This window comes from Ctenopharyngodon idella, chromosome 19 (genome assembly GCF_019924925.1).
Source record: "Ctenopharyngodon idella isolate HZGC_01 chromosome 19, HZGC01, whole genome shotgun sequence".
NCBI lineage: Eukaryota > Metazoa > Chordata > Actinopteri > Cypriniformes > Xenocyprididae > Ctenopharyngodon > Ctenopharyngodon idella.
The window spans coordinates 5,162,643-5,234,731 of NC_067238.1; the positions used below are offsets into that span (position 1 = coordinate 5,162,643).

At 41.0% G+C, this 72,089-nt stretch overlaps 1 protein-coding gene and 1 long non-coding RNA gene across 8 annotated transcripts; both read left to right on the forward strand.

Annotated features, from left to right (window-relative positions):
- The first annotated feature begins 3,268 nt into the window (after positions 1 to 3,268).
- LOC127501121 (uncharacterized) lies at positions 3,269 to 5,160 on the forward strand. The gene is made up of 3 exons (XR_007926523.1): positions 3,269 to 3,379; positions 4,582 to 4,689; positions 4,836 to 5,160. It is a non-coding gene; the product is annotated as an uncharacterized LOC127501121 (long non-coding RNA).
- Positions 5,161 to 20,181: 15,021 nt separating this feature from the next.
- Positions 20,182 to 44,302, forward strand: LOC127501079 (uncharacterized). Of its 7 annotated transcripts, none has more exons than XM_051872852.1 (8): positions 20,182 to 23,791; positions 25,375 to 25,539; positions 25,682 to 26,209; positions 26,357 to 26,427; positions 33,329 to 33,510; positions 33,642 to 33,854; positions 33,973 to 34,038; positions 41,365 to 44,302. In XM_051872852.1, exon 1 carries the CDS (start codon positions 20,464 to 20,466, stop codon positions 22,006 to 22,008), a length of 1,545 nt encoding a protein of 514 aa, XP_051728812.1. In that variant the 5' UTR covers positions 20,182 to 20,463; the 3' UTR covers positions 22,009 to 23,791; positions 25,375 to 25,539; positions 25,682 to 26,209; positions 26,357 to 26,427; positions 33,329 to 33,510; positions 33,642 to 33,854; positions 33,973 to 34,038; positions 41,365 to 44,302. The 7 variants fall into 7 exon arrangements, with proteins under 7 accessions (XP_051728812.1, XP_051728813.1, XP_051728809.1 ...); XM_051872853.1 differs by having other exon boundaries at positions 25,707 to 26,209; XM_051872849.1 differs by having other exon boundaries at positions 25,472 to 25,539.
- The last annotated feature ends 27,787 nt before the right edge of the window (positions 44,303 to 72,089 follow it).

The following is a 72,089-nucleotide window of genomic DNA, read 5'->3' on the forward strand; positions in this document are numbered from 1 at the left end:
TCTCTCTTTGTCATCCTTTGTTAGTGGTGTGTCGTTTTCCTTCAACACCATTACTTTCCCAATAGCGGGGTCTTTTCTTTGTTCCCTCACAAGCTCATCATGACTGACTTCCGGCAGAGGCTCAACTTGAGGTTGGCGGTGGGATGTTAAGTTGAGGGCTGCCACCCAGGCCACATCTCCTTGTTGTGCTCTCCGGCTTCCTTCCCATACAGCACATACTGCCTCCTCCGATATCTCTTCCGAACACACAGCCATGAAGGTGTCAATGTCCAGGGGGCAGCGTGATAAGGTGTCGGCATCGATGTTGGTTTTGCCTGGCCAGTATTTGATGTCAAAGTTGAAATCAGCCAGTTGCCCCACCCACCGGTGACCCACTGCGTTGAGTTTGGCAGTACTCAGAATGTATGTGAGGGGATTATTGTCCGTGAAGACTGTGAAATGTGGGGCGTAGAATAAGTAGTCACAAAACTTCTCACATATCGCCCACTTCAACGCGAGAAATTCCAGCTTTCCGCTGTGTAGGTGATAATTTTGTTCTGCTGATGTTAGTGTGCGTGACCCGTACCCAATCACCCTCATCTTCCCATCCTGGTTCTGATAAAGAACTGCACCGAGACCTTTTTGGGAGGCATCTGTGTGGAGTGTGAAGGGGCGGTTGAAATCAGTATATGCCAGCACTGGGGGTTTGGTCAGCCGGTCCACAAGCTGTTCAAGGATCTGTTGGCATTGCATATTCCATTCTACCGGAGTACGGGAGGACTGCTGATTGCATTTTGTATTTCCTCGTGGCGGTTTGGCCAGAGGGGTGCTGAGCTTCGACTGGAGCAGGTCGTACAGGGGCTTGGCTATACGTGAGAAATCCTGCACGTATGTTCGATAATAGCTCAGGAACCCAAGCAACTGCCTGATGTCCCCAACTGTCTGTGGCGTCTTGTCTTTCAGTGCCCGCACTGCTTCAAGGTCTTTGGGGTCCATTTTTACTCCTTCCGCTGACACCAACCGGCCGATATATCGGACTTCCTTGCGGAAGAGCTCACATTTCTCCGGCTTCAGCTTTACCCTGTGGTGTTGCAAGGCTTGGAGGACTCTGCGTAGCGCCTGCACATGCTCATCAAAGGACCTGGAGAAGCACAACACGTCGTCAAGGTAAGGGATGCAGCATTCGTCTCAGCGTGTCAAGCATACTTTCCATGCTCCTTTGAAAGGCCGCTGGGGCGTTCGATAGCCCAAAGGGTATTCTGACCCACTAGTAGAGCCCCCATGGGGTTATGAATGCGGTCAGGTACCTTGGTCCTTCGGCAATACTAGGAAAGGAGCCTGTATGGTGAGATTCGGGTCTTCATTCCCTGCAAGATTAACAGTGAGCTCAACCCACCCACTGTAGGGGACAGCATGGCCGGTGACTGCATAGACACCAAGTTCTTCCTCTAAAAGCTCAGAAAGAGGTCTCAAGATATGATTAGGAATGTGAGTGTCAGTCCATTGTTGGTCAATTATGCTCACCTGCGAGCCTGAATCAAACAGGACTGTAGCTGGGTACCTGCCAATCAAACATTTCAGCAGACATTTCTTCCCAATTAGGGGTGCCTTGCAGGCAATGTTACTCTGGCTGGTCAGTACATGTGGATTTTGCTGTTTGTTTTGCTTGGGGTGTCTTGTTATTTGTTTGTTATTTGTTACTTTTTGGGACTGAAGCTGCTCACCGGTCTCTGGGCGTCCCTCCACAAAGACTGAGCCCCGTTTCCCTGCACCCTGACTCTTTGCAGACATCCGATTGCTCTGTGTCCCGCCTCTCCACACACGAAGCAATGGTTACACTCCTGTGCATTCTGTTCGGTACATTTTGGACAACGAGCTGTCCTTCCTCTCACCTGGACTGCAGGTTGTCCCAGCTGTGGTTGGACAGGTCTACTAGAGGTTGGCTGAGAAGGAGAGTAAGACACCCGAGTATTTTCTGTCCGCTGCTCAATCAAAGAAGCCACCATGTGTGTCAGGGTCTCTACCTGAGAAGTGAGCTGTTTTATTGTCTGGAGATTTTCATTGTCTGATGGTGTATCCCGTGACTTGTTATTGTTACGATCTCCCATCTCAACCTTGGCGCTGTGTGCTTGTGTTATCTTTTTGTCGGGGGAGTTGGCCCAGTCTGCGCTGGTGCTCGTTCTCATCACTTATTATTTTCATGACCTGGCGAAGGATTTCCTCATCTGTGACTTGACTGTTTGAGATTAGAGGCCTCAGTCTCTGTCAGAGGTCAGCATGTTTTGTCCCCAAACCCTGATAGATAGTATGGAGGAACACCTCCTTATTAACAACTTGATGTTGCAGTCGGGATCATTAATATTTACGCGCCCCAAAATTGGCATATACCACCCCATGTTCTAGGCCAGGCAGTATTAATGTGGATCTGCACAGCCGATTCATCAGAAGTTCTGCGAGTATTGTGAAGAAGCAAGCAAGGACAATAGCGAAAATGGCAGATCATGGATATAAATGTTATGTTCCAGGCTGTGCAGGGGATGTGAGCACTTTTCATACCCTTCCCACAGAACAGAACTGTCAACAGGCATGGTTGATGTTTATCTATAACAGGATACCTCACCAATTTAATTCAAAGTTGTTAGTTTGCTCTGCTCATTTCACCACTGTTTTTCTAACCTGGGACAATATCAAGCAGGCTTTGCTCAGCGTTTGATACTGAAGAAGGGGGCAGTTCCAACTATATTGCCATTACAACCCCTACTGCAAGCAGTAAGTAGTGATTTTATCCACTTCTTGACTGTTGAAGCCATTTCTGTATAAACTGAAAGTTTCTTAGTGAGCTAACAACATTAACAATAATTTACCGTGTTGTTGAGATCGAACACAAGATGCTACTAAAGTAACGTTAACCTTATCTAACTAGCAAGCTCCAAGTAACTAGCATAGATAACTAAATAGTATGATGATCTATTTACACGAAGGTTAATATTATTTCCTGCCTGTGTTGTCATATAAATCTACAAAATATAACTGTAGATACATCTATGTCAATCTCTTTTGTCAGGTAGAATTATAATTTAGCCTATATTTCATCAACAACACATAACTCAGGAACTAACTAGGTTAGTTGGTTGCTTACAAGTAGCTCACTCGCTCCTTCTAGCTAACATGACTTTCTCCACCACTTAAGTTGCAACGACTGTCATTTGACAAGGCATTCAATTTGTTAAAATGCTTTTTTGTTTGAGAACTAAAGTATGATTTTGCATGCTTGTATTTCAGAGTACATCACAGCTCCTGCGTACAAATGATGTAGGCTGCCAAACAGATGGCCCTATCATTTTATCTAAGGGAACACAACTGTCTTTGAAAACAATGAGGTCCCACCTTCGAAGCAAAGGTAATGTTACTTATCATTAAGTGCGCCTGTGCTGCGTTATAAGGACAGATTAACTGTGTATATTATTAAATGTAAGCTAGTTCAGCGTATTTGCTGTTCTATTCATAATCATCAGGATCCATCTGCGCTGATGTACAGAGAAGATGGCTTGTGCCCAGTTATTATATAAAGACTCATTACAGCAAATTGTTCAGAAGTTTTTGCCAGTATGGTAAATATCTACTTTGTGTGCATGTTCTGTTATCGTGCGTTCACACCAGACGCGAATGAAGCATTAAGCGCGAGAGATTTACATGTTAAGTCAATGCAAAGACGCGATAGACATCCTGCAGCGCGATTCGCGTCAATGAGGCGGCGCGAATCACGTGATTCGCGCGAATTGAGCATTTTGGGCAAGTTGAAAAATCTGAACTTTGGCGAATATTCGCGCTGCGTTAACCAATCAGGAGCTTGCTCTAGTAGTGACATGATTATGACGTAGAGAGCGCAGGCAGAAATCCGAAACAACAATGGACGACAAAATCATCGTCGCTGTTTGTGGATACCCGGAGCTGTACTTTTATAGGAACAGGAATAAAAAGGATCTTGTTTGGAAGAAAGTGAGTGAGGAGGTCGGACAATCTGGTAGGCTAAGTTGTAAAAAACAATCTTTACTCAATTTGCTATATATATTGAGACTACAAGCTAGCTAAAGCCGGCAAATTGAACTTATTCACCGTATTTTACAACTACTTTCCCGCTGAAGAGTTGATGTGTTGATGAGTTGATGTGAGTTTATTCAGAGGAAGTGTGCAGAAAGAAGTGGAAGAGTCTGAGGGACACATATTTAAAGGAGAGGAGAAAGGAGACGGAGAAGAGGAGTGGGTCAGCAGCAGGGTCAGGGAAAAAGTGGAAGTACTCTGCGGTCCTGTCTTTCCTCGACCCCTTCGTCTCCCCATGGGAGACAAGCGGGAATATGGAGAGGGGGGATGAGGAGAATCAGGCCGCAGGGTACGACCACCCCGAGGACCAGGTCGAGACAGAAGCAGCAGCAGCAGCAGCAGGGCACTCAGAGACAGGAGGTGTGTTGACAACTGAAGCGACACAGCAGAGCATATATGTTGTTGTTTTTTTATGATGAAAAGTCTAAATTAATTTCTCTCTGACTGGTGTAATGTGCAATGTGTGTAATGTTGTATTAATATTTAATATTGTCATGACAGATCCGACTGGTTCTTTTGATGGCAGTGAGCCTGGGTCCCCTCTGCCAGAACCTGCTGCTGCTTCTGCTTCCTCTGCCGGCCCTTCAACATCTGCTGCTGTACCCACAGGTGTGTACAGGCAATGATGACCATGTTTACATGCATATTATATTTACAGTAAGCACTCATAGCCTCACACAACACTGACAGTTTGTGAATGAGTTTAATCCTTTTCTGCCTTCTCATTGTACAAAATGTGTTATCATTTGATACAGCGCCACCAAGAAGAAGAGCTCAGAGAAGGCCTAGGGAGCAGCGCCACCTCCACACTCAGAGGATGAGCTCTTCCTCTTGAGTCTGGTCCCTTCCCTGCAGAGGTTGCTGCCTCAGACGAAAGACTTCGTCAAATTTCAAATACACAAATTAATTAATGAAAGCAGCACAGTTCTGCTTAATTTGGAACAAGTGGAGCCTACAGAGTAGTTTTAAAAAAGAGGCAGCAATCTCTGCAGGGAATGAACCAGACTTTCTCTCCTTTCTCCTCTCCTTCACTTTGGCCCTCACTCTCCTTTTTATTCCTGCATGTAAATAGTTGTAAATGTTCTTTGTATATAGTTTTTATATTTTTTTTATTTGATTTATTTTGTATAAATAAATGTTCTATACAATGACCAAAAGTTTTGGTGTGCTACTTTGTGCACAACATAGTAAATCATAATTTATATTTGTTACATAAAAATATTATTTCTATGTTAAGACTAGAATACTTATGGTAAATATTTGTACATTCATTCTTATTATATCCTATTGCAAATACACTAGTATAGTAAAAAATAGTTATTTGTGATTGAACCAGTGTTGTGGTATAGTGTAATGAGAATGCAGCAACGAGACAGGGATTCCTTTTGGAGGCTGGCTCCATTTATCATTTGAAAACAAGAAAACTATAACAATCTAAACTTGAACAAAAAATGATTGAAAAATGATGAAAATTTACAAGAGTTAAGGATGAAAAAAGATAGCAATATTTACAAGAGAGGTTGAAAAGATGTGATTATTTACAAGATATAAAGGGTGTACATCAAAAGAAAAGACAAAAGGATGGAAATATTTACACAAGCTAAACATAAAGGACATAAACAGCACAGGATATAATAAACAAAATCTATTCAGTCGGTTGCCACGGGACTGCTCCCTCGGCTGAAAAGTGAGCCATGAAGCTGTCCCTGACCCGGATGGCCTCTCTGGCAGAATTATTGGCTGCAACCCGACCGAGACTCTGCAGCGAGTCCTCTGCACCTTGCACCGCCCCCCTCACAGCAGGTGCCTCTGCAGATCTCCTCATAAAGTTGTGGATAATCTAAAAACCTTTGTAAAATACACTACACAACCACTAGTTTACACAATATCTATTCCATTTTAACATGTATACAATACTTAATTTAAACTCGTTTAACAAACATTTTAGAATCAAAATTTAAAACATTTAAAAGCAATTCAAGTGTAATCTACCGCCTCTATTATACCGTTTCCATAGGGTAGCGGTGCTGGATCTCGTGCGGGAGCTGGGTTTGTGTTCGGCGGGGAAACTGCTAACTTCAGACCGCTGCCCTGTGTTTCACTCATTGCCGAAAGAAGCTGTGACTGACCGAAGGGTTCTCGACCACCAGCCGGGCTCTGAAGAGACGGTAATTAAAGACCCGTCTCTCTCGGGGAAGGGTGTGCCCAGGGAATGGTCTCATGAGGTTTTTCCTGAGGGGAAAGGCCTCATCTGCCACAAAGACATGGGGCTGGGGTCCTCTGTGGTCAGCTCCTGGGAGAGGACGGTCAGGTGGCAGATGGAGGGTGCCACCACGGAGTGCCTGGCCAAAGGCTGAGTTGGCCAGAGTCCCACCATCGCTCGTCCGCCCATATCCCCCGACATCAATAACCCGGAAGCAATACCTTACATCCACAACAGCAAGGTGAACTAAGGAAAAAGTTCCATTGTAGTTGTGGAACTGGGATCCGGTGTTGGGGGGTGCCTTTATCAGGACGTGCTTGCCGTCCAGTGCTCCACAGCAGAGCAGGAAGTTCCACCTCTCCTCGCTCTGCAATGGACCTCCTTTCATCTGTGGAGGGCACAGCCATGAACTTCTCCACTAAGCAGTCCCAGATTGCAATCACCACATCTGGGACAACCTTGCAGACTGTGGAGACACCAACACAGAAGCTGCTGGCGATGGTCCGGAAGGAGTCTCCAGTGGCAAGATATCTGAAAGAGAGAGAGAAAATAAAAAAATAAAATAAACATTGTTATAAATGCAGATTGCAATTCCATATTAGCAAATATAAATGTATAATACTGGTGTTTGTGACATCTTCATTTTTATTTAGTTTTTTACAGTTATACAACAACAAGCTTGGTGAAATGCCCTTAATACTTTACCATTATTTAGCATTTGCTCTGATTTGCTTGTTACATTGCAAAAACAGACTATTATTCAATATTATAATATAGCAGTTACCTGCACAATTCAAAACCCTCTTTGACTGTTGTAGACGAAAGTTAATTGCCATTTCATTAAAGTGCTGTATTGATAACTGTGTGTTCAGAAGAGTGAGAAGACTATATGTCTGTGGAGGTTCTCAGTCATTAATTACTTGTAATCACACAGAATATTAAATGATTTACTGACCGGAGACAGATGAACAGGCGCTCTGCAGGTGGAATAGAACCGCCTGTAGTTGGTGTCCTGGAGGGAAATCCTCCCTGACACGGGACAACAGGTCATCAAACTGGGACCGGCTCAGTCGGAAGTACCGCTGAAAGTGGCCGTCATCCAGGCGCAGCTCCTGGAGGAGTTGGTGAAACTCACCAAGCTGGGTGCGCCTCTGAAGGATCTGATGGACCCAGACACGGCACCGAATAAGTCTATGCCATTTTTCAGCCTTCCATAGCACATAAAGCGTAGCTACCCTCTCAACAAAATCCATGTCAGCCATTTCGCAACGAGACTGGAGCCGCCTGGCAGAAGCCCCTCCCATGACGCGAATTCGCGTCTGTTGTGAAGTGAATTTCACTTGCGAATGAAGCGAGTAAACTCAAAATGTTCAAGCATCCAACTACGCGCGAATAGCGCGATTTATTCGCTGTGCTGTAAATCATTTTATTTTATGCAAAGCAACATACAGGTACGCAATGTCTGTCTGTCACGGTTCATGGATTCACTTACCCTCGTGTGTTGTTGTGTGTGTGTGTGTTGGGTGTGAGTGAATGATTGTGTGGGCGTCACCCTTTATGGTCTGATTGCGATCTGTTGCCAGCCGTGTCTTGTTAGTGGTTGTTATATATTGTGCATGTCTTTATGTGGTCTTTGTCAGTTCGTTGCAGGCTGTTCCCGGTGTCGTGTTCTCTGTGTGTTTCTTCCTGGTTTTTGGATTCTGGACTTTCGTCGTGTGCCCTGTTTTCTGGGTTGGATTATCCTTGTTCTCTGATACCCGCTGTAGCCCTGCGCCACCCAGTGCCTCGCCACTCTGCACGCCACAGCCTCTGCCTCGACTGACCCTTGGAGTGAAGTTATTGTACAGCATTTCCTGTCAATAAATATTGTTATTCTTGCACTTGGATCCTCTGTCTGTGTTCATTCCCTGACAGAACGAACTGACCACTTATGGATCCAGCAAGGTCGTCGGATCTTCAGGAGTATTTGAGCAGGAGTGCTCAACGGATGGATCATCAGGACGAGCAAGTGGTGGCCACAGCTCGGGCCGTTCAGGCGTTGGTGGCACAGGTGGCTGAGTTATCTACCCAGGTTCAACATCTTTCATCTCCCACTGCGCCAGCTCCACCGTCTGTTCCCCACCCATCCGCCAACGTCAGCAGTCAACAAGAGCCGCGTATTCCTGCACCAGAGAGGTATGCTGGAGAACCAGATGTTTGTAGAGCCTTTCTAACGAAGTGCTCTATTTATTTCTCTTTGCAACCTAACACGTTTTCTTCTGAGGAATCTAAAGTCGCGTTGGTCATGACGCTTCTGACGGGACGCGCAGCGTTGTGGGGAACAGCGGTGTGGGAGAACAAACATCAGTGCTGCTCCTCGTTCCACACCCTGTCGCAGGAGATGAGACGGGTCTTCGACCGTTCGGTGGCGGGACGGGAGGCCGCGCGCAAACTCGCGGATCTGCGGCAGGGAATCCAACCAGTGTCTGATTACGCCATCAAATTCCGCACCCTGGCAGCGGAATGCAAGTGGAACGAGGAGGCGCAGTGGGATATGTTCCTGCATGGGTTGGCCGACCGTGTTCAGCAGGAGATTTACCAGCTGGATCTACCCACCAGTCTCGACGGTCTCATTGAGCTCGCGCTGCGGGTGGACGCTCGCTTGCAAGAACGCGCGGCACGTAAGAGGCCCGTAGCGCGCTTCGAGGAAATGGAGGAGAGCGGTGCCAGCGGAGTTAACACGGTCGGTCCCCCGTTCGATCCTGAACCCATGCAGGTGGGTAGAGCTCGGCTCTCCCGGGAGGAGAGATTACACCGGAGAGAGATGGGACTGTGTTTGTACTGTGGAGGGGCGGGGCATTTTCTTAGGGAGTGTCCCGTAAAAGGCAGAGCCCGACAGTAGTACCGAGGTTATTGTCGGGTGGTCTTTCCTTGGATAAATCCTCATCTGCGACACTCCTCCCGGTGAGACTACAGTGGGTATCGGGGCATCACACCTGCCAGGCTCTGGTCGACTCGGGGGCGGAGGGCAGCATCATGGACTATGATCTGGTCACGCGTTTGCACATACCCATTCACCCTTTGGAACATGCCATAACTGTCATCGCCCTTAACGGACAGAAGCTACCCACCATCACACACGCCACGGAGCCCTTAACCGTCATCACTTCCGGTAATCACACTGAACAGTTGCCATTTTTTATTTCTAGATCTACTACTCATCCGGTCGTCTTGGGTCATCCGTGGTTGCTCAAACACAAGCCCAGGATCGAGTGGGGTCAGGGGTCCGTGGCAGAATGGAGCAACCAGTGTCATGCGTCTTGTTTGTTGTCTGCCTGTTCTTCTGTGTCTCGTTCTGTGTTACAGGAGTCGTCGGTGAATCTGTCAAACGTGCCAGAGGAGTACCTTGACCTGAAGGAAGTGTTCAGTAAGTCCCGGGCTGCTTCTCTTCCTCCGCATCGTCCCTACGACTGTGCCATAGACTTAGTACCAGGGTCTTCTCCGCCTAAAGGCAAGTTATATTCACTTTCTAATCCTGAAAGGGAGGTCATGGAGAAATACATTTCTGATTCTCTGGCAGCTGGGATCATCCGCCCTTCCTCGTCTCCCGCGGGGGCAGGTTTTTTTTTTCGTGGGTAAGAAGGACGGGTCGCTGCGGCCGTGCATTGATTACAGAGGACTGAACAACATCACGGTAAAGAATACTTATCCTTTGCCGTTGATGTCTTCTGCCTTTGAACGGCTGCAGGGCGCGTCTCTTTTCACGAAATTGGACCTGCGCAACGCTTATCATTTGGTTCGCATTAGGGAGGGGGATGAGTGGAAGACGGCATTTAACACCCCTAGAGGGCACTTTGAATACTTGGTTATGCCTTTCGGCCTTTCCAACTCGCCCGCCGTGTTTCAAGCACTCGTTAATGACGTGTTGAGAGACATGATCGATCAGTTCATTTATGTCTACCTGGACGACATATTGATATTTTCTTCTTCTCTCCAGGAACATGTGCAACACGTCAGACGAGTGCTCCAGAGGCTGCTAGAGAATGGGCTTTTTGTCAAGGCGGAGAAGTGCGTTTTTCATGCACAGTCAGTTCCATTTTTAGGGTATATCGTGTCGTCTGAGGGGGTGCGCATGGATCCTGACAAGGTTAAGGCTGTGGTGGATTGGCCAATCCCAGATTCCCGTAAGGCCCTGCAGAGGTTTTTGGGATTCGCCAATTTTTACCGGCGTTTTATTCGCAACTTCAGCCAACTAGCCGCTCCTCTGACCGCCTTAACCTCCACCGCAACGGCGTTCAGGTGGTCTAATGCAGCTGAGGCTGCATTTTCCAATCTGAAGAGCCGCTTTGTTTCGGCTCCCATTCTTGTCGCCCCTGATCCTTCACGTCAGTTTGTGGTGGAGGTTGATGCTTCAGAGGTGGGGGTAGGGGCAGTTCTATCCCAGCGCGCCGCCACGGACGATAAGATGCATCCTTGCGCGTTTTTTTCTCATCGCTTATCCGCCGCCGAACGGAATTACGACATTGGTAACAGGGAGCTGCTGGCGGTCAAATTAGCTTTGGAAGAATGGCGTCACTGGTTGGAGGGGTCGGCGGTACCTTTCATCGTCTGGACCGATCATAAGAATTTAGAATACATCAGATCCGCTAAAAGACTAAACTCTAGGCAGGCTCGGTGGGCTCTGTTTTTCGGTCGTTTCGATTTTTCTCTATCATATCGTCCCGGGTCTAAGAACATCAAGCCCGATGCTTTATCTCGTATTTTTGATCGTTCCGAGCGCCCGTCCACTCCCGAGTGTATTTTACCTGAGAGACTCATTGTCTCTTCACTCACATGGGAGGTCAAGTCGAAGGTCCACACGGCCTTAGAAGGGGTAACGCCTCCGCCCGGGTGCCCACCGAGTCGATTATTTGTACCAGAGAGGTTACGTTCAGACGTTATCCGATGGGGCCATGATTCCAATCTGGCTTGTCATCCAGGGGTTAGTCGTACCATGTTTTTGGTTAAGCAACGATTCTGGTGGCCCTGCATGGCTCGCGATGTTCGCAATTTTGTTTTGGCTTGCTCTGTCTGCGCTCGTGGTAAGATTTCTAATCGTTCCCCAGATGGGCTTCTTCAACCGCTGTCTGTCCCTTCAAGACCCTGGTCCCACATAGCGCTAGATTTCGTAACAGGCCTCCCTCCTTCACAGGGCAATACGGTGATTTTGACCGTAGTGGACCGGTTCTCGAAGGCGGCACATTTCATCCCCTTGCCCAAATTACCCTCTGCCAAGGAGACAGCGGTTACTGTCATTAATCACGTCTTTCGTATTCATGGCCTCCCGGTAGACGTGGTTTCTGACAGGGGATCCCAGTTTACCTCCAGATTCTGGAAGGAGTTTTGCAGATTACTGGGAGCGACTGTTAGTTTGTCATCTGGGTTCCATCCCCAGAGTAACGGGCAAGCTGAGAGAGCCAACCAGGATTTGGGGAGAACGTTGCGATGTCGGGTAGCTCAGAATCCTTCATCCTGGAGTCAGCAGCTTCCTTGGGTGGAGTACGCGCACAACTCGTTACCAGTGTCGGCTACGGGCCTGTCGCCTTTCCAGTGTAGTCTAGGTTACCAGCCACCTATCTTTCCTAGTCTGGAATCCGAAGTCGCGGTCCCCTCCGCTCACGCCTTCGTCCAGAGGTGTCGTCACACGTGGAGAAGAGCCCGAGAGACTCTTATTCAGGTGGGAGCGCGCACCAAGGCTCAGGCCGATCGCCACCGGCTGAAGCCTCCCGTATACGTTGTCGGACAAAAAGTGTGGCTTTCTTCCAGGAACATTCCGCTCCGCTCCGTATGTAATAAGTTGGCACCTAAATTCATTGGCCCGTTTACTGTCACCAAGATTCTTAGTCCGGTGACAGTCCGCCTCAAATTCCCCCCAGCGTACCGTAGAATTCACCCCGTATTCCACGTATCTAAAATCAAACCTGTTTTTCATGCTAACATTAATCCGCCGGTTCCGGTTCCCCCCCCGCCGCGTCTCGTAGATGGGGAACCCGTTTATTCGGTTCGTCGTATTTTGGACGCTAGGCGAAGGGGACGCGGATTCCAGTACTTGGTGGACTGGGAAGGTTACGGTCCGGAGGAGAGGAGTTGGGTTCCTGCCAGGGACATCCTGGATCACTCTCTTATTGATGATTACTATCAACAGGTAGGCTCTCCTGGGAGCGCCAGGAGGCGCTCATAGGAGAGGGGGTACTGTCACGGTTCATGGATTCACTTACTCACCCTCGTGTGTTGTTGTGTGTGTGTGTGTTGGGTGTGAGTGAATGATTGTGTGGGCGTCACCCTTTATGGTCTGATTGCGATCTGTTGCCAGCCGTGTCTTGTTAGTGGTTGTTATATATTGTGCATGTCTTTATGTGGTCTTTGTCAGTTCGTTGCAGGCTGTTCCCGGTGTCGTGTTCTCTGTGTGTTTCTTCCTGGTTTTTGGATTCTGGACTTTCGTCGTGTGCCCTGTTTTCTGGGTTGGATTATCCTTGTTCTCTGATACCCGCTGTAGCCCTGCGCCACCCAGTGCCTCGCCACTCTGCACGCCACAGCCTCTGCCTCGACTGACCCTTGGAGTGAAGTTATTGTACAGCATTTTCCTGTCAATAAATATTGTTATTCTTGCACTTGGATCCTCTGTCTGTGTTCATTCCCTGACACTGTCACCTAACACTCTTTTTGCATGATGGAAACGCCTGATCCCTTGCGTAAAACACATTATTTTATTTATAAAGATACTAATTACTTAAGATGTTAAAATATGTTCTCAGAGCTGTGTTTGTTTATGGGCAGGTTATGGAGTCAGTCACAGCTTTTTTCGGCAATGAGTGAAACACAGGGCAGCGGTCTGAAGTTAGCAGTTTCCCCGGCAAACACAAGCCCCGCTCCCGCACGAGATCCAGCACCGCTACCCTATAGAAACGGGATAACAGAGGCCGGTTGATTACACTTGAAATGCTTTTAAATGTTTTACATTTTGATTCTAAAATGTTTGTTAAACGAGTTTAAATGTAAGTATTGTATACATGTTAAAATGGAATAAAATATTCTGTATTAAGAAATGTTCTCTAATTCTGAAATAAAGAAAGATATTGTGTAAACTAGTGGTTGTGTAGTGTATTTTACAAAGGTTTTTAGATTATTACATTAATAGTGTTTGAGTATAAGTTTGATTTGAGTTCATAATTCTGATTTGAGTCAGAATTATGTGGTAATTATTTATAAATTACTAATGGGTTGCTTAAATCTTCACTTTAGAATACTGTTTCAGGTTCTAAGTAGGCTAATTCCTGCAGAATTATCTAATAATTTTTTATGAATTGCTAATGGGTTCCCTATATTTTCACTTTAGAATACTGTTTCAGGTTCTAAGTAGGCTAATCCCTGCAGAATTATCTAATATAATTACTAATGGGTTCCCTGTATTTTCACTTTAGAATACTGTTTCAGGTTCTAAGTAATTCCTGCAGAATTATTCGATAATTCTTTATTAATTACTAATGGGTTCCCTGTGTTTTCACTTTTGAATACTGTTTCAGGTACTAAGTAATTCCTGCAGAATTATTTGATAATTCTTTATTAATTACTAATGGGTTCCCTGTATTTTCACTTTCCCTCAGTCATTGCCTTATATACTTGAATTTACTCAATGGTAATGTGATATGCTGAGGAAAACAGACACACTTACAGTACTGTATATGTAATATAAAACCTAATCTGAGGTAAGTTGGCTACGGCAAGGCATTTAGAGTGGGGGTTGGGTTCCATTCCGAAGTTGTTCTTACAGAACACACTCACAAAACAATTATTTACCACACAGGCAAAAACTTTTATAAAATGTATTGTATTTTATTAATATTGCATTTTCATAATACTACTACTGATGACATTAGTAAATAAGAATGGGCCACAACTCTATGTAATTGTGTTTGTTCATTAGTAGTTACTTCATAGTTATTTTTCTTGAACCTTAATTAGTAGATAATTATAGTAGTTCTTCAGGAGGTATGACAGAATTTATTAGTTACTGATTAGCTAACTGTTACTTAACAAAATCATAAAATTCTATAACATACTGATTAGTTAACACATCTTCCTTGGTAGTTAACAGTAGTGACTTCAGTGTAAAGAAAGAATGACCTATTAGTTTGTAGCGAAATTGTACAGGTATTTAATTAATTTATGGGTGAAATATATGAATATAATAAATCATAAAGCTTTATGATTAATTATAATACATTTACCGACCCAAGAGGGAATTATACATATATTGTGAATTAATTACAACGAATTATAATCAATTACATATATGATTAGTTCTGGTTTAATAATTATTTAGAGAAACTATTAGTTTGTGCAGCAAACCGTTAGCTCCTCATAGACTATTATAAAAAGTAAGGTTTTTCTCTGGCCACAAAAAAAAAAAAAAAAAGACTTCCTATTCTAGCATCAATGCGTAAAGCAAGGATACTGGATCGAAACGTTAAAGTGACCTGGGTTTTGTTGAATGAGCAAAAAAACAATCGAGCATGAATAATGTGTTTAATATATGAAAACTACTAATACAGAGGTTATGCGTCTAAATATATATATACCGAATATACACACATATACAAGAGCGGAAGTAAAGACAGGCAAAGAGAGAAGAGAGGTAATCAAAGATTGGCAAATTACAACAGTTAACCCTTTGAGAGCCAGCACAGAAATCAGTTTAAACGAATTTCAAAGAAATTGGTACTTGCATATAGGTTCAAATCAGTGTGCAGTAGAGTTTCAGTGCGCGTGGCTTGGATCGATTGGTCCTTTCCGAGAGGGTTTCCTCCAGCGGGGTTTTCAAACGAGGTTTAACTGACGAGTAAAATAACCGAGAAGAGAGAGAGAGAGAGAGAGAGAGAGAGAGAGAGTCCAAGGAAATGGTCGTCCCGGAAGAAGCTGAGCGCGTGATGAGAGCGCTGTCGCCTGAGGCAGTTCAGGGGCAATCGTAAGACAATCGGGAGACAACGGAAAAGTTGTGTGTTGGTGCTTTTATGGAAAACCAAGCTAACACACCTCCTTCTTTGAAAACAACCAATAGTCAGTGTGCAATGTTTGGCGGGCAAAGTTTTCTTTGTCTTGTCTCCTGGCTGGATTTGCATAATTTATGAGGTATCAGATAGGAGTGTATTTTCTTCACAGTACCATTAAAAATAGAACAGTGCATTTTGCAGTTATGTGACATACCTCAGTGAATGAGACGTGGAAAGAGCTTTAAAACGAGACCAAACTTGCCATAAGAAAAGCATATAAAAGAAGTTACCGTTTACAGTCAAATGTAATCGTTAGAAATGAGACTAGTACCACTACAATCCTAGCTAAGCTTATACAGTGGGAATAACTATATGAAATTTGACAATACAACGGCGGTTACATTTATATATAATTATATCTTACACATACAGTCTTCAATGCATGTTTGTGTGTCTGTGTGTGTGTGGTGTGTGTTGGAATGTGATCTGGCACTTAGTCCACATGAGGGGCCCTTTGATGTCCCAAGAGCTAGGAAGTGGGGTTCTCTGTTTAACCTCAGAGGGTCCATTAAAGTGCCAAAGTGCTCGTCTTTCTCAGACCGGCTGGGGCCGATGTGAGATTTACAAACACAGTTCAGCAGGCTAAAAGCATTCTGAAAATTCCAAAGTTGGTTGGCTAAGACTTCTTGTACAGACGCTACAGTTCTTCAGTAATTTCTACGGAGCCCCTAAATGGACCTTTGCGAAAATAAAAAATTGACGGAGTTTCGCGTGCGCACGAGAAACTTTCGCGTGCTCACGAGAAACTTTCGTGTGCTCACGATAAATGTATCGCGTGCGCACGAGAAACTTATGTCGTGCGCACGCGTTACAATTTCCGGTTTGTGTATACTATAACCTATTTCATTTGTGCGTCACTGCCTATGAAGAAAGCGAGAGTATGGATGCACATGAACTAATAAAGATCATGAAAATTATGAAGAAAATGAGAGTATGGATGCACATGAACTAATAAAGCTGTATTTGCTCAAAATCTGGCTTTCTTAGACCAGTTCGTCTAGGATGAATCCAGCTAATTATTCGTTTTAATTTTTTTAAACATGTGCCTTCCTTTATATCTAACGTCCTTTATGTCAATGGCTCTGCTCGTGTAACGGAGTTAAAAAGAATGTTAATTATAACAATATTCATTTTGTTTAATTACATGAAATTAGAAGGAAAGTTAAATCAAATGGTGTTTTGGTGCCCCCTAGTGGCTAATACATTGCAGAGAGTAATTATTTTGTCCTTTTGCGCTTACCATAGTTCAGCAGAAAATGGCTGATACTGCTGCGGTTTATGGTTTATGTCTGCAGTGTATTTCCTTGTCCATAAAATACACTTTATTGTTTCTCAGATTCTTGTGTGTCATTTATTCGGGGATACAAAGCTACAAACGTTACACTGGTGCCGTGACTCTTTGGATCGCCCTGATCAGCTTGATGCAGATCGGCCGTGGTTGCTGCTCCTCAGCCGTGTTTGAACCCCGTTCGGATCTTCAATGTCATGGACAAAGACTGTAAACGCATACACAATACATGATCAAAGCCGAGTGACTGTCAATCACTTAACACTTTTTGGATACGGACTTTTGAGCACACTTACACTGATACACTGCTTTTTGAACTGCTTGTATATATTTTCTATATTTTCTAACTGGAGTGTTGTTTCAGTGTGTCATTTTCACAGTTTAAGTATATAATACATACTCGTTTTCTTTATTACTTGTAAGTAACAGTGACTGAGATATGACAAAAATTGATTGTGATACTGATATGGATAGAACATTCATAGAAGCCACTGGTTTTACCAGAGGGAGAGGTGGTTGGCTTGTTGGAGCTTCTGGGAATGATGTTTTCAGTGAAGGTGGCAGAAGGGGGGTGGGTCAGTCAAGGTCTCACAATGACCACAGTGGGGGTCGTGGTTTAAATTTAACAACAAATAATTCCCCTGTTGTGCATGCCACAGTTGAATTCCCTTGTACTTCGACACCAAATGCTGAGAGGGATGCTCTTAGCCATCTCACAGATATGGTGGGCCAGTTAGGTGCACAGGTTGGAGAATCAATCGTCTCCAGGCTGCTCTCAGCAGGCTTAGTAAATGCACGTAATAACCACCAGAGTGATTCGTTAGACCACCAAACTCGATCACAGATGAGACCAGAACAGTCTATGCCAATGATGGTGCCACACGTGTCAGTACATGTGGGGTCAGAACACGACATGTTCCGTGGCGACAGATCTGACAAGTACTGTATTAAAGAGTGGGTTGATAGAACCAAAGCTTGTATAAGAAAGCAGAAATGTCCCATCTCAGAACAAGCTGAGGAAATTATGAGCAGACTTGCTGGAAAAGCAAAAGATGTCGTTAAAATCAGTCTGCGTAGTGATTATACGCTTGATGTAAAGCTGAATCCTGAGCTGATTTATAATATTCCGCTACAGTATTTCAGTGAGACCTCATCATGCTTACCTCTTGCCGATTTCTATGCTACTCTTCCCAGAGCTGGAGAGAATCCAGTAGACTATTGGATTCGGATCAACAAGGCTGCTGATCTGGCAAACGATGGCCTCCATAGACAAGGAAAGCAGCTGGCTGATATGAGTGAAGAGGTGACAAGGATGTTCATCAAACATTGTCCAGACCAAGGTTTGGCTACTGTATTCAGATGTAAACCTATCCATGAATGGAGAGCTAAAGACATACAGAGCAGAATTGATGACTATCAAAGAGAATACATGGGTCGTGCTGGTGTGCATGTGAAGAGCCACACTTCAGCAGTGCTTAATAAAGAATGTACTGAACATGATCACCTCGTCAGCTTTCCGCAGTCTGCTGTTCAGGATGCATCAAGTTTTCCATTAGTGCCAAGTACATGTAAGCAGCCAGAACTCTCAGCAGAGCCCAGTACTGTTCAATGTCGGTCATGTCCTGCTCCGAACATGCCTGCAGTCCAAACCATGACACAGAATACACAGCAGCCTGAAAGTCAAGTGCTCTCACGTATGATGGAGATGTTAGAGCAGCTGATGGATAGAGTTCAGTCACGTGATGTTCCCACTCACAGAGTCAGCTCGAGGTTGCAGAGGCGCTATGCCAGAAATACATGTTGTGTGTGTCATGATAACAAGCACAGCACTGTGACGCACTGCATAACTGACAAGCTGTGTTTCGAATGCTTCTTACCTGGACATGCAAAACGTGATTGTCCAAAACTTTCCTCTGTCCGGGACAATATGGAGGGAAACTAGTGGACCCGTATTTGGAGGGAGGCAGTACGGGTCATTCTTGCAACTCCCAAGTTGTTACTGAGTTTGAGGATGGATACTATCTGAATGAGAAAAGTGTTGATGAACTAAATATTGTGTATCAGAACACACATGTTGTTGGGGGACACGATAGCCTCTTTTAAACACCTGTGAAAATCGGAGAAAAAGTGACATTGGGAGCCATGATGGATAGCGGATCAATGGCATGCACCATAAATGACACAGCTGAGATGAGACTGAGAAAAGCGGGAATAGTCGATGGAAATAGTGAGCTGAGCACTGATGTAGTCCTTGTGGGCTGTGGTGGATTGCGTGTCAAGCCTAAATCTGTTTACAATCTGACCATGGAAGTTTATGGCTTGAAAATGATTGTACCTACTCTAGTGGTTTCTGGCCAACACGACGAACTCATAATTGGAACTAATGTCATCAAACATATCCTGCGACATATCAAGCAGTGTGAGGGTTTCTGGAGAGCTGTGTCGGGCCCTACATCAAAGGATCCTGAATGTGAGAGCTTTCTGTCCATGCTCGCTGGACTAAATCGCTGGAGAGGTAAAGACATGCCTGAGAAACTTGGAACAGTGAGATGCAATTCGGCTGTTTGTCTTGAGCCTGGTTCTGAATATTTGGTGTGGGGGAGACTATCGAAGTCAGCTGTTGCATCACCAGGTAGTGCTGTCATGACAGAGCCCACCACTTCTCATTCGATTCCTAGGGGTGTCATGGTAGCTAGACTTGTCACGTCATTGTGGAGCGACGGATGGGTCCCTTTGAAGGTGATTAACACGTCAGGGAGACCTATACTGTTAAGGCGTAATGCAAAACTGGCTGATATATATCCTTGTATTGCACTTGAGGACGTTGATAGTGTGGATGCAGTCGAACCCCCCCTTGTAAGCTGTCCAATGGGTCTGTCTGACTGTGGAGCCCAGTCAATATCTGCAAGTGAAAGGTTGAAATCCATGGGACTGTCTGACCTCGATGTAGAGTCATGTGATGTTTCTGATCAGTACAAGCAGCAATTAGTCAGTTTGATCTTGACATATGAAGACATCTTTTCAAGAAATCACCTTGACTGTGGAGAAGCTAAGGGCTTTGTACATAGGATCCACCTTTCGGACCCCAGGCCATTCCGACTTCCTTTCAGGCGCGTAGCCCCCAGCCAGTACCACAAGCTGCACCAGGTCCTGACAGAAATGGAGGAAAAAGAGATAATTCGTCGTTCTACAAGTGAGTATGCATCTCCACTTGTTTTAGTGTGGAAGAAGAATGGGGATCTTCGGGTTTGTACTGACTTCCGTTGGTTAAACAGAAGAACTTTAAAAGATGCCCATCCTCTTCCACATCAGGCAGATTGCCTGGCAGTGCTTGGTGGTAATGCTCTGTTCAGTACGATGGACCTCACGTCAGGTTTTTACAACATGCCACTGCATGAGGACGATCGTAAATTCACTGCCTTTACCAGTCCAATGGGCCTGTTTGAGTACAATGGGCTACCTCAAGGCCTTTGCAATAGTCCCGGTAGCTTTATGCGGATGATGAACAGTATTTTCGGCGATCAAAACTTTCTCAGCATTCTGTGTTATATAGATGATCTGATCGTCTTTGGCCCGAATGAGCAAGTTGCACTTGATCGTTTGGAGATGGTGTTTGGAAGGCTACGGGCCCATGGTCTGAAACTTGCTCCAAAAAATGTCACCTCTTGAAAGCATCAGTAAAGTTTCTGGGGCATGTCATAAACAAGGACGGAGTGTCTACGGACCCTGATAAGGTGGAGTGTATTTCCAAGTTGAACAGTTCTGACCTCATGGAAGCGGATGGGAAGACACCATCTCAGAAGAGAATCAGATAATTTTTGGGGATGATGAACTATTATCAACATTTCATTCCGAATTATTCTGTTAAAGCAAAACCTCTCTTTGAACTTCTTCAAGGTCAGAAAGTCAGGGGACGGAAAAATAAGACTCAAAATGTGTTGTGCCAGAACAGGAAGTTAAGACCTGAGAATTGGTCTCAAGCGCAGCATGATGCAGTTGAGCAGCTGAAAATGTCTCTGGTCGGGAGTGTTGTTCTAGCTCACCCGGATTTCTCATGTCACTTCATATTGGCGACTGATGCTTTCCTGGATGGTATTGGAGCTGTGTTGTCACAAGTTCAGGAAGGGGAGACTAGAGCGAGACCAGTTGCTTTCGCCAGCAAATCCCTTTCACGTTCACAGCGGAACTATCCAGCGCACCGCTTGGAATTTTTGGCCCTGAAATGGTCCATTTGTGAAAAGTTTGGCCACTGGCTAAAGGGACACAATTTCACTGTTTTAACTGACAACAATCCGCTTGCTCACATACTCACAAAGCCTAAGCTGGGCTGCTGTGAACAGCGCTGGGTGGCCAAATTGGCCAGCTTCAACTTTGATATAAAGTATGTACCTGGCCCTCAGAATGTCATTGCTGACTCCCTCAGTAGAGTTCCTTTTGTCAAGAGTGGGGTGACACAAAGACTGCTTCAAGTGCCTTACGATTCCATGTTGACCGACATGAGAGGGATATCTACTAACTCGGTGCAGGATGCTTTCAGATGGTCCAGTGGTAAAAATCAGGAAGAAAGTGTTATCCAACAACGACTGTCATGCACAGTCAATAATGATTTTGTCATGGATCATCTTACTGTTGCAAGCTCGGATGTCACTGCTGTCTTGACTTCTCATATGGAGTGGGAATTTGGTGCTGATACACGGGCTATGGCAGTCGTGGATCACCTGCCTCAGTTGGTTCCTGCGGGCCAGGACACATTGCCAGCATTTTCTGTGGAGGACCTGCGTGACAAGCAGATGAATGACAGAGTGTTATCGAGAGTCATGTCTTACGTTAAGAGTCGCCAGAGACCCACAAGGCGGGAAAGAGCAGGAGAGGCAGCTGCAGTGCTTCGTTACCTCAAACATTGGGAGAAATTGATTGTGAGGAATGGTGTTCTCTACAGGGTGTCTCATAACCAGTCATTAAGGACGAAACGCTTCCAGTATGTTGTCCCAGACTCGATGGTGGATGTAATTCTGAGAAGTGTTCATGATGACAGTGGCCATCAAGGTCAATTCAGGACTGTTAGTTTGGCGAAGCAGCGTTTCTTCTGGCTAAGCATGGAGCACGGAGTACGTGATTATGTGCGCCACTGTCAACGTTGCATCATTAGTAAAAGTCCTGACCCTTCCGGCAGAGCTCCTCTGGAGAATATACAGTCTACAAGACCACTAGAGCTGGTCTGTATTGATTTTTGGTCAGCAGAAGACGCTAAGAATAAGTCCATCGATGTCTTGGTTGTGACCGAGACGTTTGCAGACATTGACGTTCCTGTACAATTGCACGACACACGAGTCTACAGGCTATGCACCCTTCTATTTGATGTTTGGTAGGGTACCACGCCTTCCAGTTGACATTCTCTTCCGTTCAGTCTTGAATGATCAGAATGTGATCAGCTACGACAAGTTTGTTGACACACTTGTTAAAGATCTAAAAGAGGCCATGGTGATTGCACAACAGCATGCCACCAAAGCACAGAAGAGACATGCAGCTCTGTATAACCGCCGAGTGAAGGGGCTCACCATCGACATGGGAGACCAAGTGTTGTTGGCGAATAAGGCCGAGAGGGGAAAAAGAAAAACTGCTGACCGGTGGGAGTCCACTGTCTACACAGTAGTGGACCACAAGCCTCAAACTCACACTTACAGAATTCGAAACCCTGCCACAGGTCAAGAGAAGGTGGTTCATCGCAATCTCCTGTTGCTGGTCAACTTCCTGCCTGTGCCTGAAGAAATATCTGTGGATTGTACGGTTTCCCTTGTGAGTGAACCCCATAGTAACATGCCTTCAAGTTCATCAAGCCAGAAAGACTGCTCAGTGTTAAGTGAAGCCTCACCAACACACATGGATGATGACATTGCCTGTGAGTCAGTTCCTCTGACCAGTCATGTGGATGACGATACTGACAGAACATTGAGTTGGGTTACTCACCTACCTGATGTGAGTCAAGAACCTACTTCAACTGTAGTCTCAGGTGATGTTCTAGTTAATCCAACACCACAAGCTGCTCCAGCGACGTCTTTTGAAAGTACATCTGTGAAGTCAGATGAAGTAACAACTGATGTGAATGTCACTGAAGATAAAAGCCATTCAGATTCAGGAAACATAGAGTCTGCAAGCACTGTTACGCCTGCTCGAGCACACTCACAGTCTTCCGGTGTTATTCTGACCACACATATGCCAGTTAACCCTAGTTCCACCAGACAGATCAGATCACGCTTTGGCCGTGCCATCAAGCCAGTTGACAGATTAATTCAAACAATGTCAGGCCAGGCTGTAATTCAAGATGCAAAGCGTAATGTTGAGGCTGTTTGTAAGTCTATGTTTCGAGCCTTTGTTAATTAGGAAAGTTAATCTACTTTTATGGAACATTTGAGAAAGCCTTTTCTTCTTTCTTTCCTAGTTTGTCTGGACTGGTTTAAAGTTCTTGGTTCATGTTCAAATGATATACCTGAGGATGTAGGGTGCCTTAGTTGACCATTAAGGGGGCCTCTTTATTGACTCAATTATATATTTTTGTTTTCTTCTCTTTTATTGGTGTATTCTGAGAATACGAGATTGTTGAAGAATATTGTAGAATGTATGTGGACATTCTGCTGTCGTTTGTTGATACGGGAGCGTGGCGCTACTCTCTTATCAATTCATCCTTATGGGATAATTTTCATATTGACCGTCCTTTTATGGGAGGTTCTTCTTTGATGTGAAATTTTCATTATGTGACTTTATTTTTGTACCTTTGGTGATGCCTAAGTTTCATGTAATTCTGCGGGGGTGAATGTAACGGAGTTAAAAAGAATGTTAATTATAACAATATTCATTTTGTTTAATTACATGAAATTAGAAGGAAAGTTAAATCAAATGGTGTTTTGGTGCCCCCTAGTGGCTAATACATTGCAGAGAGTAATTATTTTGTCCTTTTGCGCTTACCGTAGTTCAGCAGAAAATGGCTGATACTGCTGCGGGTATGCGGGTTTCTTTTCTGTGCTGATTACTGTTAAACAAATGTGATAAAAGTGCATACAGAGTTTGTTCATTTTATGTTTTTCTTTTTTCAGTTTATGGTTTATGTCTGCAGTGTATTTCCTTGTCCATAAAATACACTTTATTGTTTCTCAGGTATGTGAATTTCATGTATATTCTTTGTTGTTTTGATGCATGGAATTGCTGCGGGTTGTGTGTGTAGTTCAGCAGAAAATGGCTGATACTGCTGCGGTTTATGGTTTATGTCTGCAGTGTATTTCCTTGTCCATAAAATACACTTTGTTTCTCAGATTCTTGTGTGTCATCTATTCGGGGATACAAAGCTACAAACGTTACAACGTGCTATTAGAACTGAATGAAGAAAATAAGCATTTCTCTGCCACTTGTAAAGATGCGTTAAATCCGACAAAGTGGTTTAATAAAGGGGCGTTTGATCTTGTGAAATACGACATTTAAGTAGGCCTACGTTTTACAGTTCCAGTATTTTTATATGGGACAATATAAACATGGCCTACTGCCCTATCGAAATACAAAGTTTTATCATTTTTACTGTACCAATGATTTTTCATGAACCATTAAACGTGGCATTATGACAATGCACACTGAGCCCATTTCCCAGCGCGATTTCCTGGATGCCACAGAGTTAAATTCGTTCAAATGTACATAAGTCCTTGAAATATGACGCACTGCCCTAACGAAAGCCACATTTTGAGCACGTTTTACTGTATCAGCCTTTTTTTTTTTTTTTACTTGGCAAAAAGAACAATGCACACAGCCATTCATGTCGCGGTTTCCCGGCCGTCACAGAGAATGCTTTAAAGCAGACATAATATAAACTATATAAACATAATATAGGCCGTGATATAAACTGCCCTACGAAAGCCACATTTCAGCAAACAGATCGTTATTAATTCATACACATCCATACTCTCATTTTCTTTATAATTTTGAGCAGATAGATCTTTATTAATTCATGCACATCCATACTCGCATTTTCTACATAATTTTGAGCGTATCCATACTATCTTCTTCTTTAATTTTCAGCAAATAGATCTTTATTAATTCATCCATAGGCTACTCGCATTTTCTTCATAATTTTAATCAAATAGATCTTTATTAATTCATGCGCGTCCATACTCTCGTTTTCTTTATAATTTTGAGCAAATAGATCATTATTAATTCACCCATAGGCTACTCGCATTTTCTTCATAATTTTAAGCAAATAGATCTTTATTAATGCATGCACATCCATACTCGCATTTTCTGTATAATGTTGAGCAAGTAGATCTTTATTAATCCATCCATACTCAAATTTTCTTAATAATTTTGAGCAAATAGATCTTTATTAATTCATCCATGCTCACATTTTCTTCATAATTTTGAGCATAGATCTTTATTAATTCATCCATACTCGCATTTTCTTCATAATTTTGAGCAAATAGATCTTTATTAGTTCATGTGCCTGCATACTCTTGCTTTCTTCATAGGCAGTGACGCACAAATGACATTTTTAGTATACACAAACCGGAATTGTAACGCGTGCGCACGCCATAAGTTTCTCGTGCGCATGCGATACTTTTCTCGTGCGCACGCTAAAGAAACTCTGTCATTTTTTTATTTTTGCAAAGGTCCCTTTAGGGGCTCCGTAAATTTCTTATTAGTTATGCAGTAAGTAAGAAACAGTATTCTAAAGTGTTACCTCATGGGCCACAATACAGCCATTTACATCGACACCAGTGAAGGCTTCAAGGCCAGCCAAAAGGCCCCGTGTTGAATTGGAGGAGTTTAAGGAAATGGGGGATGTTTCCTCTGCAGGCACTGATCCACAAGATTCCACATATGATCCTGCACGGTCTGTTACAACTGAGACAGAATCATCACAGGTTTTGTAATAAAGTTACATTTCTCTAACAATTCAGCAATGTTTTCACACAAACTGTGACTTTGTTTTCAGGTTTTCACTAACAGGCACAATGTTATTTCTTTGGGGTTTTTTTTTTTTTTTTTTTGTCTTTTTTCTTTCAGTGCCAAATCACTGCCATTCCATAAGGATGCAAAGTTCATACATTTTGAAAAATGCCTGCTTAGCCTGTTCGAGAGTTGTCCTGTTTGCCTGTTTGCACCAGGGCTTGTAATGTCCGCCCATGCAGAAGAGGGACCTTCATAGCCATTGACCAACTGTGCCCTCACTGTGAGTTCTTAAGACAATGGAGGAGTCAGTCTGTCATTGGCAGCACCCCTGTGGGCAACCTTCAGTTGTCTGCTGACATCCATTTCAGTGGCGCTTCCTTTCTGAAGATGCAAAATGTATCGTATCCTTTGTACGCACCAAATTAGTCAAAGCTAGACAGGACAACTAATTATTTCACAATTGTTTTTAAAGGTGTTCAGGGCAATGAACCTGAAACTCATACATATGATGCTTTTAGAAGGCATGCCAGGACATACCCGCTATCATCCACAAGTGGAATGAGGACCAAAATTTGCAACTGCACTACCTGAGCCAGAACAAGAAAGTCATTCTTGGTGGTGACATGCGAGCAGACTCGCCAGGTGCACAATTTTATTTCAATTTCTCTTACTATTTAAACAACTGCATTGCACAAGGCCTTGTAAATATGCAGATGATGATGTGTTTCTGTCTTATAAATAACTCTGCTGTATTTCAAAATGATTAGTAACTTTTTGTTTGAATTGCAGGACATTCTGCAAAGTATGGGCTACACCATGATGGACTTGCATACCAACAACATTATAGACATACAGCTGGTGTAGGTATTTGAAAATGTGTGGACTTCAACAGCAGACTATGGATAACATACTCTAGTTATGTACAACTACTTAAAAATTGCAAGTATACTACTTTTTAAATGTCATGTCAGCAGTTGAACCCTTTGTCTGTAGTATCAATTTGTAACAAATCTGTACACATTTCAGAGAGAAAATACAGCATAGGCTACATAACATAGTCACCAGTTTTTACATAGAGACTTCTATTTTTCATGCCCACTTCATAATGCAATTTATGGAGTTATTACTAGGGATGCACCGATACCGATACTAGTGTCGGTCCCGGGCCGATACCAAGCTCATGTACTTGTACTCGTACGTGTAAAAATACCCCCGATACCAAAGACCGATACCTTATGTGACGTAACTGACAGAATTTTCCGTGCACAGAGACACTGGCGGCAGCAGCAGAAACAATGTCAGCCTCAGAGGTGTGGAAATACTTAAAATAATGATGACAACACACACATTGCGAACTGCATGCTTTCAATCACAATTCGTTATCAGTTAGTGAAGGCGGGATAGGAGGAATCGCGCTGAATGACACAGACCAGAAGCGCTCTCTCTCTCTCTCTCTCTCTCTCTGCGCATACGTGGGCGTCTGTCGAGTGAGTGTGAGGGGTGCGTGGTGAGTGTGAGCGGTCTTTTTGCCCGCTGTGGCAAGAATATTTGCTTTCTTTTTCTTTTCTATTTCTTTTCTTTTTTGGGGGGTTTTGATATCTGTGGTAAATCAAGTGGTGAATTAGTTTTCTTTGGGGGGGGTTCCAGTGTATCACTGGATTCCAGTGATTCCAGTGTATCACTGGAAAGCATGGCAGCCCAAAACATAAGCACTAGTTTGGAGTCTCTCACACGGCGCCACGGAGTGAAAGTGGTGTCCGCAGTGAATGTAGAGGAGTGCCTTCTGGCCGTTGGTGATGTCGTTGGCCATGAATGTATTTTAGCGGCATCTAGAATGAATAACGCTATGGTTTTGTTTTTGAATTCAGTCGAGAAAGCAAACAAAGTTGTGGAGAAAGGAGTGGTAATTAGCGGTTTGTTTACACCAGTGCTTCCCCTTTCTACCCCTGCGAAGAAGGTCACGTTGTCTAATGTTCCACCTTTCATTACAGACTAAATGTTAAACAAAGAACTGTCACGTTTTGGAAAGATAGTCAGTCCTATGAAAAGAATCGCTCTCGGAAGTAAGTCAGATTTGATTAAACATGTAGTATCTTTTAGGAGATTTGTTTATATGATCTTGAAAGATAATAGAAATGAGCTTAACCTGAATCTGAAATTGAGGGTTGATGACTTTGATTACACTGTCTTTGTAAGTACTGATGTGATGAAGTGCTTTGGCTGTGGTAAAACTGGACATCTTGTGCGTGTTTGTCCAGACAAAAATGGCACAAACGCGCAAGATGCCTCAAGTGAAAATGGTGTGCAAGTCAGGGAGGAAGGATTAGCAGATAATGTTTCTGATCTAAGCCAAGTTGAGCCCAGGCCATCCACTAGTAACACAACTGATACGGTGCCTCTTTCAAAGACAGAAGAGGTGAATCAGGCCGCAGAAAAAAATCATGGAGAGAATGAATTAGTTGTCACTGTTGTTGCCAGAAATGAGTCCAAGGCTGATGAGAACATGGATATTTCACATGTTAGTGTAGGGTTGAACAAAATGTCCCCTTCCGAGAGTGATCATTTAGGTGATAGTTTAATGATGGATATGGATCAGGCTGTTTTTAAAACGCCTTTAAAGAGAAAAAAGAAAGACAAGGTTTCTGAATCGAAACAAGCTAGAAAAACGGAAAATGAAAAGGAGTCTGATGTGGATGATGTTGGCAGCGAGAGCGATTTCTCCGATTCTGGTGCTTCTAGTTGTTCCCAGAATGAATGGACATGTAAAGATTATGATACTGAGGAAATTAGGAAGTTTTTAAACCTGACAAAAAATCTGAGGGGGGTACAGGTTGCTGACTATTTTCCAGACATTAAACGCTTTGTGGAAAATACTAGGATGTTTATGAGTGAAGGATGTTTCACAAACAAAGAGGTATACAGATTGAAAAAATTTGTGACAAAGCTACAAAACCAGTTAAAAAGTTAATGGCAGTTAGTTGGCTCAAACTTTTGGCCCTTTAGTTTACTTTTTTATTTTCAAATGGGTGACATTTGCATTGCGTCTTTAAATGTGAATGGCGCTAGAGATTGTGTAAAACGCTCAATGATGTGAGATTATAAGTCAAAAAAAAATTGATGTTTTACTTGTACAAGAAACACATAGTGATGTAACCAATGCTGTTGAATGGGAAAAATAATTTAAAGGTCTCTCTTTTTTAAGTCATAAATCTTCATTTAGTGGAGGGGTTGCTATTTTATTTGCTAATAATTTTACTCCCTGTTCCATTTTGACGGAAGAGGTTGTGAAAGGTAGACTGCTAAAGATTCGAGCTCAGGTTGAGAATCACACTTTTGTTTTTATTTGTGTATATGCCCCAACTTTACCATCAGAAAGAATGGTGTTTTTACATGTTCTTGCTGAAAATTTGGAAAAATGTAATAGTGAAGAGTGTTTAATTTTGGGTGGAGATTTTAATTGTGTGGAAAGTAACATAGACAGGAATCACGTAGAACCACATATGCCTTCTCGTAAGCGACTTACTCAGATGGTTGAAACAAATGATTTATGTGATGTATGGAGGTGTCTAAATGGGAATTTAAAACAGTATACATGGACACATGCTCGTGATAATAGGTTGTCTTTAGCGAGATTAGACAGATTATATTGTTTTAAACACCATCTTAGCATTTTCAAGAACTGCTTCATAACCCCAGTTGGGTTTTCTGATCATAGTCTAGTTATAGGTACAGTAACTTTAAACTTTGTCAAGCTGAAAAGTGCTTACTGGCATTTTAATACAAATTTATTAAGTGATGCACATTTTATAGATACGTTTAAATTCTTTTGGGAAAATTTTAGGAATGAAAAAGCAAGTTTTCAGTCTTTGCAAACATGGTGGGGGTTTGGTAAAACTCAAATTAAGCAACTATGTCAACAGTACACTCATAATGTCACAAAAGATATAATTAAATCTATTAGAGTGTTAGAGGATGAAATTCTGAAATTTCAAGAAGCGGCACAGTCAAGTGGAAATAAAACACATATTGAAGGCCTTTTTTTAAAGAAATCGGTGTTGTCTGACATGCAAAGAGTGAAAGCAAAGGGAGCACTAGTTCGATCACGATTTCAAGATATAGACCAGATGGATTTGCCGTCAAAATTCTTCTTTAGTCTAGAAAAAAATAACGGTCAAAAACGTGTTATACATTCTTTATTTTCTGAGACTGGTTCTCTGATATCAGACCCTATTGAAATTCGTAAAAGAGCAAATGTTTTTTATGAAAAACTCTATAGTTGTGAGCACGAGGAGAATCAGTCTGTTGAGCAGTGTTTCTTTGAGGAACTGCCAAAGGTCTCTGAGGACTCTAATGCAGCACTCAAGAGGGCTATAAGCCTAGGTGAACTGCATGAAGCTCTCCAAAGCATGGAGAATGGTAAGGCTCCTGGGATAGATGGAATCCCAGTTGAGTTCTATAAAACCTTTTTGCCTGTGATAGGGGAGGATCTGCTGGCAGTTCTCAGTGACAGCCTAGTCGGAGGACTTCTGCCGCTGAGCTGTAGAAGAGCGGTCCTTACCCTTTTGCCGAAAAAAGGTGATGTGAGAGACATAAAAAACTGGCGACCTGTATCCTTGTTGTGCTGTGACTATAAGTTGCTTTCAAAAGTGTTAGCTACTAGACTAGGAAGGGTTTTGGAGGAGGTAATCCACTCTGGTCAGTCCTATTGTATACCTGGACGATCAATTTTTGATAATATCCATTTAATAAGAGATTTATTTGATGTTTCTAAAATGATGGGTATAGATATGGGTTTGATTTCTTTAGATCAAGAGAAAGCGTTTGATCGTGTAGAACATGACTATCTGTGGAAAACTTTACACGCATTTGGTTTTAGTTATGATTTTATTAGATATATAAAAGTTTTATACAATGACATTGAGAGTGTATTGAAAGTTAATGGTGGCTTATGTGCTCCTTTTAAAGTGTGTCGTGGAGTAAGACAGGGATGTTCTCTGGGATACTTTACACACTAGCAATGGAACCACTTTAAAATAAATTGAGAAGAGTTTTAGAAGGGGTATCTATACAAGCCAGTAAAAGCACTTTAGTTTTATCAGCATATGCTGATGATGTTGTCATAATAGTAAATAAGCAAAATGATGTAGACACATTATTAAAAACATTAAGGGATTTTGAAGTCATCTCTTCAGCTAGAATTAACTGGGGTAAAAGTTAAGCAGTGTTAATAGGAAAGTGGGAAAGAGGGGTTCCAACACTCCCAAATGGGTTAACTTGGAAAAAAGATGGTTTAAAATATTTGGGAGTGTTTATAGGAGACGAAATGATTGTTCAAAAAAATTGGGAGGGAATAATTGAAAAACTTAAAGGTCGTTTAATGAAATGGAAATGGATTGTAAAGAGTTTATCATATAGAGGACATACCCTTATTATTAATAATTTGGTGGCCTCTTCTTTATGGCACCGACTGGCTTGTATAGACCCACCTGCATATTTACTTGGGAAAATCCAATCCATATTAATAGATTTTTTTTGGTAAAAAATGCATTGGGTACCCCATAATGTATTGTATTTACCAAAAGAAGAAGGAGGGCAAGGGCTTGTACATTTACAAAGTAGGACTGCAGCTTTTCGCTTACAGTTTATACAGCGATTCCTTACTGGCCCAGAGAACTTAAGCTGGAGGCCAGTGGCCAGTATTATTTTAAAGACTGCTGAAGGACTATGCTTGGATAAGCCTTTGTTCTTGTTGGATCCCAAAAAAGTCAACACATCTAGGATGCCAGAGTTTTACAGGAATCTTTTTAAAGTATGGGATCTCTTTAAGGTGAAAAGAACTGATCCTACGTCATCTTTATTCTGGCTATTGAAGGAACCTCTGATCTATGGATCACGTTTGGACATTTTGGGTGCATGTGGGACAATGACTGCAGCATTCATTAAATCCAAGATTATAACAATTGGATATTTAATCAAAGTGGCTGGGCCAAGTTTTGGTAAAGCTGAGGATGTAGCTGTTCTTTTAGGAGTGAAATCCATTCGAATTGTTACACAAGTATTACAGAAGTTACAATCTGCTTTTATAATAGAAGAATTAAAGATGCTTCAAGGTTACAGTGAAGGGGAATTTATCCCTAATGAAAAGGACCAGTTTCCAAATCTGCTTCTTTCACAAAATTTAGGTGATTGTACAGGATTTTTTTTTGGAATCTGACAAGGTGACAGATATAGATTTGTATGAAAGTAATGGGAAAAAAATGTATAAAGCTTGTGTAAAAGTTTTTAACAAAAGGGGATTACATCAAAGAATTGACACACCGTGGCGTACTGTTTTTAAGATAAGTAATAATGTTAGACCAGAGTGGAGAGCACTGTACAAGCCACCGTTAACTAAAAGAGCTGCAGATCTACAATGGCGAATTCTGCATGGCATTATTGCTGTAAATGCTTTTGTTTCTGTTTTGAACCCAGATATTAGCAATGAATGTCCTTTTTGTTTTCAGAAAGAGACTGTTTTTCATACTTTTGTGTATTGCTCAAGACTTAAACCTTTATTTGATGGTTTGCAAAATCTTTTTAATTGTTTTAATGAGAAGTTTTCTGTGCAGAGTTTTATTTTGAGTTTTTAAATATGTTCAAAAAACAAAAGAATGATTGTCAATTGCTTAATTTTATTTTGGGAAAAGCCAAAATGGCCATTTACATTAGCAGAAGAGGAAAAATTGAGCAAAGAATCAATCATAATGTTGAAAGGGTGTTTGCAGCTATGATCAAATCAAGGCTTTTAATTGATTTTCGTTTTTACAAAGCTATGGACTCCTTAAATATTTTTGAAAGAATATGGTGTCATAGAGGAGCTTTGTGTTCCGTTATTGAAAATGAACTTCATTTTGCACTCTTTTTATAAAATGTTTTAAATTTTGTGGAATTTTTGATGTTATGTGACTTGATGTGATTTTTTTTAGTTTTGTTAAATAAAGATGCTTGAAAAATCAAAAAAATCTCTCTCTCTCTCTCTCTCTCTCTCTCTCTCTCTCGCAGGCGCTCTCTCTCTTTCTTGCGCGCAATCCCAGTTCTCTCAGACAGCGCTCGATCAGTTCTCCTTGCGCCTGAATGTACACATAGTTGTCAAAATGTCCATCGTGTGGAGTATCTCACGTAAATACAGTCGGTTATGGCTTAAGTGGATGTAAACATTCAGGTGAAAACAGGATATGTGTCAGTATCCATGGATTCGGTCTTAAAGGGACCGTAGCCTATATTTGTCATTAATGTTAATAAAACAACAAAATATGTTAAATAAATATATACATGGTAAATAATCCTACTGTATCTGAAAAACAAGTTTTTTTTTATTTTTTATCTCTATAGTATTTGTTGTATTGTTTGTAATTTGTAAAGTTGTTTTTATATAACAACAATTATATATATTGGTAATTATGCCCTTTGAAGGTTATTGGACACTGTGAAATTTTTGTTCTTTTTGACAAGCACAAAAAAAAATATTGCTTTTTTCATTAGTAATAATAAAGAAGCTGTCCTACATTCATTAGTCTCACTGTGTTGTGCTTGGAAAACTGCAACATCACCAAAAAAAAAAAAAAAGAGAGAGAGAGAGAAAAATATTAATAAATATATAGGCATCGGTATCGGCGAGTACCAGAAAAAAAGTATTGGTACTCATACTCGGTCCTTAAAAAATGGTTTTGGTGCATCCCTAGTTATTACATATACATTTTATGTTTGTGTGTTTCTACACAGAGCAACGAGGTAGGGGGAAGCAACCACATGGAGAAGGAGGGCCTTAGAAGAAGCTTGGATCTCCAGGAGGAAAGCGGTGTAAAGTTAGACTGCATTGTCACTGACCGTCACCCCCAGATACAAAAGTTCCTAAAAGGATCATAAAATCAACCACTATTATGACATCTGGCACATGGCAAAAGGTAATGCTTGCATCTTTGTTGACAGAAAATACATTTCAAATATTCATGGTTGAAGTAGCTATCCATACTTCTGAAGAAGCTTTTACATTTTAATCTGTGATATGTTTTGCCTGTAAAATTTACTTCATTAGGATTGTCAAAGAAGGTGGTAAAACATTTCCAGAGAAAAAGGACTGTAGTTTGGTAAAGACGTGGGATAATAGCATCACCAACAACCTGTACTGGTCTGCCACTAGCTCTGATTCACCACAATCAAGACATTCACACACATTCTGACCCAGCGTTCCCTAGGTGTCAACAAGAACAAAGGGTGTCTAAGGACCGTAGCAAATGGTTTCAACCAGGTGTGTAACCTCAATGTGTTATTTGCCTAAAACACTCATAAGCATTAATGGGGCATGTTACGTAAATCCTCCAGTATTCATGTGTTGTATCAATAACATTACACTGGTTTTCCCCAAGGTTCGACAGCACTGAATAGGCTACATAAGGTCCTGATAAACAAGAGTGTCCTATGTTGCTATGCAGGTATGTCTTCTCCCTCACAACTTGAACATAGGTCAGAACACAACACATAAACAGGTATGTGTGAAAAGGGGCACACTATTGTTTTCTGTCTAGGGGAAATAGTTTTGGGTTGTGGAGGTGTGAATCATGAACAATTGCCAGGAGACATCAAGTGTAACAGTCAATACCTGGCCATCAAAATGCAAATCAGTTTGGGGCTGTTCTAACTAAAAGACCAGAAGTGAAGTGCCTTTCAGTTAGAGTTTACAGTTTACAGAATGGTATAGCTTTACTGTATTTTAAAATTATATTTTGAATATTTACATACTTTTAGTGTTAAATACAAACGTTGACTTAGTCACAATGGCAATATGAACAATTTTTGTGTTTGTTTGTCTTGTGCTTTAGGTTGTACCTTGCAGCAATGCACTTTAATGAGAATGCTGTCCGGCCACAAATGACAACATCTAATTTTTTAATTTTTTTTTATTTAACCTTTATTTAACCAGGAGAGTCCCACTGAGATTAAAAACCTCTTTTTCAAGGGAGTCCTGGCCAAGAGGCAGCAACATTTATACAATTATAAACATACAAGAAACATTAAAATAACACAGGTTATGAAAAACAATTGCACATTATTGAGGCAGTCTCTATTGCTTTCAGCTTAGTTTTAAAAGTGTTTAAGGACAAGAGCTCAGTCAGTTTCCAGTCCTTCTGCAACATGTTCCAAGCAAAAGGAGCCGAGTGGACAAAGGCTTTCTTCCCCAACTCAGTGTGGGCAAAAGGAACAGAGAGCAACAACTGATCGTTTGATCGCAGGGAGTAAGAGTCAACACTTCCCTGTTTGATTAAAATACAAATGTACGGAGGCATTAATCCAAGCATAGCCTTGAAAATAAAAGTGTACCAATGTCCCTGCCTCCTAGTGGCCAGAGAAGGCCATCCCACTCGTGAATACAAATCACAATGATGCGTCATGGCTCTACAGTTAGTAATGAACCTCAGAGAAGCATGATAAACCGTGTCCACCATTTGAAGACATGAAGAAGAAGCATTCATATAAAAAAGATCACCATAATCTAGCACAGATAAAAAAGTTGCAGTGACAAGGCGCTTTTTTACTTCAAAAGAAAAACACAATTTATTACGGAAGAAAAACCCCAGTTTAAGTTTTAATTTCTTCACACGTTTTTCTATGTGTGGTTTAAAAGTAAGGGAATCATCAATCACGACACCAAGATATTTATATTCATGAACCACCTCTATGACATTCTCTTCAAGAGTGGACACTACTGGAACAGTCTGAGGCACCTTCTTAAAAGTTGAAAACAACATTAGCTTAGTTCCCTTTCATGGGAACATCAACGCTGCGTCGAACGCATTGGGATCACCTCTGCGTGATTACGTCTTGAAGCACTTGTGAAATCGAACCAATAGGGTGACAGGACGTCAGAGCGGGTGACGTCACGGACCAGGAAACTATAAAGCACTCCTGAGAACAAAGAACGCCAGCTTCTGTGTCTTCAGCAAGCGCTCTGTGTTATCGTGTGTTATTTGGTGTTGTCTGTCAATTACATATACAGAAACGATCTCTTTTGTTTGAGAACAAGAGTATCAGTGTTACACCACATTTTATTTATATATATATATATATATATATATATATTTGTATATAAAAGACACTATAATGGCGAGCAAAAAACAGCAGTTCAGACTGTGTGCTTCTCCCTACCCTCATCACTTCACGGGTGAGGATACACACGAGCTCTGTGTTGTTTGTATTAGAGCGGAGCATGCCCAGGCAGCCCTCGAGGGGGTTGTTTGCGAGCATTGTGATAAGTTTAATATAAAACTTCTCCACTCCCGCCCGGCGCTCTTTGAGGAGGGCGCCGTGGCTCGCGTTCCTCATGGTCGGGTCCTGCTTCTGCCGAGGCAGAGCGGCGGCTCAGATCATGGGGTTCGCAGATGAATCTGGCAGAGGGGTTAGAGACGGGCACCGCCCTTTCTCTGCCCTCACCTGCCAGGTTCAGTGCCATTTCCCAGGTGGAAGCACGCTCTGCGGTTTCTTCCCCCCGGGTTGAGGCACCGGTACTTCACATGTCCAGCTCTGAGGAGGTGGATATTGTGATATCGATCTGAGGACTCGCCACCTCACACACATATCGTGGTTCAAAAACACACGTTTATTATTCTAACATCAAAAACAAATCAGTTGTGTTTGAAAGCCATGATTATTTTGTTTATTTGAAATATTCAGACCGTGATATACTTGTCTGATTATTTGCTCAATTTAATTGTGAGAAATTAATCAAATATCTTTCTGATTTTGTAAACTCACAAATATTGAAGATATAGTGAACAGCAGTTTGAATCGCGTTCCTCCCTGTGCTACACTACAAAGCGAGTGGGGATACACACGATTTATGTGTTGTTTGCTGGGAGTGGAGCATGCACGGCAGCTCACAGCTGACAGCGTTCATTCATAAAAATGTCCCGAAGTGTAAAGAGAAGTATGCACTAGCGGGAGTTTTTAGCTCCACTCCTGTTGGCTTGATTCTCGAGGGAATAAAAGTCTAACGCAAGGCTCGGATCTCACGTTTGCCGAGGCAGCGCATGGATTAAGTCTGCAATAAAGAATATATGGCTCGGATCTCGCGTTTGCCGAGGCAGCGCGTAGATTAAGTCTGCAATAAAGAATATACAGCTCGGATCTCGCGTTTGCCAAGGCTGCGCATAGATTATGTGCCCGTAATATATAAATATATATATATATATATATATATATATATATATATATATATATATATATATATATATGTACAGTGGCAAGAAAAAGTATGTGAACCACTTGCAGAATTTGTGAAAATGTGCAAAATTTTAACAAAATAAGAGAGATCATACAAAATGCATGTTATTTTTTAATTAGTACTGTCCTGAGTAAGATATTTTACATAAAAGATAAAAAGAAAAAAATAGCTGAATTTATTAAAATGACCCAGTTCAAAAGTTTGTGAACCCTTGATTCTTAATACTGTGTGTGGTAACCTGGATGATCTACGACTGTTTTTTTGTTTTGTGATGGTTGTTCATGAGTCCCTTGTTTATTCTGAGCAGTTAAACTGAGCTCTGTTCTTCAGAAAAATCCTCCATGTCCTGCAGATTCTTCAGTTTTCCAGCATCTTTTGCATATTTGAACCCTTTACAACAGTGACTGAATGATTTTGAGATCCATCTTTTCACACTGAGGACAACTGAGGGACTCAAACACAACTATTAAAAAAGGTTCAAACATTCACTGATGCTTCAGAAGGAAACACGATGCATTGAGAGTCAGGGGGTGAAAACTTTTGAACAGGATGAAGAGGTCCAAATTTTTCTTATTTCACTTGAATATCAATTTTTTTCATTCAGTACTGCCCTTCGGAAGCAACAGAAGATACTTTCATGTTTCCCGGAAGACAAATTAAATACAATTTACCTTGATCTTCAAATTCCAAATGTTTTCACCCCCCATCTATTAATGCATCATGTTTTTCTTCTGGAGCATCAGTGAATGTTTGAACCTTTTTTAAAAGTTGTGTTTGAGTCCCTCAGTGTGAAAAGACGGATCTCAAAATCATTCAGTCACTGCTGTAAAGAGTTCAAATATGCAAAAAATGCTGGAAAACTGAAGAATCTGCAGGACCTGGAGATTTTTTCTGAAGAAGAGAGCTCAGTTTAACTGCTCCGGACAAACAAGGGACTCATGAACAACCATCACAAAACAAAAAAACAGTCGTAGATCATCCAGGTAACCACACACAGTATTAAGAATCAATGGTTCACATACTTATGAATGGGGTTATTTTAATAAATTCAGCTATTTTTTTTGTCTTGTCGATTATATTTAAACATCTTTTCTGTAAAATATCTTACTCAGGACAGTACTAAATAAAAAATAACATGCATTTTGTATTATCTCCCTTATTTTGTTAAAATTATTAACATTTTCACAGATTCTGCAAGTGGTTCACATGCTTTTTCTTGCCACTGTATTTATATATATTTGGAGGGAACTGAGCAGACGGGAGTTTCCCTTTCTCTCTTTCCCTAAAATCCCTTGCGAGCTATTACAAGCTATAATTCTTTTTATATTCTAATATATTCAGCCTGTCATTCAGCCATTCTTGACTGTTTGTTTCTGGCTGCATTTAATTTGAGGATTAAATGAAATATTGAATATATTAAATTCCGAGGAATTTAAAAGAAAAGAAAGGAGGCCGGTCTGCCAACCCTGCCACCTAATGTGCTTCAGGGCGCAGCGGTTTCCAGTGATCCTCCAAGAAGAGGAGGGTCGTAGAGTGGTTAGTTCAGATGTTCCCTGCCGGTTCGCCGTTTCAGGGCACTGGTCTGACCGTTCATCCAAAAAAAAAAAAAGTGTCGCCACCCATGCTCCCCCGCAGAAAGCTTGGGGACAGGGACAGGCGACACAGCTGAAGTCATTGTGGGGTAATACAGATCTGCGGACTGTTATTATCACCAAGAAGGCTTCGAAGAGGTCCTGACGCCAGTGGCGTGGGACATTCAAGGGTAGCCCCCTCCGAAGAGGGTATTTACCACACTACATGGTATCCGCCCCTCCTCGGTGCCCTCAGGGGGCTGTTCTGCCAACCCTGCCACCTTGTGTGCTTCAGGGCGCAGCGGTCTCCACCGACCCTCTGGGGAGGGCCGGTCGACATTTGATTCGGTTGTTCCCTGCCGGTTCGCCGCTTCAGAGGCTCCCTTTGAACCATTAGAAGAGGTGTCTGGGAGATTCCTCTCTCTTAAAACTGTCTTCCTGTTGGCAATTTCATCTCTCAAAAGAATTGGAGATCTTCAAGCACTTTCTGTTGCTCCCTCATGTTTAGAATTTGCGCCTGGTATGTTCAGGGTTTTCCTTCATCCTAGACCTGGTTATATACCCAAGGTCCCCACCATTGTCCCAGGACCGATTGTACTGCAGGCCTTTTGTCCTCCTCCTTTTACTAATCCGGATCAGGAAGAATGAGCAAGTGGGTGGTCAAGGCCATCTCTCTCGCTTATGAGTCATCCGGGCAGCCTTCACCTTTGGCTGTCCGGGCACACTCTACTAGGGGTATGGCTGCCTAAAAGGCTTTGATCTCGGGGGTTCCCCTCAATGAGATATGTGATGTGGCTGGGTGGTCCTCTCAGCATACCTTCATTAGGTTTTATAACCTTGATTTGGGCTCCACTCCGGGGTCCTCGGTGCTCTCGTCTCGAAGATAACAGACAGGCACTTGGTACTATGGCATAGTTGGGATAGGGTTCCCTTTGCGTTCGATGCAGTGTCGATGTTCCCATGAAAGGGAAAGTCTCAGGTTACATTTGTAACCCTGGTTCCCTGAATAGGGAACGAGACGCTTAGCCGTACTCCCTGCACGCCTGTGAGCGTCTTGCTTCAGCCAAATCAGAAGCTGGTGTTCTTTGTTCTCAGGAGTGCTTTATAGTTTCCTGCTCCGTGATGTCACCCGCTCTGACATCCCGTCACCCTATTGGTTCGATTTCACAAGTGCTTCAAGACGTAGTCACGCAGAGGTGATCCCAATGCGTTCGACGCAGCGTCTCGTTCCCTATTCAGGGACATTTTGACATTTGACTTGACATTTGATATTCAACAGTGCTTTGATCTGCCTGCATTGACACTATTCTTTTAAGAGCTGCTGTGCAGCCAAATAATGTACCAGTTATCAATGTAAAGCTGCTTTGACACAATCTACATTGTAAAAAGCGCTATATAAATAAAGGTGACTTGACTTGACCAGGGTTACAAATGTAACCCGAGACGTTTTGTCAGCATTAAGGACTAGTTTTAACTGAAGAAGTGAATGCTGGACAGCAACAAAAGCTTTCTGCAGGGTTTCAATGGCCTGAACAAGGGATGATCCATAGCAGTAAATGACTATATCATCAACATAAAAATGCATGTTAGCATCAGAAACATTTTGACCCAAGTCATTGATGTACAAGATAAATAGGAGGGGCCCCAAAACTGAGCCCTGTGGCACCCCCTTGTGGACAACAATAAAATCAGAACAGAGACCCTCATATTTAATGCAATGAGTCCTGTTATTCAAATAATTTGAAAACCATGCAACTGCATGCTCTGACAAACCTGAGAAAATTAATCTGTTCTTTAAAACAGCATGGTCAACGGTGTCAAAAGCTTTTGACAGATCTAAAAAAATGTGAAGCACAGAACTGTTTCTTATCGAGTGCCACAATAATACCATTTATCACCTTCATAGTAGCGGTGATAGTACTGTGCTTTTTCTGAAGCCTGATTGAAATTTAGAGAGGATGTCATTTGAGTACAAGAACTCTTTCAGCTGATCACAAACAAGAGATTCCAGAATTTTCAATAAAACACATAAATTTGATATTGGCCTATAATTAGACAGAACTGCTGGATCACCTCCTTTTAATAAAGGTAGAACAAAAGCTGATTTCCATACTGATGGAACTTCTTTGGTTTTGATTGAAAGATTAAAAAGAATTGAAAGTGGCTCTGCTATAAAATCTGCTGCCAACCTCAAAAAGTAAGGCTCCATCAAATCTGGTCCAGGGGGTTTTCTGTGATCCAATGTTTTTTAGAGCCTTATGCACTTCATGGACAGTAAAAGGTGCAAATTCAAAAGGGTCTTCAGAAAACATTGGGGATTCTATGCAGGGATTCATCAAGGAAGTTCCTGCAGTATCAAACAAGGAACCAGATGATAAAAAATGTTCATTAAAACAATTCAAGACTTCAGTTCTATCATAAACTGGGACTGAATCTTTAAAAACAAATGTAGGAAGAACCTGAGAAATTTTATTCACAGAAAGAGACTTAATCACTTTCCAGAATTTCTGTGGGTCATTAAGGTTCTCAGTGGTAACAGACAAAAAGTATTCAGATTTGGCCTTTTTGACAAAAGAAGTGCATTTATTTCTAAGCCGTTTTAAAACAGACCAATCAGTGGAAGAACCTGTTTTTCTTGCCTTGATCCATGCTCTGTTACGCTCATGTATGGTATCTGCCAGTTCTGGTTTTTTCTCGCCCCTTCACTCTGCATTTCCTTAAAGGGGCATGTTTGTTTACAATTTGCATAAAACTTTCTTTAAAAAATGTCAAAGGGAAATCTAAAGGGAAACTTGTGTACAAGCTTCTCTTTCCAAAGGCTAAAAAGGGAGGACATACCATCAAACCAGTAAAGACAGAGCCAACATTTGTTAAGCTTTTCCAAAACATATTTATTTTAAACAATACTTACAAATGTGCTAAATAAATAAATGTTCAAATAAATAAAAAGAACTTCTCAAACTTTACAGGCTATATCGTCAACTTGATGGATAGTGTTTTTGAAGAGGTTGTCCATGATCCCCTTCCATATCTGGATGCCATACAAGCGGATTCCTGTGCCTCAGGACCTGTCTGCTCAGTATGACAGACCTTCCATGAAGAAAGCTGTTGCTGAGCATGTGCCGCGTTTCAGTCGAGGGGGGGTCTGAATCCGACATATTGCCCTGCAGCATCAGGAAACTCCCTTCGTATACACAGCACCACACATGAAGGGATGATGACATGTACACTTCGTCCAAGGAAACCCCAGCACCAGTGTTAGTGTTACCAGTCCAACAAAAAATGGATCTTGGAATGTCGAAATGATTCATTTTAAACATGAAAAACAAGTCAACATTCAGATGACAAACCACCTGTAGGCCAAGTGTCTGCACTGCCTTTCCATCCCTCTGAGTCTCACACGCCCATGGTCAGCTCTATTAACATTAATTGAATTTGCAAAGAATATATATTTAAGCACACAGGTTCAAGGCCAGGATGGTCTGTCATGCATGATATCTGTAAGGAACTTGGCTCATTCTTCTTGTGACCTGCAAAAGAAAAAAAACATAATAGCACTGTTATTTACAGTAATCTTTCATACTTTTTAAGTAGCAGAAAGCATACATATGGGTTGAATGAATTTCTGTCCAGTGTAGTTGTGAAATACTTGTGGTATTTCCCTGCAACATATATTTTCTCTCTTGAGGGCCATGGGTGCACAATTTCCACAAGTACACCTGTAAAAAAGAGATTTATAGACCTTGATGTAAGTTTATGTGTTACTAATAGGCTAAGAGAGTACGTCCTAATCACACTACAGTAGCGGAGTAGTAAACATGACACTATATTGACATGGAAAAGTGGCTTCAGTAAATCAAATCAGTAGGCTACTCTCAATTCATTACAAACAACACATTACGAGCTGCCCAGTTCGCTGTTTAGAGTTCTTGATACAAAGTGAAGAAGCTATCATTGTAAAATCAAATGGTGACATAAAATAATTACAATGTTGTTACAATGCTAAAAACAAAGTTGTGACTGCTGACGTTATGAGTTAACGTGCGAAGTTAATGCTATATGCTAGTTAACGTTTAGGCTGAAGTTCTAGAATGGACGTTACAGTTACGTTTTGCAGGTTCTTACTGAGAAAAAAAAAAAGACTAAACTTACCACTCAGAAGCGTCAGTTTCCAGTCTCAGAACAATTGGTTGTTAGATCTGAGATCTGAGATCTGTTTGCTGTGTGAGCTACTGAAATGAGCCTCGCTGTGAAACAGCCAATCAGAGCAGAGCTCAACATTATTATTCATGACCCTTCCAAATAATGTAATAACAGCCCATTTCATTCTAGGGACAAATCCTGCTGGACAGGAATGGACATGTAAAACCATATCTGGAGAATTTTTGCCCTTACCTAAGCCACATACCTTCTATGTAGATATCAGAGAACAATTTGAAATATTGTATCAATGCATTCTATGACACCTTTAAATTTAGAAACATGAGAATTAGTGGGCAGCGCACAATGTAATAACCTCCACTTTGGGTCTCCAGCTCGTTTAGGTAGAGGATCCTTATAAAAAAAAGCCCCCAAGAAGATGAAAGAGCAGCAGGAACTGTTAAAAATTCTCTCCATTTTGTATCACCTCTGTCCTTAATATTCTAAAAATTATCCACTTTAACACAACTGACAACTGATATAGATCTCTTTTTCTGATCAACTAAAAATCAAGCTCTTGTAATCTATATAAATGTCAGCAGCTTTCCTTCATAATCATCTTCTTAACCAACCTTGGGAGACACAAACAAAACTCCAGACAGAAAACAGTTAACAAACAGGAGGAGTTGTAGAGTGAAAAGATGCTTTCAACCCACCAATGAGCCTCTCTATCGTCCTGACTGATCTAATAGCAGCCTGAGTACCAATAACTATCATTGACCTCCATCTTTTAGATGAGGTATCAATCAAGTCTGAAACTTTTGTCAGTTCTTTTTTTTTTTTTTCAAAAAATGTTTAACAATTGTATTAGATGTACAGATATTATCACCTAAAAAGGAGTTGTAAATCAGTGGTTCTTCAAGGCCAAAATGATTATTTTCATGTCTAATCAATTTAAAACCTGTCCAGGAGTTTAACTTGAATGTTTTACCATCTTGCATTTTCTGCTCTTTACCAGAATCTGCATTTCATGTTTTTACTGAGTGTTCTAGATTGGTTCCATTATTTACATTGCTAGAACAACCACTTGGGAATCTGGGAGTTGTTTTTAACTATCTATGGTTGCAGGTACTCAAGAGCACACAGACAGCAGCTAATTTCATAATTGGACAAGCCAAATTAGCCGTTTGGAAGTCTTGTAGACTGGCTGCTGAAGGTCAAAATATAAATGTTTCTCTGCTATTTTCTGCTTTGGTGGAATCCAGAATAAGAGTGGAGCATAGATTTTTTTTTTAAATGACAAATAACTTTATTGAGTTCGAGTTTAAATGATGTGCAAATGGAGCTTTACTGTCACTTTGTGAGGATGGAGAAATAATGTTTAATTGGTGATGTGAGGTGGTTATTTTGAGTGTTTATTATTATTATTATTATTATTATTATTATTTATTTATTTTTTTAACATTTTGCAACGTGATATGTGTGAGGTATAATGGAGTGTTTTTAGAATGTTTTAATAAAGTGTGTTAAAAGTAAAAAAAAGAATCGCTTTCTCTCTCTCTCTAATACTGTACAAAATACAGTTAGTTTCAATGGAGGGACTCAACATTCCTTCGTTACTAGTTCTAAAGTGACGTTTTAGAATTAGAAACGGAGCCTTGATCAAACGGTCAACTTGAGATTTGAATCCGTGGTGGAACGAAGTAGTTCTGCACAAAAGAGGGTTTTAAAGAGTCACTCTGTTGTTATTTCTCATTTATTTACACACTTGGGCCGTCGAACTGTTGTATAAACGCAATATCACACGAGTAGCCATGCGATATGGCTGTATATCAGCATGCCTGCGGCCTCGTGCTTACAGCCGAATCACAGCTGTGCTGATACACAGCCGTGTCTCACGGCTACTCATGTGATATTGGTCATTATATATATATATATATATATTATATAATATATATATAAATATCAAGTGTAATTAGTTTTGTAGTAATCAGTAATATAAGTGTAATCAGGAGTTTTGTACTAACAATTTTGAAAATGTAGCACTTGTGACAATAGTACAAAATGAAATAAATAACTGTAAATACTAAAAACTGTAATAATATTGGCTTAACATAAACATAATTTTAATCCCAATTTTAATATTCATGACAGCATCTGCTGCTCAGAGAGAGAATAAAAGTGTTTGAAGGTCGCTTCTTTCTTGTGTATAAGTCACATACTCTTCCATCATTCACCCTTGAGCAAAGGCCTTTGAAGAGCCACTAAAAACAGAGACCTCTCACAATAAGAATCACTCCTTCAATATGCCAAAGACAGCGTCAGACCGCATTTAAAATCCTGCCATGTACAAGTCAGGCTGGCTGCTCCCAGTCCTCTGAAAAAACACTTCCTCAGATGATGAGAAATCAAACCCAGCTTGAAAAGCACCACGTTCCCAATGCCTGCTGTTGTGAAGTATAAATCACCAGTATGGATTTTGTTGCAGACATGTTGGTCCCGTTATCCCAGGGCTCTAAGCAGGGAATCAAAGGCCCAATCAGACACAGTGTGACTGCATGTAAATGTCTTTAGAACAGTAGAGAGGCTAGATTCACTATTGATGATATCAGTAAAATACCTCACAATTCACTGCAAAGTTGTGTTTTTTATGTTTTTTTGCTTATTTTGAGGTCAGACAGAACAAAGCAACATTTAAAGCTGCAGTACAGAAGTTTTGGTCCTCTTGTTCCATTGTTTGCGGAGGAACGTTTTGGTAATTACGTTTAGTAATTGCTGTTGTTTTCACTCATTTTTGCTTTAATGACATCTAAAAGTGCTAACATATTTGTCAGAAGCAAATATTATTTAATCTGATTTTAAAAAGTTGCAATGCATTCTGGCAATCCTAGAAAGCAGTGCGACAAGCTTGTTTGAGATGTCAAATACCTCACCTTGAAAGTAGATGAGAGTAGGCGGCTGAAGTCAGAGGAGGTCTGATAAAAGGGCAGTCAAGATGGACAGTTCTCAGTTCTCATAGTGGATCAGTCACCTACAAGTTTGAAGGTGAATTTTGCATGACTCACGCTCAGGCGCTTTGTTGCTAATGAATTTGATGTAATTTAAATTCTGTTGTTTTTATATAAAAATTAATATGATGAACAAGTCACCCAAAATAGCAGTTATTTATTCTGTCATTTATTCTGTCAGTTATTTAAGATGTGTTGTCCTTCCATTTTTAGTTTAATAAAGACCTTATTTAAGATTTTTTTATTATTATTATTTTTTTTTTTTTTTTTAGAAATGTCAACAATCACCTCATACAGAGATCACACATAATTTATAAATATAAAAACATTATATCTGAGGTAAAAAAAAAAAAAAAAAAATCAAACATTTTAGAAGAGAACAAGTTGGAAAAGTTGATCTCCCCCGACAGTGGGACCTGTCGTGTCCTCCTCACCACCACAAGAATTTCTTGATGTATACATCATTGTGACATTGAAATTTGGACCAGATGCGGCTCGTCTGTAAGGGCAGGTGGGGCAGAGCCCCACCAAAATATTCATCCAAACATAGACCTCTATATACACAGAATTAATAAAAAATTGTACATGTGTTTAGCATACTGCAACAAATATTTTTCAGATTTTATAGAATATTTTAAGTCGTAAAGTTAGCAGGATATATTAAAATCTATCACGTGACAGGCATGCATAATGATACTAAGTGGGGCAGCGAGTGCCTGAGTCCTCGCCAGCTCTACAGCGCCCCACAAATTTCCAATGTAAAACTGTGGCAAATAATGGAACTGCGGGGCACACTAATTGTGAGCTATTGGAGCAGATTTCAGACTGCCCCGCTTATTTTCACGTTACCTTACATAAACTTCGCTCCAGACCAATACGATATTAGTCTGCTTCAGCTAATTGTCTGCATCAGGTCAGTAACTTGTTGGCATGTCTGTTCTTCCTATGTGGAGTAGCAAATTAATGAAAGTATAAATCCATTAGTTTAAATGTGCTCATGTGAATAGCCTTTTTATATAGTAGTTCTATTGTATTTGTTTTATGTTTGTTCTGAGAATGGACATGACTTTGTTTTCCTCACTGGAATTCCTACACAACTTGCAACATTCTACAACAACATTCAGAGGCAATAAATACTACTTTAAGGCAATTTTAATATAGCATTCTGTGCGTTTGTCGTGTGTACTGTAGTGAACAGCAGACATGACGGCACCAGAGCTTCACAACAGAAGTTCACACGTCAAAACAAGAATCCTTTTGTCCCACTTAAGCTTAAGACAAAAGGATGTGATGGGACCCTCAACGACAGCTAAAGGACTATTGTAATCAGGACTGCCAAAGGTGGAGGACAGGAAAGACAACATCAATGGCCCATTGATCACAGGATAATCTCATCACGAGTTGCCTTTGTTCACCTCGGCCCTCCATGCCTGAGACCAATGTGTGAACGATCATGGACTACCAGGGCCACCAAACCAGTTCTGGCTAGATCACAGCAAGAACAAAGAAAGGCCTCAAGAGAAAGACAATTTCTAAACATATTGGCTTAAAATCACCAAAAATGAATAGGAATAATGCAAGTAACATGTCCTATACGTCTTTTTACTCACCCAAGAAACTGTTGAAGAGCCGTATAATGACTAAGCCCAAAGCTGAAAGGGGAAAGAAGTTGGGTAAAGCATTGAATGAATCCCCTGCTCAGTCACCTTCGGAGATGGCAGAACAGGCCGCGACATCCTCGGGGTCGAGTGGCGAGACTGACGCTGAATCTACCAGTATTCTTCTGGCAATACAGAATATGAGCAAAACGATGACTGATCGATTTGATCTTTTGGAAGCATTGTTGGCGTCCACTCAAGTATCTCTAGCGTGCCTCGGGGATAGAATTAAGGAGGTGGAAAATGCTACTGCCGATTATGACCGCTGCCTTTCCCTCGTCGAGGAGAAGTGTGCAAAAGTTCAGTCAGAGAATAAAGCTCTTCGTGAGAAATTGATCGATCTAGAAGCTCGCTCCAGGTGGCAAAACATTAAAATCGTCGGCTTACCTGAAAAGATTGAGAATGGGCACCCCACGGAATTTCTGACTAAGTTTATTCCTGACCTGTTGGGCGCTAGCAACTTCTCTAAGCCGTTGGAAGTGGATCGAGCTCATCGTCTGGGGAGGCAACCCTCTGGAGAAGACGCGCGGCCGCGTGTGATGATAGCCCGGATTTATCACTTTCAAACGAAGGAAAAAATACTCCAACTGGCTCGTCAACAGTTTCCTCTGCGTTACCAGGGCAGGCTGATACACATCTTTCCCGACCTTCCGGCTGAAATAATGAAGCAGCGGCAGGCATTCAATGATGTCAGGAAGCATCTCCGGGAAGCCGGTGTGAGAAGTGGATTCATTTACCCGGCAAGACTGCGCGTCACCCATGGTACCACTGACAAGGTGTTTTCCTCGCCCGAGGAGACGGAGGTTTACATCGGGACGCTGTCTTGAAAACCATTCATATATGCTGGCATAACATGCTCTGGTATGTGACTTATTCAACAGCTATTCAGACTGGGACATTTATATGACAGTTTTTTGTTCATAAAGTTGTTCATGTGGTTGGAGAGGGAGCTGTAGGGCTTTTTAGCTGCAGTTCGATATATTTTGGTAACTGGTTACATTTATTAATTTCATGTTACACTTCTTAATGTGTATGCACCAAATTTTGATGACCCTACTTTCTTTACTAAAATATTTAATTTATTGTCTGATTTTACTGATTCACATGTTATTGTAGGTGGTGATTTTAACTGTGTGCTTGATAATGTTTTGGACAGGTCAGCCCAAATAAGCCAGTTGCCCTCAGCCTCCATAGTTCTAAATAGCCTAATGTCCTCCATGAATCTGGTTGATATATGGAGACTGATACATCCCACAGGTAGAGACTATTCTTTTTTCCTCACAAAGGCACAGATCTTTTTCTAGAATTGATTATTTTTTGCTTGACTCCAAACTTATATCAAACGTGATCACTTCAGATTATCACAACATCTTAATTTCTGATCATTCTCCGACTTCAATGGTTCTTGATCTTGGCCATAAGATCAAGCTAATTGTTGGCGTTTTCATCCTTCTCTACTTTCTGATGGATCATTTTGTCAGTTTATATCTCAAAAGATCTCAGAATTTTTAGATATCAATGATAATTCTCAAGTAACTGACTCCACTTGGTAGGAATCTTTTAAGGCTGTGATCAGGGGTCATATTATCTCTTTTGAGTCTTCGGCCAGACGAGACAAACATAGACGCCTTTCAGAAATAAAAGAGGAATTATTTCAGTTGGAACCCTCTTATAGAATTTCCTCTAGCCCTTCTACCTTACAGACTATTCTCAAATTAAAGTATGAATATAATACTATTTTATCTGGACAGGTATGGGATCAATTGTTAAGGGTAAGACAAAAATATTTTGAGTTAGGGGATAAGCCCCATAAATTGCTGGCTCGACAGCTGAGGGGTTTACAAGCTAATAAAGCCATACACAAAATTAAATCAGAAGCAGGGGACATGCTTGTGGATCCTAAAGCTATAAATGATCACTTTAGAGAATATTATGAACAATTATATACTGTTACAACACAGAAGGGTCGGAGACAGGAGATCACAGACAGGGATGTTTATTGATACCAGCAGAGTATAACAGCAGTGCAGGTGAGTATGTAGCAACGTAAAGGTGATCAACTGGAGTGACGATAAGTGATACTGTCCTTTTGTGGTTGCAGACGTGAAGATCTTGAATGGCGTTGGAGAGGATGGACGTAGAACACTGAGAACACTCACACACGGACTGGAGATCACACAAGGAGAACAGAAGACGCTGGAGACAGGTAAGTAGTTTGGTAGGAGTCCTTGAGGTAAGCATACAGGTAAGTTTAGATGCAAACGAGACCGGACAATGTGGTTGTGAGTGTGAGTGCTCTTTATGCTGGTGTTGATGAGGTGGTGATGAGGTGCAAGTGCCGGTGATCAGAACTCAGGAGAAGTGGTGCGCTGTGATTGGTGGATGGTGGAGCCTGGCGTGTCTGTGACATATACATCAAGAGCAAGAGGGGACATCTCTAATTGGCTAGGACCTTTGAATCTTCCTAAATTGAGTGACGCTGCCTGTGAGGCCTTAAACTCTGACATTACTATTCCAGAGATCATTGATGCTATAAAATCCTTTCCTAATGGCAAGGCGGTAGGGCCAGACGGTTTTGGTATTGAATTATATAAAAAATATTTTGAAAAGTTAACTCCCCTTTTACTGAGGATGTTCACTCATTCTCTTGAAATTCAAAAATTCCCTGACACATTATATGATGCTAATATCTCATTAATACTGAAAGAGGGTAGGGATGAGACTGAGCCTTCATCTTATCGGCCTGTCGCATTACTTAACTCTGACATTAAAATTTTTACAAAATTATTAGCCAAAAGGTTAAATAAATACATCTCATCTATTATACATTCAGATCAAACTGGTTTTGTTCCTAATAGATTTTCATTTTTTAATGTTAGGAGATTAATGAACATTATGTACCATAAATATAAGAAAGGCTCTAAAGTGGCTGCTCTGTGTTTAGACGCAGAGAAAGCTTTTGATCAGCTGGAATGACCCTATATGGTGAAGGTTATGGAAGAATGTGGGTTTGGTAGTCGTTTTGTGTCATGGATTACAACACTATATGCTTACCCAACCTCTGCCGTACTCACAAATCAAGAAAAATCAAAATCATTTTTATTACATTGTGGGACACGTCAAGGATGTCCCCTTAGCCCTTTGCTTTTTGCAGTTGCGATCAAACCCCTTGTGATCAGTATTAGAAACCATCCATCTATCGAGCCTGTAAGACTGGGAAATGTAGATCATTTCATTTCCTTGTATGCAGATGATGTCCTCTTTTTGTCGAATCCTGAGCAGTCAATTCCTTTACTGTTAGATCTTATAAAATCTTTTGGTACAGTTTCTGGATATACAATTAATTGGAAAAAGAGTCAAATCATGTCTTTAAGTGCTGAACTTGATGATGAATTCCTACACAATCTCCCTTTCAATATCACAGACAGACTTGGAGTTGTTCTGCCCAAAAACCCTAAATTAATTTTTAAGTTGAATTTTCTAAAGAAATTGGAGGATCTAAAAATACAAACCCGATTCCAAAAAAGTTGGGGCACTGTACAAATTGTGAATAAAAAAGGAATGCAATGATGTGGAAGTTTCAAATTTCAATATTTTATTCAGAATACAACATAGATGACATATCAAAAGTTTAAACTGAGAAAATGTATCATTTTAAGGGAAAAATAAGTTGATTTTAAATTTCATGGCATCAACACATCTCAAAAAAGTTGGGACAAGGCCATGTTTACCACTGTGTGGCATCCCCTCTTCTTTTTATAACAGTCTGCAAACGTCTGGGGACTGAGGAGACAAGTTGCTCAAGTTTAGGAATAGGAATGTTGTCCCATTCTTCTCTAATACAGGCTTCTAGTTGCTCAACTGTTTTAGGTCTTCTTTGTCGCATCTTCCTCTTTATGATGCGCCAAATGTTTTCTATGGGTGAAAGATCTGGACTGCAGGCTGGCCATTTCAGTACCCGGATCCTTCATCTACGCAGCCATGATGTTGTAATTGATGCAGTATGTGGTCTGGCATTGTCATGTTGGAAAATGCAAGGTCTTCCCTGAAAGAGACGACGTCTGGATGGGAGCATATGTTGTTCTAGAACTTGGATATACCTTTCAGCATTGATGGTGCCTTTCCAGATGTGTAAGCTGCCCATGCCACACGCACTCATGCAACCCCATACCATCAGAGATGCAGGCTTCTGAACTGAGCGCTGATAACAACTTGGGTTGGCTTCAAACTCTTTGCAATTTTTCTCCGAGAAACTCCTTTCTGATATTGCTCCACTATTTTTTGCCGCAGCATTGGGGGAATTGGTGATCCTCTGCCCATCTTGACTTCTGAGAGACACTGCCACTCTGAGAGGCTCTTTTTATACCCAATCATGTTGCCAATTGACCTAATAAGTTGCAAATTGGTCCTCCAGCTGTTCCTTATATGTACATTTAACTTTTCCGGCCTCTTCATCTTAAAAATATATCTAAACTACGACATATGCTCTCAATGAAAAATGCAGAACAGTTAGTTCATGCGTTCATGACCTCAAGGCTAGATTACTGTAACGCTCTACTGGGTGGTTGTTCTGCTCGCCTGATAAATAAACTACAGCTCGTACAAAATGCAGCAGCTAGAGTTCTTACTAGAACTAGGAAGTATGACCATATTAGCCCAGTTCTGTCAACACTGCATTGGCTTCCTGTTAAACATCGTATAGATTTTAAAATCTTGCTAATTACTTACAAAGCACTAAATGATTTAGCTCCCCAGTACCTGAGCGAGCTCCTAACTCATTATAGTCCTTCACGTCTATTGCGATCTCAGAATTCAGGCCAGCTGATAATACCTAGAATATCAAAATCAACCGCAGGCGGTAGATCCTTCTCCTATTTGGCACCTAAACTCTGGAACAATCTTCCTAGCATTGTTCGGGAAGCAGACACACTCTGTCAGTTTAAATCTAGACTAAAAACGCATTTCTTTAACTTGGCATACACATAACACATTACCAATTTATATTTTCAAATCTGTTAAAGGATTATTAGGCTGCATAAATTAGGTCAGCCGGAACCGGGAACACTTCCTATAACGCCTGATGTACTCGTTACATCAGAAGAAGAATGGCATCTACGCTAATATTAGTCTTTCTGGTTATCCTGAGGTTCACCGTAGTCAACCGGATCCGGGCCGTATCCAGGTGAGACCAAGGACCTGCACCTTGACACGACCACAACGCAGCCCTGACGTATCAGCAGAGATTGAGTCAACTAGATCATCCACTGTGAGGGCCTCATCGACACGACAGCCACGACACAGTTCCTCAACAACCGTCCATACCGCCGTGATGAATACGATCCTCAATTGGATGGAACTGGAATAAATACTTTGAATGTTGCGATCCTGTTGGACTTATGATAGCTACCTGAATCGTAACAAAGCACTGTTGGCCAGAGGAGAACTGGCCCCCCGACTAAGCCTGGTTTCTCCCAAGGTTTTTTTCTCCATTCAAACACCTATTTGCCACTTGTCTGCCACCTGATGTCACCTGATGGAGTTTGGGTTCCTTGCCGCTGTCGCCTTTGGCTTGCTTAGTTGGGGACACTTGACATTTGACATTTGATATTCAACAGTGCTTCGATCTGCCTGCATTGACACTATTCTTTTAAGAGCTGCTGTGCAGCCAAATAATGTACCAGTTATCAATGTAAAGCTGCTTTGACACAATCTACATTGTAAAAAGCGCTATATAAATAAAGGTGACTTGACTTGACTTGACTGTAAACAGTAATGGCGGCGCTCTGAATACACCCGGCATCCTAGTTTTCCTTATCTGCTTTGTACTTTGTGATCAACAAAAAAATAAAAATGAATAATTTTGACGGCATTGATGAACCTGTGGTGGTTTCTTCGGTGAGGAAGAAACGCAAGTCATCGAAATGTAATCATTTACGTGAGGAGATTAAGAAGATGAGGCACTCGAGTCGGGAGGAGGGAAAATGCCGGCTGTTGCTTGTTCCACGACAGCATCAAACTTCTGTCACGGTCCCCAAAACTGAATCATGGACAGTTTTTAAAAGCCATTTTTTAATACCAATGTACTCTGTAAATGTGTTTATTTTAACCGTGCGGTGGCGCCAGATACTCTTTAATTTGTAATGACAAACGGAGGCATAATTCATTTATAATCTTAACAAGATGACTCATTGAATTCATTTTGGGAGCGACGGCTGAATGTATTTTTAGTAAAATGCCTGTATATAAGATTAGTATTGACAAAGTTCAGAGTCTGTCATTATATGTAAATCAACTTATTTTGTTGTGTATTTTCAATATGAAAAATAACTTTTATATTGATGGATTAATTGCATTAAAGAAAAAAGAAAAAAAAACGTGTCATGGGTTTATTGCATTTTGGGGAAAAAATAATCCGTTTTTATAATAAACCTTTTAAAATCAAAATGTAGATTTGAATTTTTAATGTTTTTATAACCAAAAGATGCTATGTGAAAGTTTTAAACAGAAAATATTGGTTTTCATCTTGCCACTTTCTTGGTAAAGAAAATACATTTTTACTCAAATTAATCAAAATGGAGTTATAGCGTTTTGGAACCAAACTCTTCATATATATATATATATATATATATATATAGTATTTTACAGTAAAATAATCATAAAAAGTAGATATGACTCATGAGGTATATTTCAAATTATTTTGAAGTCATACAATAGCTTTGTTTGAAAACAGACTGAAATTTAAGACATTATTGTGATTAACTGTCTCAATAGCTACAAATTAGCTACAAACCACAAAAAATAAACAGAAAACTTTTCATGTTAAGTTCATCACTGTGAATAACAGTGAAGCCGTAATTGAACTCTTAATTAGATTAATTCTAGACTTAAGGTTTAATAATGATCATTTTGTAGCCCTAACAAACTATTTTTGATACAATAAAGGCTTAGATAAATTTAGATATATCAGATGGAAATTAGAAAAATGTTAAACCGCTGTAGCTGATAATTTTCTCTAATAATTTGTCATCTTTTATTTAAAAGGCAACAGGAGAAGACGACAGAATGTTGGGAATCCACCCTGGAATTGGGAATACAGATTTCCTTAGGCCAGAGGGACCGGGGCTAATTAACATTCATGAGTTTCACATGTGGTTTGCTGTTTTCCCCCTTTCCACAGAAACTAAACTAAATTTAAGCAGCTCTGAGAACTGGGAGGACTATCTGGGTCGAGTGAGTCATGGATAGATGCCAACACTAGTTACCAGCACATCTCACTGCAGCACAAACATTTGATTAGGCAAAGGCTATATGCATGCCAAGGTATGCCCACTGCCTACATCGATGGATATTCCTACAATCACGAGGGCATCCTAAAAGCAGGTGCAGGTGTGCTATGGCTAAACGACCAAACATATTGAATCCAACTGAGCTGGGGACAGAAAGAACCAATTTTCAAATAGGTCCATCGCAATCAGATCAAAAGACATGTGGCTGCTGCCAGAGAAAGACAGGGAGGGGCTAATGTAAACTAAACCCAGTTGCAGTCCTCAAAGCGAAAAGACTGTCCTGACCAACCAAGGACATCCACCGCTGAACTCCCAAGTTTCTCTCCTTTTCCTGTACCAGGATGCTACAGCGGCTCCCCATCCTGTGCCTACAGTCAACACTACCACTCCTGAGCCATCAGCCATCCTGACTTACGATCAACATGACACTACCACCAGTTTCAGCCTGCCCAACCAGAGTATGTGGATTCAGGTACCAAAAGGTCCCATCCTCCACCTCGATGATCTGGTATTGTACTTCTGAGGGAAGAGTATCAGTCAGAGCTGGAAATCCCATCCTTCTTCAAGAATCACAACATCAACCTAGATCCAGAACTGGAACTGAGGATTGAGAAAGGGGGGTCCCAGCTAATTAATGTTACTCCCCTCGACACGGCCCTCTAACCACTGTCCTGACTGCCCATCCTGACCAGCTCACCTGTTGTCCAAGCTTGGACTGCTGCCAACACGGCGCTTTGCCTCTCTACGGCAATAGGATAGATCCTGACACTGGCCTTCATCCTGTTTAAAAGGGTCAACGTGATGTGAAACAAGTGGACAAGTGCTTGGCCGCCCTTCCTCAAGGCTTTAAACATAACCTGTGAAAAGGAGGTACTGTTGTCCAACGATGTCTCCACATGAACTTCGTCGAATGAAGGGGGGACTGTAATGTCTGGTCAGGTTGGTAGAGTCAGCAATAAGCCTCAGAAAAGCTTTTGAAGTTTGACCTCTTCAGGTAAATCACAGACCTGGCTCCAGCTCGTCTGCACCAAATTGCCCTGGTGTCAGGGTATATTGCCTTGGTAGATTTTAAGCAGGAACATCCTCACAGCTCCAGAGTGACTTAAAAGAGCTCATAGAAGCACCCCAATGCTGGGCACAGAGGCCATGTGGCAACAAGCACTGTGAAAAAAATAAAATAAAATAAAAAAAAATAAAAATAACACAGACACACACACACATAGAGAAACTCTCTGATATCAACTCAAAATTAAGCTATCCCAGAATGTTATATGATATATTACTGTTTGTATGCATGTCCCTATGTCATAATTAGTCTAGTTTTTAGTTATTTTAGTATAAGTTTAACTGCTTGTAATCATATGTGGTCTTTTAATGTCTTCCTACCCTATCGTATTTGGTCTTGATTTAATCCTCTTGGGATGCTTTAATTGATGTACACGGCTCGAAAAAATTAAACGAACACTTTTTAATTAGAGAATAGCATCAAGTCAGTTAAACTCCTGGGATATTGATCTGGTCAGTTAAGTAGCAGAGGGGGTTGTTAATCAGTTTCAGCTGCTTTGGTGTTAATGAAATTAACAACAGGTGCACTAGATGGGCAACAATTAGACAACCCCCAAAACAGGAATGGTTTTACAGGTGGAAGCCACTGACATTTTTTTCCCTACTCATCTTTTCTGACTGTTTTTCACTAGTTTTGCATTTGGCTAGGGTCAATGTCACTACTGGTAGCATGAGGTGATACCTGGACCCTACAGAGGTTGCACAGGCAGTCCAACTCCTCCAGGATGGCACATCCATACGTGCCATTGCCAAAAGGTTTGCTGTGTCTCCCAGCACAGTCTCAAGAGCATGGAGGAGATTCCAGGAGACAGGCAGTTACTCTAGGAGAGCTGGACAGGGCCGTAGAAGGTCCTTAACCCATCAAGCAGGACCGGTATCTGCTCCTTTGTGCAAGGAGGAACAGGTTGAGCACTGCCAGAGCCCTACAAAATGACCTCCAGCAGGCCACTCGTGTGAATGTCTCTGACCAAACAATAAGAAACAGACATCAAGAGGGTGGCCTGAGGGCCCGATGTCCTCTAGTGGGCCCTGTGCTCACTGCCCGGCACTGTGGAGTTCGATTGGCATTTGCCATTGAACACCATAATTGGCAGGTCCGCCACTGGTGCCCTGTGCTTTTCACAGATGAGAGCAGGTTCACCCTGAGCACATGTGACAGACGTGAAAAGGTCTGGAGAAGCCATGAAGAACGTGCTGCCTGTAACATCGTTCAGCATGACCGGTTTGGTGGTGGGTCAGTGATGGTCTGGGGAGGCATATCCATGGAGGGATACACAGACCTCTACAGGCTAGACAATGGCACACTGACTCCCATTAGGTATCGGGATGAAATCCTTAGACCCCTTGTCAGACCCTACGCTGGTGCAGTGGGTCCTGGGTTCCTCCTGGTGCACGACAACGCCCAGGGCTCATGTGGCAAGAGTATGCAGGCAGTTCCTGGAGGATAAAGGAATTGATACCATTGAATGGCCCCCACGCTCGCCTGACCTAAATCCAATAGAACACTTCTGGGACACCTGTCGTCTCATTAGGAGCATGCCCCGACATTGTCAGGCATGCATACAAGCATGTGGGGGCCATACAAACTACTGAGTACCATTTTGAGTTGCTGCAATGAAATTTTCAGCAAAATGGACTAGCCTGCTGCATCATTTTTTCACTTTGATTTTGGGGGTGTCTTTGAATTCAGTCCTATCTAGGTTGATGTTTTTCATTTCCATCAAACAATGTGGATAGATATCCAGCATGATATTTTTCCCCATTGAGATCTGATGTTTTCAAAGTGTTCCTTTTTTTGAGCAGTGTATATTATGTTACGATAAAATGCATTATGTTATTTTTACTATACTTTGGGGTAAAACTGTACTAATCGTGACACCACCATAAACATGCAAATTAGGTTGTAAAAGGGAAACAAAGAAACTCTCTCCTGCTCAAAATACACACTCTGGATTGGTCAGTTTACCCAAGGATGGGAGGGACTGATTTGTCCTTAAAAGACAAGGTTTCTCATGTAGTCCGTCCTCCGTCGATCTCCTCCTCCGCAGATACTCTCTGTCTCTTACCGCGCTCACATTGCGCTCTCATCTTCTTGTCTTCTGATGAGATGACCACCTTCCGGCAAAACGTGCTTTCAAGTTACCTCAGTTCAAACTTCCCGTGGAGACATGGAATAAACCAACAAACTCCAGCCTACGCATGCATTGAATCATCCATCCATAACTCAGCACCCAAAATCCATGCAAGTATCGTTCTTATCGATCTTTAGATGTGTTAAGTTTATATGCCCCTATTTAAGGTGATTGTAATTCTTCGCTGGCTCTCAAGATTAATTGTTTGTAAGTTTTGCCATTTTTTTGTCTTCTCTCTCTTTTTTCTTTACTTTCGTTATCCTGTATATATGTATTCTTTGCCTAGATTTAGTTGTATGTATTCATAGTTTCATGTAATAAAATCCATTATATTCACGCTTGATTTTCTCTGTGCAGCTCATAAACCAGGTCACTTTAACGTTTTGATTTGCGCTATATGCTTTTGTACTGTTAGTACTAGAATATGAGAATTGTTCCTCTTGGCCAGAAGAATAATCTCCTTTTTAAGTGTTGATAAAAAGATCGTAATGATAAGTTTGGTGGACAAACCAACCAGTCTCTTTGAAATTAATTCTAAAACTAAGACTAATTCTAGGCCATAAGTATTCATAATTAATTATAATCCGTTATAATTAATTATCTATATATACATATTTCCCTTTATGGTTGATTTATATGTATAATTGATCATATCGCTACATTGATATGATACCTCTTCATTTAGGTATGCTACAAATTGATAACAGTCAGATAAGTACGTTTTGAACCATGCCAATGCAATTCCACTAATGGCAACAAAATTTTTGCATCCATTCAAAAGAACGATGTTGTCGATACTTAGATCCAGTAACACTCTTACAAAAGATTACTGCAGTTTTTTAGAAGTAATACTACAGTTTTTGTTACATATAGAAAAATGCATTTTTTTGGACACGAAAAAAACTGCAATATTGCAGTAATACTGCAGTAGTACTAAAATACAGCTGAAGTAATACTAAAATACAACTGCAGTATTACTGCAATACAGCTGAAGTAGTTGGATTGTTCACCCACTAATAGGGAACGTGAGCTGAAGTAGTACTAAAATAATAATGCAATACAGCTGTGGTAGTACTGCAATACAGAATACAACATTCTCCAGAATCTCCTGTGATGCTTCCCTGTGCTCCAGCGATCTCCTGTGATACTCCTCTGATCTTCCACAGTCTCCTAATCAAGTAACCTGCGCTCAAACACTTACCTGTATCCCTTGTGTCCTCGTCTGCTGTGTCTTGGTGTTGGCTTCCTCAGGACACTGCTAAACCTGGTATCACATCTCCATGTAGTTATTCTCATCATCATCATCATACAGTACCTCCACTGTGCTGTTGTTGTTACTTACCTTGTAATCTTCAGTCTCCCCACGAATGCAAGGCTCAGGGAAACCCCAAACATGGGTCTTAAAGAAATGTACACCCAGACCGACCTGTTCAAAACTATATGCATTGTCACTGTCTCATCGTATCGTACTATAGAATTCTGGAATGCATACCGAACAAAATCAAGACGTGTACGTTCAGAGGTTTGTTTGTGATGGGAAACTCTATTCCACTGATCAGTATGACTCATATGGGCTTGTCATTTTGCCCTTACCAAATACATATAAACTAGATCAGATTTATTGTGACCTTATCTCAGTGTAATTTGTGAGGAGAAAATGAATGCTTTGGGGAAATAAGTTTTATGGTTGAATCCTTAGTACAAATTTAATAAAATTTCGGTTACACTTTATTTTAGGGTCTTTTAACTAGTTGCTTATTAGTATGCATATTACTAGAATATTGGCTGTTTATTAGTACTTATTAAGCACATATTAATGCCTTATTCTACATGACATTATTCTACATTCTTAATCCTACCCAATACCTAAACTTAACAACTATCTTACTAACTATTAATAAGCAGTAAATTAGGAGTTTATTGAGGGAAAAGTCATAGTTAATAGTTTATATGTGTTCCCTATACTAAAGTGTTACCAAAATTTCATTAGGTATGTTTACCCTTAATGCATTGTAAGAACTCCATGTAAATGTACACACACCATTTGCATCTTTTATGCATTGGTTATATTGTTTCCACTTCATTTTTGTGTTCTTGTGTTCTGTATTGTGGCTGATTTAGTGATTTTATTTGACAAATTTAATTGGCAGCAAGTGTTGGAGAGGCTTTTGGACTGTTAGGTTCTGATTCAATAATGGATGAGTAAACCCCTATGGGTGCTGGAGGAGACAGGTGATCAGTTTAACATTTTGTATTGGAGGTAGAGGGATGGACCACAGATGCATATTCAAGGATGTACATAGTCTGAAAAATAATAAGTACTATAAAAATAATGAATGAACTAAATATATATAAAAACAATAATAGGCATTCACTGTTACATAATGAAACAGGAGTATTTCTAGTTCACATCAGTGACATTTCTCTATAAAACATACAATTAAATAAACAGAAACTATGTATTTTACAGAAAAATACAAGCCAGAATCGATAATTTTTCATTAATAACATTCAGTGCCCATATATGGATCGAACCGTGGTGCGTATGAGCAGCATTCAAACAAACATGACGCTAATCACTCGTTTGGTATTATAAGCAGCTTAACAGATCAACATTGCATCATCAAGACATCATAAATAGCCTGTAACAATGATCTGCATCTTGATAGAGAATGAATAATCACACATTAAATAATATTACCGATCTGATTAACACAGAACGATTGCTACAGACATATGTCAGGGTCTGATGCATATAACGTTAATGCTGTTCAGACCGCTATTAAAACAAATATAATCAAAAAGTCTTACTTTGGGGGGAGTCACGTGACCTCGACCAGCGATGTGGCTGTAAGTTTTTAGGTTCATCCTCAAATCACCATAAAGTTAACATATTGGAGAATTCTGTGCTAAAAATCCTACTCATCTGGTTACGAATGTCGTCTAGCAAATCTGCAACAAAAAAGGAATGTACAAATTCCTCGATTAAGAAAAGACCGAAAGAAATCATAGTCCTATCAACCGAGAAACTCGACGACGCCATTTTAAGAGCTGTTAAACAGGCCTTGACAGAGCAACAACAGATCAAGATATTAGAGACCATAATAGACAGATTGCATCACTCTCTGCAAGATTAACGGAGATGGAAGACAGGAACCGCCGTTCGAATTTGAGGCTAGTGGGCTTACCAGAATCTGAAGAGGGATCGGATCCGATTAGGTTTCTCAAGAAGTTTTTACCTTTGTGGATACCCTCCCTGGCTGGTCGTGAGATTAAAATTGAGAGAGCACATCGCCTTTACAACAGGAGGGAAACTGAAACCTCGCGCTCTCGCACTTTGATCTTAAAACTTTTGGATTACGCTGATCGGCAGGCAATTCTGAAAGGTGCGAGAGAGGCTTACCCTGTGAAACACAAGGAACGAATCCTATCCTTCTATTCCAACTTCAGTAACGAGACGGCGAAAAAGCAGATGGAATTCAACCAAGTACAAAAGAAGATGATTGCCCTTGGTCTCAGGCCATTCCTTGTTTACCCAGCTGAGCTCAAATTGACACATCAAGGCCAACCTCTGGTTTTCAAAACACCACAAGAAGCAGAGAAATTCCTCGACACCAAGGAGATTCCGGGTACTCCATTAAAGAAATCTTCAGCAACAGCTTCGATGATGGGACATCAATGCAATCTCTGGGAAGACGATGTGCAGGAGATGACTGCCTAGGCTGGAAGTTATGGTACGTTCCCCTGGAAGACATTGTGGGTCTGGACACTACGAGAATTTGGTTTGGTTACTTGTGTTTAAGTAAATCTATTTGTAACGCACGGGACGTCATGTGAAGAAATCGAGGAATGAGGAAATTAAGTTAATTGCATCGCCGTCTAAAAAGAGTCACGGCTCATGATTTTCTTTTTCTTTTTCTTCTTCAAGCCTCGGGGTCACTATATATGACCTGGCGGCTGGTGTACATAGTTATAACTGTCAGCACAATTGTTCGTTCACTTAAGATGTTAGATATCATAATGTTTGGTCGCATGGAGATACGCTTTCAAAATCCCATTCTGTATAATGTACGTTATTCTCTCGGTCTGAATGGCGGGGCTCTATATTATTAGTTGGAATGTACGCGGACTGAATTCTCCTATTAAGCGCACAAGATGCTTGGAATTTTTACACCGTAAATCTGTATCCATAGCATTAATTCAAGAGTCGCATTTAAAATCTGTAGATGTCCATCATTTTCAAAACAGACAATTCAAGTTGGTAGCGCACTCATGTGCTGACACTAAAACAAAGGGAGTTCTAATTTTAGTACGTAGGAAATTACAGATATCAGTAGACTATACAGAGAATCTGATGAATGGAAGATGTGTGTGCGCTCTTGTTGAAATTAACAATACTAAGATGCTTTTAGCTTCTGTCTATGCCCCAAACATATTTAATCCATCATTTTTTATGTCACTTGAAAAAAGTTTAAGCAAATTTCCTGATATACCCCTTATTATAGGAGGTGACTTCAATTCTTATCTAGATCCAGTGATGGATCGATCATCTGGAGGACAATCCTCTCCCTCAATTTCATCACTTGCATTTAAAACATTTATATCCAATTTAAACTTAGTTGATTTATGGCGCTTTAGAAATAACAATTTGAAAGATTTCTCTTTTTATTCTGCTTGCCACCACACATATTCTAGGATTGATTATATATGTGTTTCGCCATCTCTGATTAACAGTATTCCGCATATAATGATGTTACCCATTCTCATCTCTGATCACTCCCCAATACTTTGCAATATTACTCCTTCTATCTTCACTCCCAAGTTTTATAGGTGGCGATTTAATGACAGTCTGTTGACAAATTCAGAGTTTATGGTGCAAATTAAACAACAGATTAAGGAGTTCTTGGAGATTAACAGATCACATTGTAAAAATCCACAGATATTATGGGAGACTTGCAAGTGTTTTATAAGAGGGTTTTGTATAGCTTTCTCTTCGAAATTGAAAGCATTTAGAACGAGGAGAATGTCGGAGATCGAACAAGAGGAGCAGTCTTTAGAGGGACAACAAAAAGTACAATTCACGGAGCAAAGAAGTAATACTATATTCGCTTTAAGGGGGGAATATAATTCTTTGTCTTTGCACAAAGCTGAGTTCATCGTGCATAAAACCAGACTAAAATATTATTTTCAGGGAGACAGACCTTCTCATTTGTTGGCGTGGTGTAGCGTTGCCACACAAAGGAAAGCCTAATTATAGTTTCAATTGCCAATAATAATGCATTGACTATTATATGTTAATAGCTTTCTTCTGTGTACTGTTTTCTCCCTTATGTGTTGTCTGTGTTTGACCCCGATTTGTGTTCCCGCGAGATTCTCTTCCCGCTCCGTCGTCACGTGACGTTACGTCATCTCAGCGGGATGTTTACAATGTGTTTTCCTATATAAGGAACCGGCACTCCGGCATTTGACAGTGCGTCTTTTTCATTCAAATATATACACATTTTTTTCCCCAACTGCTTCGGAATCCTGACTGTTTTTTGGAGTGCTGATTTTTCGCCGTCTCTTGTGGAGTATATTGTTTTGTTTTTTGCACGGAATACTCACCCAAGAGGACTTTAAACATTTGGACATCTCCTGAAGGATACTGCTCTCGGACTTGCTATTTTCCCAGGTGAGACTGATCCTATATAAACTTTTACGTGCTGGACTCTAGAGACTTTCTCACACACACACACACACACACACACACATTTACATAGATTTTTCACCTTGGATGTTTAACATGGTTTTTGTGTGTACACGGATTGAATTGTAAATACACTTGGGTTTATTGATGACATTTTTCTCCTGTTTTATTTTTTTTGTTTTGTGTTGTTTAAGTGGCACAATCGTTCCCCTTATTTAGTGTATCCTCCTGGCATACTAACTGGAGTGTTACGTATTGGTGGCCTGTACGGGGAACGATTGTGCCACTTAAACAACACAAAATGCACCTGAAAACTTTGATCTGTATGCACCTGAAAACTTTGGCAGGATGGTACCATAAATTTATACCCCATTTTGCAGACCTCACAGCACCCTTAAACCACCTGAAAAAGAAGGGAGTGAAATGGGAGTGGACCTCCGAGTGCCAGGTCAGCTTTGATACTGTCAAACAAGCATTACAAAACCCACCTGTGTTGATGCAACCCGACCTCAGCCAAAGTTTTCAGGTGCATACGGATGCTAGTGAGGTGGGGTTGGGAGCTATTCTGACGCAGCAAACACCTGAGGGGGAAAGGGTGATCGCATATGGTTCAAGAACCTTACGTGGAGCTGAGCTGAACTACTCTACTTCTGAAAAAAGAGTGTCTGGCTGTAGTGTGGGCGGTCGAAAAATGGAGACATTACCTTGAAGGGAGGCTGTTCGACGTCTACACGGACCATGCAGCTCTGGCTTGGGCCTTCAATAGCCCCAAAACCTCCTCTCGTCTGACCCGCTGGACTCTTAGGCTGCAACAATTCCACTTCCAGGTCCATCACAGAAAGGGGTGACTCAACCTAGGTCCAGATGCATTATCTCGTGCCTGTGAGCCAGATCTTGTGCACTGCTTAGCCATAACAACATCTAGGCATGCATCAGACATTCCTAATACACTACCATATCTCACCTGCAATCAGATCAAAAAATCAGGAAAGTTCAAGGCCAGCACATTACCTTCGAGGACCACCAGGGGGTATTGTATCGCCGAGTACCTGTAAGAAATAATGGAGACAAATTTCAAGTGGTCGTACCTCAGGCATTAATACCCACTTTCCTCCATTACTTTCATGATAACTCTTTGGGGCGACATCTTGGCCGGTTAAAAACACTGCTGAGGCTTTTGGAGGTTGCATGGTGGCCAAGTGTCCATAGAGACGTCTGGCAATACATCAAGGGCTGCGACACCTGTCAAAAATACAAGCATGACAACACAAAACCTAGTGGGTTTCTACAAAACACACAGGTGACAGAACCAGGGCACACCTTGGGAATGGATTTGATGGGTCAATTTCCTCCTAGTAAAAAACAAAACTCTTACCTCCTTGTGGTAGTTGGTTACTACACAAAATGGGTGGAAATGTTCCCTCTCAGAGATGGCAAGACACAGAAAATTGTCAGAATTCTCAAGGATGAGATCTTCACCCGTTGGGGGGTACCAAAATACATCATATCTGACCGTGGAGCACAATTTACCTCCAATGTTCTGGCCGAGCTCTGCAAGACCTGGGGCACTACCCAAAAACTCACTACCAGTTATCATCCTCAAACAAACCTGACCGAAAGAATAAACCGGACATTAAAAACTATGATTTCGTCATATGTGGGACAAAACCATCAAACATGGGACCAGTGGTTATCTGAATTTCGTTTTTACCATTAATACAGCTTACCAGGAGACCACTGGCAAAACTCCAGCAGAGTTGATGCTGGGCAGGCAGCTTCACGGGCCGTTGGAGAGATTAATCTTCAGACCACCTGCACCAGATCAAGCCTCATATCATCTCCTGGAGAGACAGAACATCATGGCAGAGGAGGTAAAGTCTAGAATGAAAGTGCAGCAAGCCAGACAAGCTAGATACTACAATACCCGAAGGAAAGATGCGCAGTTTCACTCGGGAAATCTAGTCTGGATGAGAACACATCCACTTTCATCAGCCTCGAACAAATATTCTGCTAAGCTAGCGCCCAAGTGGGAGGGACCAGTTGAAATAATAAAAAAAATAGGGCCAATAAATTACACAGTTCGTTGGGGAGACCCACTTAAAACTGAAAATGTAAATGTGGTTAACCTGAAGCGCTGGTATGGACGCTCTCCTCCGACGCCGCAGGCTGGGGGGAGGGATTTATGTAGCGTTGCCACATAAGGGAAAGCCTAATTATAGTTTCAATTGCCGATAATAATGCATTGACTATTATATGTTAATAGCTTTCCTCTGTGTACTGTTTTCTCCCTTATGTGTTGTCTGTGTTTGACCCCGATTTGTGTTCCCACGAGATTCTCTTCCCGCTCCGTTATCACGTGACGTTACGTCATCTCAGCGGGATGTTTACAATGTGTTTTCCTATATAAGGAACCGGCACTCCGGCGTTTGACAGCGCGTCTTTTTCATTCAAATATATACACATTTTTTTCCCCAACTGCTTCGGAATCCTGACTGTTTTTTGGAGTGCTGATTTTTCGCCGTCTCTTGTGGAGTATATTGTTTTGTTTTTTGCACGGAATACTCGCCCCAGAGGACTTTAAACAGCTGGACATCTCCTGAAGGATACTGATCTCGGACTTGCTATTTTCCCCTGTGAGACTGATCCTATATAAACTTTTACGCGCTGGACTCTCTTGAGCAAATCCAATCTTTGATTTCCAAATTTATATGGAACAATAAACAAGCTAGAATTAAGTCTTCTACTTTGCAGCGTCCTAAATTGATGGGAGGGTTGTCTTTCTCCTAACTTAAAATTGTATTACTGGGCATTTCAACTAAGAGCTTTAAAGGTCTGGATGGACGAGAATTGCAAGGTGCCTTGGAAATCCATAGAGACCGCACTGGTACAGCCTAACAGGCTTCAAGACCTTCCATACACAGATTTAAAAGGCAAGAAATTTAAAGTTAAATTTGGCACTATAATTGCTAATTGTTTGACAGTTTGGAAAAAAGCAGAGAAACTGTTTGAAACAGTACCTAAATTTCATAAACTCTCCCCTCTATGGAATAATACTAATATATTGACAGGAAAGAAACCTTTCACATGCCCACTTTGGGTTGCTAAGGGAATTTGTATGCTGGTAGACATCTATGGTAAAGATGGTTTATATTCATTTAATAATCTACAGACTTTGTTTGACATACCTGGTTCTTCTTTTTTTCTTTATTTGAGACTGAGATCAGCCATGAAGGCTTACGGAGTTCCATGGAACACATCACTACCTTTGCATCCACTGGCAGGATTGTTTGATCCTGAAAAAGAGTCTAGAGGCCTGGTTTCACAAATTTATAACTGTCTTTTAAAAAACGTTTGTGAATTGAGGTAGTGTGGGAAAAGGACTTAGAGCAGGCTGGACGTCGTCCTGATTGGCTCACGGTATGGTCAAATATGAGTGAAACATCTCGAAATTGGAGTCACCAACTTATTCATTTTAAAACTATCCATAGAGCCTATGCAACGCCATATAGACGATACAGAATGGGATTAATATCTGATCCTAACTGCACTATATGTCAAAGATCTGTAACTGATACAATGTATCACGTTATGGGAATGTTCAGTAATTAATCATTTTTGGACTCAAGTTTGTTGGGACTTAGAAGAACTGATTGGCCGTAAGATCACTCCGGATCCTTGCCTGTGCTTGCTGAATGATGTCTCTTCTTTGAACCTTGGCACAGTGGACAAAAGGATTCTTTTTTCGGGTTTCACTGCTGCAAAGAAATCAATAATTGCACTTTGGTGGGACACTAAGGCAGACATCTCAAGACTGTGGTTACTGAATATGCAACACATAGTTACGATGGAATGCTCCTTAGCTAGATTTAATTAAGCTAAACCAAGAATGGTACAGGCCTGGCAAAGAGCTGTAAAATCTATTGGTGAACTGTTCATTAGGTAGTGAGATGTAGATGTATCTCCTTAGAACTGTGAAGTATTCATACCTAGGGTATTACTATGTCATCTAAAGTATTCATCTTCTATGCAAGCAGTGCTGACAGAATTTGTTTCTTATCTCTGTTTTGTTCAGTTTTGATTGATTTTTATTTGTTCTTATTTTATTTTATTTTATTTAATTATTTATTTTTTTTGTATGTGGGTGTTCTTTTGAAAATCTAATAAAAAGTAAATAAAAAAAAAAAAAAAAAAAAAGGCTTACTTTGGGGTCAGTGACTAACATCTTGATGTTACATCTGCAGCATTTAATGCCTTTACAGCTGACAGATCGCACAGACACCGCAGATAGCGGCAACTAACTATGCAGCTCACTACCAGAACAATAAAATGACTCCGGTTTCAAAATAAAAGTCCCTCTTAAAGGAGCCTTTAATACAGCAAGTGTCCACAAAGTCACCAAATCTCATGCCATTTAGATTAAGACAACTTTTTTTTTTTCTTTTTTTTTTTTTAATTAAACTAGCATATGGGTTAATATTGCATGGTAGTGGTCCACATGCAGCTTTTACTTGCTGTACAGTAGTACTGTAACCACAGCTGCAGTAATGTAGTATGAGTGTTAGGTTTATATAGGCATTTCAATATCACTGAACTGCAGTTATACTGTATTTATACTTCATTATATTGCAAACCTTCAGTTGTACTTCATTTCACTGCAGCTGTACTTAAAGGTACTGCAGTTTTACTGCCATTGAACTTCAATATACTGCAGATGTACTGTGAGTATACTTCATTATACTGCAAATCTATTTTTTTTGCTTAATTATATTGCAGTTATACTACTTTGTACTGCAGTTTTACTGCAGTTCTTTTTTGTAAGGGCAGTAATAGAGAGATACAACCATAAGCAGATGATAAGAGCAAATCATTTGTAACTCTAATGAGAGCAAGCTCAGTACTATGATATAGTCTAAATCCTGAATGGAAATCCTCGCAGATACAATTTCTTTCTAAGAAGGAACATATATTGGGACATATCCTGATGACAATGATGAATTAATAACATTAAGGGGGCTTTCACACTGTTTGCCACGGTCTGAACCCGGGCGCGATTGTTCCCGGTGCCCCCCGCAGCGTTGGTCTGGTTTCACACTGAAATTGATTCTATCGAACCCTGGTGCATTTGCGTTCATCTTATGTCATCACAGATGTGCATGGCGCATGATAGAAAACAGAACGCGGGTCAATAAATTGTGTTTTTTTTTTATAATTTGGTGCTATTATGTGCAGCAGAGTAAACGGCACTACGTGTTTACTGTATGTGTGCCGCATATAGACGGTTTTCCGCTGCTTGCAAGCAGCCTATTTTGAGGAGACAGCTGATTGCCATTCATTTGCCACTCTGATTGTACTCACAAAGCGCGAATACACTGCAGGCTCACTCCTGCTCGAATCCAAGGTAAATCATCAACACTATCATCTCTTACATGTGTTTTATTTAAGTAAATACATTACAATCGGCGAAAACGCATATGCAGGTTACTTTACTTCCTGAACAAGTGCGCACTTGAGTCCGTGTTGCTTTCATATTCACGTGAACCGCGGCACAGTTCGAGTGCAATCGAACTCAGACCACCTCCTTTAGGCAGTCTCGGGTTCGGTACCCCGGTGCACACCCGGGTTCGCATGACAGCTATCGCATTAGCGATTTTTCATGCGAACCATGCCGTTTCGAACTAAACTGCAAGTGTGAAAGCACCCTAAGAAGATCCATGACTTCCGGATGAATCTCTCTCATTAGCTTGGTCGTTATAGAATCTAACATATATGTTGTTGATTTTTATAATGATAAGTTTAGACAATTCTTCCTATCCTATAGCAAAAATTATTGGAATTGGTCCTCAGGTAATCTACAGTGGACTGTCTGAAGGGATACTGTGGTAGACAGTTGCATGGTTATAATTTCTTCTAGGATAGGATCAATCTTGCAAGTAAAGAAATTCATAAAGTCATTGCTGCTGTGCTGTTGGGAAATGTCTGAACTTGTTGAAGATCTATATCTCGTTAATTTAGCCACTGTATCAAATAAATAGGGTTGTATTTATTTTCTTATAAGAGAGTCACAAAGTAAGCAAATTGTTGTGGTTATTAACGTAACCCTCATTCCCTGATGGAGAGAACAGAGATGTTATGTTGGATGATGACATTAGGGATCATACTTGGGAACCTCTGAATAGTAGAAAAAAGGCCAATGATAATTGGAGAGTGAGACTTCCATGCCGAACCACTCCTACCCGGACATATGGGTATATACGGTTGTGCTCATAAGTTTACATACCCTGGCAGAATTTATGATTTCTTGGCCATTTTTCAGAGAATATGAATGATAACAAAAAACTTTTCTTTCACTCATGGTTAGTGTTTGGCTGAAGCCATTTATTATCAATCAACTGTGTTTACTCTTTTTAAATCATAATGACAACAGAAACTACCCAAATGACCCTGATCAAAAGTATACATACCCCAGTTCTTAATACCATGTATTGCCCCCTTTAACATCAATGACAGCTTGAAGTCTTTTGTAGTAGTTGTGGATGAGGCTCTTTATCTTCTCAGATGGTAAAGCTACCCATTCTTCTAGGCAAAAAGCCTCCAGTTCCTGTAAATTATTGGGCTGTCTTGCATGAACTGCACGTTTGAGATCTCCCCAGAGTGGCTAAATGATATTGAGGTCAGGAGACTGAGATGGCCACTCCAGAACCTTCACTTTATTCTGCTGTAGCCAATGACAGGTCGACTTGGCCTTGTGTTTTGGATCATTGTCATGTTGGAATGTCCAAGTATGTCCCATGCGCAGCTTCCGGGCTGAAGAGTGCAAATTTTCCTCTAGTATTTTTTTGATAACATACTGCATTCATCTTGCCATCAATTTTGACCAAATTTCCTGTGCCTTTGTAGCTCACACATCCCCAAAACATCAGCAATCCACCTCCGTGTTTCACAGTAGGAATGGTGTACCTTTCATCATAGGCCTTGTTGACTCCTCTCCAAATGTAGCGTTTATGGTTGTGGCCAAAAAGTTCAATTTCGGTCTCATCATTCCAAATGACTTTGTGCCAGAAGGTTTGAGGCTTGTCTCTGTGCTGTTTGGCGTATTGGATACTTTGTGGCATTTGCGTAGTAATGGCTTTCTTCTGGCGACTCGACCATGCAGCCCATCTTTCTTCAAGTGCCTCCTTATTGTGCATCTTAAAACAGCCCCACTACATGTTATATAACTTCTGAACAATTTGTTGTAATGAGTCTTTTTGGGAGAGCAGTACATTATGCAGCATACAAATGCATATGAATAAAATAAATAATAGTGGAAATACAGGGAACCCATTAGTAATTAATAAAGAATTAGCAAATAATTCTGCAGGAATTACTTAGAACCTGAAACAGTATTCTAAAGTGAAAATACAGGGAACTCATTAGTAATTAATAAAGAATTATTAGATAATTCCCACATAATTCTGACTCAGATATGCAAAGTTTCAAGAGTTTTCGAGCATGGTAAGGGCCCCAAAAGTGCCCGAATAGTTGGAAAAAAAAAAAGAAAAAATACATATAGCTGCAAGCAGCGATGATGGGCCAAAGCCCAGTGGCACTGCCACCCCGGTGGCTTCAGGGCAACTGTGCACGGCGGGCAACGGGCATTTAAAATGGTTAAACATAAAAGGTCTATGTCAAATTCACACCACATTTACTGCAGCAGCTGGTGCCTATATGATCACAAACCACAAAAGCCACATCCATGAGATCATTTAAAATTTCATGTCAGAGAATGTCCTAGGTCACTTTGAAATGAATACAAAGTTATTTTTTGTAGCTCAAAATTTTCTAAGTCTAAGTCCAGTGTTAATCGAAGTCCAGTATTTGTCTTAAGGTTTTTAATATATATTTTTCTAAACCATTAAAAGTGTCACTGACACCCCCCGTATAATTCCTTGGTTTGCAAATAAAAGTCTTTTCCTGTTTCCCTTATTTTTCTTATTTTAAACCCTTGCCATGGCAACACCATTCAAGATATCGTATAATCATTCGCAATTTAGCATCTTCAGTATCTTGTCATCATGTTCAAAAAGTTTGGTGGCAATTGCATGAATCCCCTAAGAGGAATAGTTAAAATTTCAGAGCTTGTTTTTTCAAAAAATCCATATTCAAACCAAAATAGCTGACTTTCTGTTGGTCTGAGCTAATGACTGTAAATTAGAAAGTTGTCCGGCTTAATGAGAACAATATGTGTACCAAGTTTGGTGACTGTAGTTAAAACTAACCCCCCCACTTTTGTCAAAAGGTGGCGCTCAAAGCATTTTGAAAGTGACACACTTCCTGCTGCCAGTTGGTGGCACAATAACTTTGACTCACAATAGTCACATCCATGTGATCGGACTCCTACAACCAACACACAGCTGAAGTTTCATAAAAATCAATCAATGTATGCATAAGTTATAACACACTTCCTGATTCCCTTTTCTCGCCATAAATTTGTTGCCTCGCCACGGCCAAACAATTCGAGATATCAAAAATCAGCTGGCAATTTTTCATAATCAATGTCTTGACTTCATGCTGACCGAGTTTAGTGGTGATCGGATTAATCGCCTAGGAGGAGTATATCAAATTCCAGAGCATGCGTTTTTCAAACAACCCATAATAACTGACTTCCTGTTGAGCTGGCGTATAACTTAGAGCATGAAAGTTGTTAGGCCCAATGAGGGCTCTATATGTGTAGCGAGTT

What these genes read in the sequence shown, in the direction of transcription:
- LOC127501079 (XM_051872852.1), top strand. Translation starts at nt 20,464, where the DNA reads ATGATGAACTATTATCAACATTTCATTCCGAATTATTCTGTTAAAGCA.